General features: G+C 33.0%; 2 long non-coding RNA genes across 5 annotated transcripts; both read right to left on the bottom strand.

Annotated features, from left to right (window-relative positions):
- Positions 1 to 869: 869 nt before the first annotated feature.
- Positions 870 to 34752, bottom strand: LOC127835821 (uncharacterized). Of its 4 annotated transcripts, XR_008028556.1 has the most exons (4): positions 7374 to 7437; positions 6320 to 6375; positions 1506 to 1754; positions 870 to 1102 (listed from the first exon to the last, which is right to left on the bottom strand). It is a non-coding gene; the product is annotated as an uncharacterized LOC127835821 (long non-coding RNA). The 4 variants fall into 4 exon arrangements; XR_008028558.1 differs by lacking the exons at positions 6320 to 6375; positions 7374 to 7437 and adding an exon at positions 34720 to 34752; XR_008028557.1 differs by lacking the exon at positions 6320 to 6375 and having other exon boundaries at positions 7374 to 7499.
- Positions 34753 to 45726: 10974 nt separating this feature from the next.
- LOC127835845 (uncharacterized) lies at positions 45727 to 49515 on the bottom strand. Its single transcript, XR_008028561.1, has 3 exons — positions 49481 to 49515; positions 46237 to 46485; positions 45727 to 45832 (listed from the first exon to the last, which is right to left on the bottom strand). It is a non-coding gene; the product is annotated as an uncharacterized LOC127835845 (long non-coding RNA).
- Between the last annotated feature and the right edge of the window lie 11433 nt (positions 49516 to 60948).

Below are 60948 nucleotides of genomic sequence, written 5' to 3'. Positions count from 1 at the left end.
ACGTTTTCGTCTACATTAGCATGTATAATGAAAGCTAATTTTGATTCATAGTATTTATGAGTTTAGGTTCATTCTTTGGTCCGATTCATGTTTATTCGGTAAACATCCAACGCTCTAAAATGTATATATTAGTATATGTTTAAAATAATTATAAAATGTATTTTGCAAATCTAATGACACATTCAAAGTACATAACTATCGGGTTCATTCAGTATATTGTTTGTCAAAAAGTCAAATATACACTTGTATTTATAGACAAATGTCAAAATAACAAACACAACGATTCTGATTCGTCGCGAATATTCGCAGATTTCTTCGGAGTCGTTCGAGAATAGTGTCAATTACCATATACCATTTAACCTCCTTCCGTAGTTCAAAGCCTATCCAAATCTTGACCACTTTTATCGCGTGATGAATGTTACTGCAAAAATTGCTGTTTTAAAACAACTTTTCTATCATGGAAATAAATTATATCCATGTGGGTTTGTGATACATTTGGGTTAACAGTGAGGTTCGACGTCACACGCCTTTTCAAGGCGATGTAGCTAGCTCAAATCGACCTCGTGTTTTAATGGTCAATTGCATTTATAAAATAATAATTTATTTACTGATAGCGTTTAAAGTTGTTTTTATTTTTCCAAAAAGTGATTTGCCATTTGAAGGAATGATAATTATTGTTAAGAAACTGGCACATATAAATATATAATTCAAGTTATGTTTTCTGTGCATACAAAAAGTGTAGACGATAAATTCTCGCTGGGAGTATACAAATAAATAAACCTTATAACATTGTCATTTTTTGGGTGTCTCTTTTTTCTTTTTTGTTTGTAAGTAATTAATTAACAGGTTGGTCACTACAATAGCTGTCAGAATATATAATTGTTTTAATTTTGTCAAGATATTACATAATTTATAACTAAACAACGTCTATATTTTCGATGAAACTGTATTCCCGTTTTTTTTTTAACAATGAACGCTATGAAATAAAAACTACCAAGTCCATTTGCAACTTAGTTTATGTACTGTTTTGTACAACAACAAATGGAAGTCAATCACATGTGTTGTATGTGTAACCCATTTTTGTCTAGGAGGATGCGCTTTTCTGAAACAGAAATGACAATTGTAGTCGCAATAAAAAGGGAATTTAACATAAACGCGACAGTGTAAGGCTGATTGGCACGCCTGTAAACAGTATCGAAGGATAATTCATGTGTCTGAGGTGAGAAAATTGAGACAGATAGATATTATTCTAAAAGAAAAGAACAGCTACATGAACATTGCAAACGTGCCGACTTTTGCAGATAAATTCAAACAGAAGCATCCATACAGTGATTCTTTAAACTGCACGAAATCGTAGATACATTGTGTTTGTATCAATAACATTGCATTTTTGGAATTTGATTCTCGTTAAATCTGTGTTTCACGTAATCTTCATGTAAACAAAATATCACTTCTCTTATAATCTGTATCACATGCAGCTATCACAGAAATGATATATCACAAACCTTAAAGAAAAACTACGCCATATTTATTTTCCATAATAGGTGCCTCCGTATCCACCATTGCCACCCCATTTGCGTCCCAATCCGCGTCTCCATCCGGCAGGGCGTCCCCATCCGCCATTATAATCGTCACTGTCACTAGAGTCGCTCGATCCGCTATATCTGTATGTGGCGTCTGCTACCGGAGCACTCGCCAGAAGCACAGCGGCCACCACCAACAAACACATCAACTGTTTGGTGTGCATCTCGTATCTGCCTTAATGGAATGTATATTCCAAAATATACCGAATAAAACTAAATGTATCAAAAGCTTATGAAACAATAAGACAAAATATTTAGACATGTTTGTGATTTAAGGAAAACAATAGTTATACAAGAGTAATTATATACAAATATTAATCCAACCTGATCATCAATAATAGGGGAGCCACGTACATGTAATGCATATTATTTAATCAAACGTGTTGCTTTTCCTTCTGTGGTAAACGCGATCTATTTTATTAATACGGGCAAAAACCCGCGAAGCGGGCGTTGACCGTTCATACATATGGAAATTTAGACATAAAATTACATAAGAATACCACATAGGGACGCGTCTCAAAAAGATTTGCCACGCGACATATATTTTCGTGATGCTATTATGACCTTGAATAAATAAAAAACACTTTGACATATGCTAAATCACATCTTAATACATACCTCAGGAAAATTATATCAATGACATCATAATTGTGTAGCGAATCGCACTAAATATTCTCGCATTTGTTTTTCTTCGCAACCGTTCAAGAATTAAGTCATTACTCAATTATCTCCCCTGAATACTCATCTTCAGTGAGTATAAGCCGAAGACTGATTCACTACATATAGTGACAGTCTTTACAAAACACAATTTACGTGAACATAACCCGTCTAAAATATATTTCTGTCGAATTTATTTTCTTTGATCTTTTCGATATCTTATTGTTATTATTATCCCGACAAATCACAAACGCTTGTTAAAATATTATTTGTTTTAAACATTATAGTTGGCATCTTTATTCTTCCAGTATTCTCGCGGAATATTAATAACGACACCCTACTGTTTATTTGTCAGAATGCGTGACGCATTTTCCCTTCGCTCCCAGAAAGAAGTTTTACGTGTGACCATGAGCTATATTCTGAAAAGTTGTCGTTGTTATCCATCAGAAACACATTTATTCACAAAATTTAAAGATATTCCGATCTAACTTTTTAGTCTTTTAGCTTTAATTTTTAACGTATTTACACCTCGTCTGCTCGCACTTTACCGATATCCCGAAAGGTTACATATATCTATAATACGTTTAGGCCTAAAACCACAAAATCCGATACCGTTGGATTTTCGTACCACAATGTTACGTAAAAAACGTCCAGATTCGAAATTAACAAAAAACAAGACATTTATAAATTGTCTGCATTATTGATCAAATTTTAAGATATTTGTTGTTCTTCCGTTTTTAGAAGCTGTTCTGCCAAGGCAAGAGCTGGGCATCACACAAGCTTTTCTATCCAGCAAATCTGACAGTTTTGGTTTACAGAAACCAACAAAGGAGGGATTCCTGAACTATCACAATTGCCAAGCTATACACACAGTTATTATCTGTGGTGATCTTTATTGGATCTGTTGGTTTACTTGGATGGAACATGTGTGAACTTTTATAGAACTTTGAAAAGTCTATATCTGTCTATATATAAACAAAAATCAGCTATGGTATAATAAGATCAGATGTGCAAACAATGTCAAAGGGTTGTTAAATAAACAATTTGAAGGCAATTATGCTGAAAAAATAGGAAAGTTCCCATGCAAATTTAGTCTGTATATCGACAAGTGTCTGCCAATAAATGTCAAACTAGTAATGCAAAACTTACCACAAGTATGTAAAAGCACCAAGTAACTGTTGTGATCATTTTAGCAAGACAGCGTAATTCTAAACAGTAGTAAATAACTTGTTTAGTAAATGCATAATGCAATTAACATGATTTCCTTTCTATTGTGTAATTAATAAATTGGTTGTTACTTGTTAATCAATGATTCATATTTTATGTCAAGTACAAAACCAGCATTGTTAATTTTGTAAAAGGTAATAAATAACACCACTTTGTAATTTCATGTTCGTAAATATTCTTGTACTGTAGGTTGATGACAGTGTTTTAGTATTACTTATTTTGTAACTATTATTTTATGTGCAAATAAATGATGTGAAGTGTTTTGTATCTCCACACAATACCACATACCTTTTTATATATGTACTGTGTAATGTGTTATTTGAATTTTTAAATAAAAATTATGGATGATATAATAATAACAAGATGCATTCTAATATTTGCATTCAAATTGTAACTATAGAGCTAAGTGTATGCAGTTAAGACTTTTATAATTTAGGAATTGCTACAAAATGGCTAGTTTTTTAGTGGCGACAAAATTTCAACTATTCAACAATAGTTTGCGAAAGAAAATTAGAAACCTGCAAGATACCTGTATTTATTAGATATTTTAATTGCGAAACAAGTATGTTGTTATGCTGTTACACATAATTATACATTGATAATAAATAAGAAGACAATTAGCGGTGTTAATGTTTCCCAACTGTAGAAATCATTCTTCTGGTGAAGTCAGTGGTATACAGATGAAAGCTCCAGGTAAGGTTATTTGACAGTCTAAAACTTATTGGATAAAAAAAATCCTGTCAAATTTGTCAATCAAAATTGATTTTACACATCACATGATTTTGATTATGTTAAATCAGTGTACTGTAATCTAAATGCAACTGCTTTAGCAAGCTGTCACGTTGAATTGAGACATTTGATGAAACAAACTGTTTCCTGGGTAGGACCAGTACTTAGTGTCTATATGACGTACCATGACGTCGAAAGTCAACAAGACCTACTAGGAAGAACGAGAAATGTACTTCGACGTACAATTTTCACCGACCCTTGAGTGTTAGCCAATCAGAAGACACCTTACATCTGTTGCTTTTAGAGATATTTGACATTGAACATTATTATTATTTAAACCAAATTATGCGACTATCGACCGCTTACTCATAGATACTGTGCGTATTTATTTAACATTATTATTATTATTATAACTTATACCAAATTATGCGACTATCGACCGCTAAGTCATAGATATTGTGCGTATTTATTGACCTAGCGTGGCGGAATTAACCTCTGACGTATGCAAGTTATGGTTATTACAAAATACGACCAACGGGGAGGTTATTATACATTATTTATCCCGTTAATGTTTGGTAACTGTTTGGTTACCGTTGGGGATTTCTTACACAGTAATGCGCTGGACGGTCGTGATACTCCGCCCCGCATGATCAATAAATACTCACAATATGCTGAAAAAGGTAACAATTGAATCTTCTTCAAATTTGTATATAATCTATTTCAATGCATTACATACTTGAAACTTCTATGTGTTTTTTTTGCCATTCTGATATTTGTATTCATTTTGGCCTCAATTTAAAAAGAGATTTTAAACATGTTTTATGAATAAATCTGAAGGAAGAGCGGCTCAAGAGACAAGTGTTTTGATTGGCTGTTCAGAAAATGTGTACGTCGAAGTACAAACATGTATGTCGGAGTACAAATTGTACTTCGACGTACAGATATATACTTTGAAGTGTATTTTATATTTGTATGTCGACGTACAATAATTGTACTGCGACGTACATTTCTCTTTTTACCTTGTAGGTCTTCTTGACTTTCAACCCAAATGGTACGCCATAGTATGTCTTTAGGGTTATCTAAAGAATGCCCCCACTTAAAGGATCAATACAGAGACCTCCCAGTGACTAAGCCAGTTAGCAGAAACCCCATCCACTATACCACAGCCACCGATCCAGCTTTAAATTCATGTGGCTAGAAAACAACAAAAACTAAGATGCTAGATCTTTAAGCTAGGGGCATGTAACTCGTTTTAAGATTGATTTTTTTTGGATGCATTACTTAATTATTACAACAATTATAATATTTTGAACACAATTATGTCCATAGATTTATTAAAAAAACATGGTAATAAAAAAACTGTAAAAGCTTTTGCCCGTAAATAAGGTAGCACCTACCTAGAGCCTTGTTTATAACATGACCTACGCTCCAGGAGTGAAATAACGTAATGCTCAATTTTGTTTATTACACGGGTGTTATTAAACTAGTTACATCACTGTGAAATGACGTCATTTTTTGACGAAATGACGTCATTATTCCAGCGAATTTCTTCAGTAAACTTTTTTATGTGTGAATATACGGTGAAAAGAGTATACAACAAAAAGAAAAAGTGTTGGTCATGTTATAAATAGAATCTTAGATTCGTGGTCATTTTGTATTAAATTTATTAAACTCGTCATCTAAATAAAGATGAATACTCAGCAAGCCTCGTTTTTATCTTTATTTAGATGACTTGCTTAAAAAATTTAATAAAAAAGACCACTCATGCAAGATCCTATATTTATATGTATTTTTTAAGTAAATTGAATGGGTGTGTTAGACGAGAAATGCCGTAGCACATGCGATAAACTACATATAAAAACACAGCACTTTTATAAAGTGTTAAATCTAAAACATATTTTTCAAATAAGGCACACATAATTGAACAGTAGTAACAAAAAATTTCGCTCCGCCCGTTTATTTCTATTTTATATATAACACATATTTTTTCTCCGACAAACTGAATATGTGTCAAACAATGCGGCGACAATAAACGATATCCGATTGGTTGATGCGACAGTTTGATTTATATCTAACGGTAGATCAATTCAATATACTTTCCAATATAATCCAGTTTTACTTACCCAAATATTATACCTCTTGTAGCCCCGTTTCCGAAAAAAAAAACGATTGTGCCCGTCTATAGTTAATAATTCATAAAAATGTGTTATTATATGATTAAGTCCCTTTCTAACCCAAAAATAAGCTTGCATTAGTTTCTGCTACTTCTATAATTAACGGTGGAATTTAATTACGTTCATCACATATTATTAATAATGACATGTTTACAGCAGCAAGAGAATTATCAATATTATGATAACATATCGATTATATTAATTATGAATTATTTGTATCAAATTCTATAATATCGGACATACATTTTGTTTCATCTTATTTGCGAGCAAGGAATGAGACGTGTTCAAGTTTAATATTTTAGCACTAAACATTTACAGTAAACTATTTGTATTGTAAAGATCGTAACATCAGATTTCAAAATCACGTGATCTTTATCTCTATCAAAATAAACACCTAATATAGGATCCGACATGATTCGAAATGTCGTACCTTATTGTATTGAACGAATTTAAGCCAAACAGCGATTTGTATTGACAAGTGGAATTAAATTTGGCATGAAATGACACCGAGTAAATGATTATCTATCCAAAAGCTTTTCAACAAAAAACTTAACTAATAAGACAAAAACACCTAACAATATCTTCAACATGTTATTCAAAATTAGAATATCTGTAATGGTTGAAGTGTATGTTGCACGGGAAACTCTGTTATGTATGAAAGCAAATTCACGTTTTGATATTATTTACATGATCAATAGTGCATAAGATTTATAAATTGATTTAACTTATTTCACCAAGGTTGAATATAGAAAACGCACTTGAGCTTTAATGGTTAATGGTATTTATTGACCATATTCCTGACCATATGATTAAGAATGTTTAGGCCTTTGTGAGAAACACATATAGTATAAGTTAATCCAAATGCACCAAAAGAAGACGTTGCCTACAAATCGTTACATTGTCTTCAAATATTAAGTAAATAATTAATTTCAAACCTACTGACACAAAGATTAAACAATAAAAACTATTTAAATCAAATGAAACATTATACAATACGACTCACCTTTGTCGTTACTCGTACGATTCGGAGTATTCAGTACTGAAGCTGAAATGCAGACGTTTATATACCTTAAGTAAAGTAACATTCGCTTCATAAATGTTAATCCTGCATGTCCAATCAACTTCCACTTCGTTAACTTTCAAGCTTAATTATCAAACATACGCGGAATGCACATAGTCTTCATCTTACGTGTAATCAATTATGAACATTATATATGTTTTTTTCGGTAAAATCATTCGCACACGTTATATTGGATGTACATGGCAGTGTTTCATTCTGAACACGGTTCTAGAGTTGGCACATCACTCTGTATTTGAATGTCCATTACTACTATAATTAAAAACGTAGGCTTTTAAATATAATATGGCATTCAAAAACACGCCCGGAAAAGAAACTCTAAAGAAAACTATCGACAATCTGATTAAAACACCTGATGCAGTTTTTTTAATTGCTGGTTATCACAAAAACACTTTCAATTATATGTACCCTGAAAAAGCAAGGTATATAAATAATAATAATCAATGTTTTATTGTTATAATTGACCAATTTTAGGCGTTTGATGATTTTTATTATTTTTTGTGATACAGCATGAAAATGGCTTGGACCACCTTTTCAAGCATTTGTTTTAAATGAATGATGCAAGCGACTATTAACGTTCATCTGTCACAACTGATTCCAATTATTCATTAAACACAATAATACTGATTCTTACAACGGCTTCATAACAGATCGGTCAAAAAGTATGTGTGCATCGCACATAACTTTGCAATTTCAGTTTACATGAAGCCACAACAGCTTTATAAGATGTTGATATATTATGTTGAGAGACTTTTGTTTTAATTTGTTTCATGAAATGTTAATTATCGTAGTTTGAATGAAGAAGAAGAAGGATACACATATCTTTACACGTTCAGTCTTTACCTTATTTTAAAGACCGTTAAGTAATTTTTAAGCGCATATAAGGAAATAAATAATACAAGCGCACTTTCTTCAATAGGACTTTTGTATATAATGCTGTAAGACAGCTGGTGTTAGAATAACTTACTTAATGTAGTGAAACAAAGCTCTTGTAAGCACGTTTTCTTCCAACACGTGTTACTTTTCTTATTATATAGTTCCGTGTAAATTTGATGCTAATCACTTCGTTACAGCGAATAAATTATTTCGCCGAACAATCATACATGGGATAAGTCTTCTTAACATTTATTTTGTGCATTTTTTTTTCAATAATCCTATCGTTACAATACAATTCAGGATGTGTGACATTGTTTTTCCAAATGGATGCTACGACATACATGATTTGCCCTATCAACATCTGAGCACACTATTTTCTGCAATTTCGAGAAAGTTTATTTTATTTATTATTTAGTTTAGTTATTTTCTATCAGCATATACAAATAATTCTTCCTAAAATGCTAAGAACAGATTAAAAAAAATGCTGTAAAGGTTTAATTGTACAAACTTGGGAAAACTGTGATAACAACATTTTGATTGATTCTGAAATCGTCTGTTTTGAAATAAAAGTAACAGATATAGTTCACTCAAACTGCAAGTAAACGATAGCTATTCAAAAGAAGTTTCAGTATGTTTACACACGTGCTTTCGCTATGACATTAGAGCTATTTGTCTGCAGTATGTAAACACAAGTGCTTTCGCTATGACATTAGAGCTATTTGTCTGCTTTTTCTGAAGCTCAGACTTTAAAAATAGTACAAAATAAACCGATATATATGAAAATAATGTGAAAGGGATTCACAAGAGAACAGAGTTTATATTACTATGATAATACATTGATTTATAATATTTGAATGCCATGGACAGTAATAAAATATTGGTATAATCTGAAGTCAACCTTTTCTTTTGTTTAAAGCTTTATGTAATGCATAACATATAATGTACCTTTTAGTAGTATAATCTTTAGGACTGTTATTACAAAATGTCGATGCAGTTACTCACTATGTGTTTGGTTGATAGGCGGATACAATTTTCGTTTTCTTCACTGTCTGAACATGGTATTGGCGACGAGGAGCGTTGTTTTAATCACCTAATAAATTAATAATACTCTTTCTTTTACTTTTAAATTATTGAATTTTAAAGGTCATTTGAGTTCAATATTGTTGTGTATTTAACACTTCCTTTCAATGCATAATAAAAGGCATACAAACCTTGCCAACACGCCAGAACAAAGCATATGTACAAAACAAAACATACCGGCATAGAAACACCCAGCGCCGCGACCTTGATGCAGATGATTAGCAGATGGATAGACATTGTGGAAGCTAGAGACACTCGCCGGATATGAAAAATGTGACCTACATTGAAGAAATCAATCAATAGGGTTATGACAAGGTTAATTAAATTCTTAATTTATGCAACACGGTTTAAGTTATAGTAGCTTATCAAATGACCGCTAATTAGTACTTACGACATTGATTCAGTCATTTTAGCTATACATGGATTTGAAAAAAAAATCTGGTCATTCTTTAAAGTTGCTTTGAAGCGTACAATTAACTTGTACATAAAATCAGAATAATAAATAAAGCATTCAAATGGGCTCTTATCGCATTTGATCTAAATTACTATATAACTATATAACTAAGAGTCACAGTTTCACAATTAAGATATAACGCATTGATATTAAAATGACTTTTGAAGAATGCATTTTGTAAAAAAGATAATGTATTGCGTTTTTACGTTTAATAAAAAAATACACATGGTTAGGTATCCTGACCAGCATCGATATGCCATGATCAAAAAAGGAATATATTTGTGTTATTTCATCGTTTTTTTTGTCACAGGAAACTATAATTTTAATTTTAATGCAAAAAATACGTACGGCCAAATAAATGCTGAACTCATTCCATCCGAATTAAGTAACTAAATAAACTACATAATAATATGTGCCCACATGTTAAGCAGCCTTCATCGAGTTGCTGAAAGGTTAAAACGATCTTCATGTCACGTTTAAGATTAACGCCAGTAACGTCGTTATTCGTTCGTACCAAAATCAGGCTGTGTACTTGGTATGTTCCGTGCTTTATAACAACAACCGAGAGTAAACGTTGTAGGTACAGTTCTTCGCATTAACAACAGGCCGTATGCGACGCATGCTCAGTGTCTCATATCTATCAACATCACACAAAATACACATTACACCGTAAACGTGATAGTTGTAGTATAATTTCCATTTAGTGGACGGCCGTTTATGTGGTAAGAAGATGATTGCAAATCAATTTCAGACAGTATTCGAGTATGTATCACGGTTGTTGTTTACGGGCGTCAACGTTTTTTGAGATGAATTAATAAACGAGTCAATTCTACTTTCGAGGTGGCGCTAAGGACCGGTAGTACGTTAATTTTACATGATGAGTTGGTTTAATTATATGGGCATTCAACACATTTTAATTGGTTATATAATCCGGCAATGTATTGCGATTCAATGAAGATTAACTCATTAACAAACGTGCGGAACATAAAACCACAACCCTTTTAAAAACGTGAGGACCGTAATCAGTTGTGACATGTTGTTGTTTTGAAAACACAATTGTTTATGTTTGCTGGGTTACAAGAACATTTCCATACAATTGAATCGTTAACGACATCAAACGATTGCTTTTAACATAAATAAACATGCTGCAGTCACACAAACATTGGCTTCTTGCCGATCTTATAGATAATTGTACGTTCTTTTGAAAGAGATAGAGTCGATGCGAAGGGGATAGCACTCAGAACATAAGGTGGCGCTTAAGCACTGTTAAGCCATAATAAATTGCCAAACTTTATGTAACGCTTCCTACGTATTATGTCTTCAGGACTCATATGTGTAAGCTGACTACTTAAGTTGTGTTATCAATCATTTGAGCACCGTTCGCTTTTATATACAATTAACAAGTAGTTTTCTGATAATGCCCTGATGGGTTTATATTATTTTTAGAACATAAGAATATTAAACACTAAACAACCTGAGGCGTTTCAGTGAACGGGAGTTTGCATTTGTTTGTGATTTTTTCTGTTATACGATTCCATGATTCCATGATTCCGTGATGCATAACCTTAATAAGTCCTCTGTTAGTAAAACAGCCCTTTTCCAATAATTACAGCGAAATATAAAGTCGTGTATTCGTTATCGAAACGCATAGTGCGTGTGAAAGTATGTGACCAAGAAAATGCAAACACATTATGCCAGAAAATGATAAGTTTCAATTGACAAACCATTGCATGAATATCGGTTTTATTGATATGACGAAGGTGAACTTCATGCTAAAATATTGATGTGTACTATTGCTTGCGGTTTTAATTATTTCATTATAATTTCATACCAACTAAGCGGGACTTTTTACTTATCAGACTGACTAGGCACTAATTGACGATGCTGGTACAGCAGCGTCTAAGGTTTGATAACCAGTAAAAAAAATCTTCACAATGGCAACCTATGTAAAAGACCGAGCAAGTCCGATTGAGATAACTCGATTTTTCAGTTACTTCCCTTGGCATTCGCCACTGCGTTGGAGATTGCTCGTTGATTTTCATTGATAACATTCTCCTAGCAGAGTTGTCGTTCGTGTTGATAAAGGTAAATATTAATAGAACAGCATATCATGGGGAAACAGATTCAATAAGTGTATCAGAACGTTAATTTCAAATTAGTAATTTTACATCCATTTTATTTGTATGGACCAATGAAACAACTATATATTTTGTCTATTTTGTTTGATATTTGTTCTCGATATAGTAAATAAATTGCGAATAAAAACATGTAAAATTAACTTTTTACGTGATCACAAAACTGAAGAATGCGAACAATTTCGAACCTGCAAATTGTAAACGCTGTACTGCTATGATATATATAGATAAAACAACATTCCTTTGCCTAATCGTCTGTCCCGCTAGCGCAGTGGTAAGGATGTTCGCTTTTTCACCTTTACGACACCGGTTCGATTCCCGCTTCCGGCGCAATGTTATATTTTGTCTGTTTTGTGGTCACCATTCCGGACAGGTGTTTTTTCCGGATAATCTCATCCCCCCCCCGCAGCATTTGACTATATAAAAAATTAAAAAGTATTTCAGTTCAAAACAAATAGCTGAAAAGTGCAGCTATCATTCAAAATTCGTCCAAACTGTCGTCAATCTAATCTTATAAGGTAGGAGTGGACACACTCCGGGTCCCAACATTATGCAGCCTCAGCGCGGAGGTAACTCATTACCTTGGAAAAACACAAATACACACACTGGGTGCCACCTAGGCGCGTATAGACTCAAACAAGGCAACACACTCAAGTGCGGGCACAATCATTTAAAATTTACATATTGAATACGATATTCGTACAGAAATTACACAACCACCTAAGTGTACATACCATGTTTGATATTTCGTTCGATTGTTAGATTTCAGCATATATATGTATAAGGTCATTTCGCTATTAGTTAACTTATCCATATCTTCGTGTGCGAACTCGGATAGTCAAGTGCTCATACGAATTAGCTCACATGGTCCGGCTATGTGCTCATACCTACTTTCGAGAATCATCATGAAGGTATTGCCATACTTAATGAACAAGAATGTGACCCGCCTCCCAGTTTCGCTCAATGGGTCAAGTTACCCACGGGTACTACTCCCCCGTACCCCTAATTTTTTTTTCGTACCAAAAATGTTTCGTACGCAAATTCTTTTCATACCAATTTTTTTTTCGTACCCAAAATTTTCGTACCCAATTTTTTTTTCGTACCCAAATGTTCGTATCAACATATACAATTGTGGTGATATAGATAATCTTAAATTGATGTTTTATATTCATCCTCTTCAAAAGCATCGTCACATCAGTACTGCCAGTACTTTGATTTTTGTATTATTCCAGGTTTATTGTTCGATTTTTTTACTTAATTAGATCATAACGAAATGCAAGCACACTATTTAGGTCTACATACCTTTGAAGATACATGTTGCAAAGAGAGGACTTTTGTCATTGAATATATAAATATAAAATATTTTGACTCTAATAAATAAGGTTAACGGAAAAAGACTCACCTATCCTGATTTTTAGAGATGTTGGTAGATTTTTTATTAAAGCCTAATTAAGATTCATCGTCACTTTTTTTAGAAAACTAACTATGTATTTAGGGGACAAAAGTAATCGTTTAAATCAGGACTATAATTCCATTTTTAAATATCGCGACCTCCTCTTCTTAGCGTCACCTCTTTTTACACTGGTGACACCTTTTTGAGAAGAATGCAAAATTGTCTATTTGGCCAGCAAAAATACAATGTTTATGTGCATGCAACAACTTGTATATGTTAAATGCAATCGTTTGGTGCCTTGTTGAATTGCATTACATCGATTATTTTTAATGCATTTACATTCATCATAATATAAACGAAAACCAAAGAACGAACTGTTTCTTACGCTTCCATGGATACATAAACATTATTGAAGTTCCGTACGGTGAGACAGCACACGTTTCCGGTTCAATTCGACGGCATCAAAACGGTGTTTAGTGTACTCACTGACTTCATAGCGTCTTTTATTCGTTTTTTTTTTGTAGAATTTGATTTCGGTTGCTTTCGTTTATATGACAAATGTAGTCTTCATTGAGAAAACAATTGATAGGGTGATAAGAGGGGTTGTTTTCCTGTGATAGTTAGGAAAAAAATTGATCGGTCAATGTATGTTACACGTTCAAAGAAATAATAGCTTAAATTACCGCTATTTAACGCTTAAAACCTTAAGGTTGTAATGACATAACTGTACATGGATTGTAAATTTTTTTTAGGGTTTAACTTTTAAGTATATTTGTAGCGTATACATAAAATGTGCATGCACTCGCATGATTAAATCACGGATTAGAAATGGGTTTTAAATGCGTTTTATCTAAATAACTCTATAATTTAATAATAATGACAGTTTCACAATTTCGATCTGACATATGGCTCTTAAGATTACATTTCCTGACCAGCGTCAATACGTCATGGTCAAACTCGAACTGTACATCGTCCTGGAAACTCCATGACCAATAGAGTACATAGTGTATAAACGAGTTCAACGGAAATCGGATGGGTGTAAACTTTTGTAAAACAAATATATGTTGTTTTAATTTGTGCGTACTCGCGGGACTAATGTATGTTGAAATAAACTTAAACTCTTAACTCATAACTCTTTTTGCCGACTTATAGAAAATTATATTTTAAAGATATGGTTTAAAAGCAGGTTCGCATATTTGATTGTTGATAAACTTCTATTTTTATGTATTCGTCTTATAATAGACAATTGATTTCAAAATAAAGTCTTACATTCGATTGTCATTTATTGAAAATAGAACCACAAACGAAAAAAAAATACGCGTAAACTTATTTGTTTTATTAAGATATTAAACATTGAAGTTTTCTTTATCGCCTGATAAAAATGTATCGGTATGCCCGTTTTAGAAAGAAAGACAAATCTCCAGTTAAGAAAGTCGCTGAATATTCCACATTGATGACAAATGAGCATCAGGCAAACCTGGTTGGAGATTAAACGAAGAACGTAATGTATATGCATTTGCAACGACTTATGCATTGTAAAATTAATTGTATATGATTATTAAAATTTCATGTATTTGACAGTAACACGAAAAAGCTCCAGAGAGTAAGACCGAAGAAACAATAAGCGGATATTATCAATTATTTCTGCCCTGATAACGTGCACGAAGTTTCATCATTAATTTATAACATGTTGTGTGTGTTTTCACAGCGATGGAAGGCATCGTGTTCAGGTTCAGAATCTCATTCTTTTAAGACTGAAAGCAGAATTGCATGATGTGAAGAAATTTATTGGAAACGCACATCTACGTGTCTAAGACAGTTCCCGCCGGAGGAAGCAGCACAAAATAAGCGTCTCTTTAGAAGAACCAAAGAGGAGAAGCAGGCGGGGAAATTGGCATGGTTGTCATACGCAACTTAGAACTTTAGCTACAGGCCAATAAAGAAAGAGCGTTGGATGGACCGGTTGAACTAAAGTGTGTATTGTTGAAATGTAATAGGACGAGTTCAGCAAAACACACACACAAAATTAATTCCATTTGAAGAATATTTTAGCCTACTATTAAACACTCATTTAACATTCAAATGCAAACAATATATATTTTGTTGACTTTACTGTTTATAATAATATTAACTCTAGAAAAAATTGAATGGTTCATGTCAAAGTCAAAAAAAGATTAACATACACAAATTGTGCGTATCCTCTAAATGTTTTTCAAACACATTTCTACATATTATATAACATTTGAAAATAATGTTTCTTTATTTTTTTGCGCACAGAAACTCCGACGACTACACGACTATAACAAAGACGGATTAAAAATGCTAGATATTAAATAAGTTTAGATGCATTATAAGCTAGTTAAGTAACGATTCATTTACGAGTGTTTTTATTGACAATTGAAATATAAAGATAAAGGTTTACACCACACGGAGGAATACTGTATTTAAAAGCGATATAAATCTAGCAAACAATGACACATTCAAACTTCCTGCAATATATTTGCATCATATTCTAGAAGACTTGTCATGAAACAGCATTAAGGTAGCGCACCTCTAATGGGCACATATCCAAATATAATCTAAGTAATTATTTTCTTAATCAGCATCATTTCACTGAACTACATGCAAATTTGTAGGTAGGCTTTCCATGCTTTTTATAAAAATATACCGATTTTTTCAAAACCACCCCCACGCTCGGCTTTTGTCCAGTTTATTTTCACCCCTGGGGTATATAAAAGTTCCATAATTCATTCAAATTTCCAAATATGGGCATGCAGTTGGTGTGTACAGATGCTGTAAAGGTGTTTAAAGTTTAAACAAGATGAAATAAGTATTCTTTTACAGACATTTATTTTTTACAAATTTTTATCTTTGGAAGAGCGCCATGAAATGTAAGTGATTTCAGCCAAGTAAAAATTGGGTCGGTAAAAAACAAAGTGTCATATAATTCAAAATAGTATCATTATCCCCACGCTTTTTGAAAAAAAGGTGGGGATATTGTGGTTATCTCCGCCGTCCGTCCGTCTGTCTGTCCGTCCGTCCTGGCCACTATCTCCTCCTACACTAAAAGCACTAGAACCTTGAAACTTACACACATGGTAGCTATGAGCATATGTGCGACCCTGCACTATTTGGAATTTTGATCTGACCCCTGGGTCAAAAGTTATAGCAGTTGGGGTGGGGCCGCGTCAGAAATTATCACTCATTTTTTTAGATTATTTTACATTTACTTCTTTATTTCTACACCGATTCACTTCAAATTGATACTGGACCTCTCTTATGACAATACGGACAATCTCAACCATGCATGGCCCCATTCCCAACCCTGGGGCGCCCCGCCCACATAGGCCACACCCACCAAAAATTTCCATTTACTATAATTTTTTCATTTCTACACGGATTCACTTCAAATTGATACTGAACTTTTGTTATGACATTAGGGTCAATCTCAACTATGCATGGCCCCAATCCCAACCCTGGGGCGCCCGCCCACATAGGCCACACCCACCAAAAAAATCCATTTACTATAATTTTTTCATTTCTACACGGATTCACTTCAAATTGAAATTGAACTTCTCTTATGACAATACAGTCAATCTCAACTATGCATGGCCCCATTACCAACCCTGGGGCGCCCCGCCCACATAGACCACACCCACCCAAAATTGCCTTTACTATAATTTCTTCATTTCTACACCGATTCACTTCAAATTGATATTGAACTTCTCTTATGACAATACAGTCAATCTCAACTATGCATGGCCCCATTACCAACCCTGGGGCGCCCCGCCCACATAGACCACACCCACCCAAAATTGCCTTTTACTATAATTTCTTCATTTCTACACCGATTCACTTCAAATTGATACTGAACCTCTCTTATGACAATACGGTCAATCTCAACTATGCATGGCCCCATTACCAACCCTGGGGCCCCGCCCACATAGACCACACCCGCCCAAAATTGCCTTTTACTATAATTTCTTCATTTCTACACCGATTCACTTCAAATCGATACTGAACTTCTCTTATGACAATACGGTCAATCTCAACTATGCATGGCACAATTACCAACCCTGGGGCGCCCTGCCCACATATGTCACACCCACCCAAAATTGCCTTTTACTATCACTTCTTCATTTCTACACCAATTCACTTCTAATTGATGATGAACTTCTCTTATGACAATACGGTCAATCTCAGCTATGCATGGCCCCATTACCAACCCTGGGGCACACCTAGGTCAAACATTCGGCGTGGGGATACGCGTCGGCCTCTGCCGCGCCATTTCTAGTTTAAGTCATATTTTATACTTAGTTTTTATAGAAACACTATATACAGCAAAAATACCAAGAAATAGACAGATTTACCGTTTACTTTTTGAAATAAAAATAAAAATGCAACATGCATGGTTCGTATTTTCAACAGTAAATCACCCAATTTCGCCATAACGTTGTTTTATTTTTTAATAATTGAAGAATGTGCATAAAACAATAAATATAGCTTATATGCCATATTAAATCAAATTACGTTAGAAAATAAATAAAACGCGTCGCAAAAAAGTATACGTCGTCGGCAAGATTCGAACCTGCGCGGGAATATCCCAAAAGATTTCTAGTCTATTGCCTTAACCACTAGGCTACGGCACCTAATAGTAGGCTCTTCAACCTTCGAAGAAATCGCGGGAAATCATTAGAGGTGCGCTACCTTAAACGCGAATATAGATACCATTTTAAAAACATTATGGAACAATTTGCATATACAATTTAACAATCAAATGTTCTTTTGTCAAGAATGACATAATGCAGGTTTACAAGATATGAAACACATTAATGGTTCTCGAAAAAATACCTTTTATTTATTTATAAAAAAAAGGTAAAGAGCTTCCCATAAGAATGAACAGAATGTCTTTCAATGGCACTATAGCTATTTCAATGGAACTATATCTATACCGAGTTAGAGGTCTTAATGTGCATTACGGAAAATTTGTTAAAGAATGCTTTTAGTAAATGTTATGCAACACAATTCGATTTTTATAATTAACCAAAGTGCATATGATAATCGTCGTTTGGTTATTAAACTATCTTAAATGTATATTATGTGCGAAAGAGGACCATGTTCTGCTAAATATGGTGTGTAATTGCGCGTCTCTTGTCCTATGTCCTGACATGAATTTTCCCTTCCTATTCCAATTTACAAGTCATTATTTCAAAAACCATATTGGATGTGGCTGTGTTCATTTTGTTGTTTTAATTTTTTTTACGTTGTACCTAAAAAATTTGGTTCTTTAAGTAAAGAGGTTGATTTATTCTATATTGTTATAGCGTGTTGTGGTGGTTTTAAAGAAGGTCGCATTTGTTCTCATTCTTTCGTGTTTTTGACTTTTAAAACACATTACAGGATTATACGAAATGACGACAAATATACCAGAAAGAACCATAAATGGGCACATACACGAACATTGAAATGTTCCCTAGTGTGTCGTTCTGGCCTTTATTGTTGCCCTCGCGTGTTGTGGTGTTGGTGAGTTTTAAAAACGACAACAGGCCTGAAAGATGTGGCATAAGTTATTCAACATATATTTGGTACAAAATATTGATTAAGTGAAGCAACAAACACACCCAACTTTCGTTACGTTGACATTCGAGCTTTGGCGAGGTATGTCGTGCTTTTTTCGTTTATATAAGCACGTAGAATGAAAGTTAATTTAGATTAATATTATTTGTGAGTTTTGGTTCGTTCTTTGGACCGAATAACCTTTATTCGGTAAACTTCCAACGCTATAAAATGTATGTTTCAGTATATGTTTAATATAATAATGAAAAAATACATTATTCCAATTGTATGACACATACGAAGAACATTACTATCAGGTTCATTCAGTCTAGTGTCAGTCAAAAAGAGAAATATACACTTGTATTTATAGAAAAAAGTCAAAATAGTAAACACAATGTTTCTGATTCGTCGCGAATATTCGCAGATAACTTCGGAGTCGTTAGAAATTAGTGTCAATTACCGTATACCATTTTACCTCCTCCCGTAGTTCAAAGCGTATCCAAATCTTGATAACGTTCATCACGTGAAAAATGTTACTTAAAAACATTGCTGGTTTGAAACAACTTCTCTATAATGGAAATAAATTATATCCATGTGTGTTTGTGATACATTTTTAGTTAAACGTGAGGTTCGACGTCACATGCCTTTTCAAGGTGATGACGCTAGCTTAAATTGATTTCGTGTTTTATTGGTCACTTGCAGTTATAAAATAATAATTTCTTTACTGAAAGCGTTTTAAGTTGCATTTTTTTCCAAAACGAGATTTGCCATTTGAAGGATTGATAATAATTATTAAGAATCTGGCGCATATAAATATATAATTCATGTTATGTTGTCTGTGCTTTCAAAAAGTGTAGACGTGTCCAATTTTTTGGGTGTCTCTGTTTTTTTCGTTGGTGATTAATTAATTATCACTACAATAGCTGTCAGAATATATATATTTTTGTTAGTCATGATATTACATAATTTATATGCATATTACATTTGATGGGGTAGTCGAGGAAGGACGCGTTTTATAGCGTTGCCGAATATGTGGACATACTGTTGTCAGTATTTGTGATATCGGACTAAAAGTCGTATTGAACGGATTGTGAATACTAGACGTAGCAGATCGCCGACATAGAAAGTCTGTATGTTCTAAACTTTTCAAGATTTTGTTGATTAAACTTGAACTGTTGAGCGGTATTTGATAAAGCTGTGTACTGCCATATTGTGTTCAGCCACCCGTGACTAGTACGCTGACCATTGTCCACTGTGTCCACTGTGTAGAGCATAGCCGACCGCCGTTGTACGGAAGCCTGTACGTTTCATACAACTTAACACCATGTAATCGGAATCCAAGAGAACCGCTGCAGAATTGGATTGTACACCCAGCTATACAGACAACGGAGAAAATCACCTAAGTTTGCTAAATACAACCCATCTTGTCGTGGTACCGACGTTCACTTTCGAACATTTGCGAGTAGTGTTATGGTACTACTGGTCTGTATAGCGGCGAAAACATTTTTATTGTTTTAGACGCGAATGAGAACATGAGCAGCAGCTGTCTTACAGGTACAAAACGTGTAGGTGAACCGTTGCCGAGTAAAACAAGAATGGTTTTAGTGAACTTTGAACACTATGCTGATAAGCTCAAGTTGCTTGGAAATAGAGATACCCTTCGTAATAACAACATTCGTAGTGCAAACGACTTGACTGATTGGCAGAGGCAGCAAATCAAGGAGCTAAATAATTGAGGTTTCATAGGTTACTTTAACAAGAGGGCCATGATGGACCTGTATCGCTCCACTGTTTTTTTCTTTGCGAAAAAACGTGCAATGCGCATGGGTTGAAATGTACTCAAGCATGTGACTTTCTCTTTCTATCCCTTGTCCAACTGGGGGTTTAAATTTGGAAGGGTGAGCATTTTTATATATGGAAAAAGTTACTACCGTGTTAACTAAACAGACTTAAAAGCCCGAGAATTGTTGCACAGGTCCTTTGCTTATCACGTAGGTACATTTATCTCTCGAAAAGATTTTGTCGTTCTTTCTATGTCACATATTTTGAGATGCTGAAGATCAAATCTACGCATTTGATTTGAAACAGATTCAAAAGACCCATAGGAATCAAAATGCCTTAACCCTTTACCAAACGAAACATTTTTGGACTTTCCCAATTTGAAAGAGGTTGAGACGTTAATTAAATTGAAATGGAATATGAAGGAAATGATCAGGTACGGTAGAAATCATTGTGATAAAAGGAGAAATTGCTCATCAACCCACACATCCCTAAGACCAACAGGCCTGAGAATATTATGATCATCTTAAGATTATTTCTTTATATATATGAATGTATTTAATTAAGTAATACATTTGACTTCTAACATCAATTCATAACTTAAATTAAGAAAATATAAAATGGTCAGAAATATATATGGATTGTTGAGCAACTGACAATCATATCCACAATTCATGAGTCACGATTCACAAATGGAACAATAAATCATTAGTTATTAAAAAGCAGCAAATACGATAGTAAAGCACATTGCAGTTCATTAATTTCAACACCTTCTCTTGGATACATATTTTGAGTTTACCGTGCAGTATCATATATTGACTTTTCTTGAAATAATTATGTTCATGGAAGTTGTGTTATTAAAATCAATAACATATTATTAAACTGGTTTAAATACTACAAAAAAGACATGAAATTAACATGTCATCCAAATATTTTCATCCGGATATATGGTCACTTTCGACATATTTAAATAAAACCCGACTTTATTAGTTTGTAAGAAAAACATTAATAACACATGTTCTTACTTCAATGCCTTTGTAAGCAGTCACCATCTGACCTAAAATGGCACTAAATGACAGGGTTTATCTAATGTTTTCAAGATGTTGATTTTGTTGTTGGTCACAGCCAAACGGCCGCAGTAATCTCCACTGGTAAACGTCATATGTTCAGTTTTGTGAGCCCCGGGGCCGGGTCAAATTTGAGCCCAGGGGAATAATTTGAACACATTTGGTAGAGGACTATTAGATTTCACTACATACCAAATTTAGTAGCCCTAGGTTCTATAATTAAGAACAAGAAGATGTTTAAAGTTTGCACACAATAGGCCTTATTTAAGCATATGTTCATTTTTGTGACCCCTGGGGAAAGGTCAAATTTGTTCCCAGGTGCATAATTTGAACAAACTAGAGTAAGTAGAGAACTTTTATATGTCACTACCTACCGAATTTGGTAGAAATATACCCAATGGTTATGGACAAGATAATTTTTTTAGTTTGCACAAAATGGGCCCAATATAAGCATATGTTCAATTTTGTGACCCCTGGGGAACGGTCAAATTTAATCCCAGGGGCTTAATTTTAACAAACTTGGTAGAGGACTATAAGATGCTATTACATACCAAATTTGGTAGCCCTATGCCATACGGCTATGGACAAGAAGACTTTTTAAGAAAAAAGGCCTTATATAAGCAAATTTTCGATTTTTTGATCCCCCAAGGCAGGGTCAAATTTGACCCCAGGGGCATAATTTGAACAAACTTGGTAAAGGACTATTAGATGTCACTACATACCAAATTTGGTAGCTGTTGGCACAATGGTTATGGACAGTTAGATTTTTAAAGTTTTCACAAAATAGGCCTTATATAAGCAAATGTTCAATTTTTTGACCCCCCGGGGCAGGGTCAAATTTTACCCCAGGGGCATAATTTGAACAAACTTGGTAGAGGTCTATAAGAAGTCACTACATGCTAAATTTGGTAGCCCTAGGCCCAATGGTTATGGACAAGAAGATTTGTTAAAGTTTTCACAAAATAGGCCTTATATAAGCAAATTTTCAATATTTTAACCCCCGGGGCAGGGTCAAATTTGCCCCAGGGGCATAATTTGAACAAACTTGATAGAGGACTGTAAGATGTCACTACATACCAAATTTGGTAGCCCTAGGCCCAATGGTTATGGACAAGAAGATTTTTAAAGTTTGCACAAAATAGGCCTTTTATAAGCAAATTTTTATTTTTAACCCCCCGGGGCAGGGTCAAATTTTACCCCAGGGGCATAATTTGAACAAACTTTCTAGAGGACTATTAGATGTCACTACATAGCAAATTTGGTAGCCCTAGGCCCAATGGTTATGGACAAGAAGATTTGTTAAAGTTTGCACAAAATAGGCCTTATATAAGCAAATTTTCAATTTTTTAACCCCCCGGGGCAGGGTCAAATTTGACCCCAGGGGCATAATTTGAACAAACTTGGTAGAGAACTATAAGATGTCACTACAAACTAAATTTGGTAGCCCTACGCTCAATGGTTATGGACGAGAAGATTTTTAAAGTTTGCACAAAATAGGGTTTATATAATCAAATTTTAAATGTTTTGACCCCCCCCCGGGGCAGAGTCAAATTTAACCCCAGGGGCATAATTTGAACAAACTTGGTAGAGGACTATAAGATGTCACTACATAGCAAATTTGGTAGCCCAAGGCCCAATGGTTATGGACAAGAAGATTTTTTAAGTTTGCACAAAATAGGCCTTATATAAGCAAATTTTCAATTTTTTGACCCCACGGTGCGGGGGTCAAATTTAACCCCAGGGGCATAATTTGAACAAGTTTGAAAGAGGTTCACCACATGAACATTCCTGAGAAATTTCATCAGAAATGGACCAGCAGTTTAGGAGAAGAAGATGTTTAAAGAAAAAGTTAACGTACGGACGCACGGACGCACGGACGCACTGACGCACACACGACGGACACAGGACCATGACATGACATGGAGCTAAAAACGGAAAATTATGTAGGGTTCCTAAGCACTCCAAGTCTACAGGCGGCAAGCGTAGAGAGATTCGGCGGGGGGTCCGCACAACGGACGATCGTAACCGCGATCGCCTCGCCCAGCTCAACTATGATGCAGATGGCTCCAAGTCTACAGGCGGCGAGCGTAGAGAGTTCAGGCGTGGTGTTCGTACATTGGACGATCGTAATCGCGAGCGCCTCGCCCAGCGCAACCATGATGGAGAGGGGTATATCATGGACGAAGGCGCAGCAGCACGCACTGAGACCAATGTCAGTGTTATTAATCCAGTGGACTAGGGATGTGGCCAAGGCCCAAGCAATGTTAACAGCAAGGTTCATTTTCTCTCCTGGAACGTTGAAGGGTTAAGGAGTAAGGTTTCTTCTTCAGATTGTATAAAACTTTTTTCAAATTATGACATTCAATCATGCCAAGAGACATGGAGTCAAAATTCTAGCCATTGTCATAATTATTTAAACGAATTTATTCAATTCGAGTTTAATGCAAAACTCTAAGCAATAGGTGGCTGCCCAATGGGAGGTGTATCTGTTTTTGTACGGCGTACATTAAGCCCACTGGCGAAAAGAGTTTGTGAAAATTTTGAATTTGGGGTAATTTTTATTCTTGATAAGAACTTGTTAGGTCTTGAAAATGATTGTGAGTTTTGTGCATTATATTTTCCTCCGCAAGAGTCGCCCGTTTATCATAATATAAATCAATCAGCATGGCGATTGTTAGAAGAAACGCTTATAAACAACGATTTGTTAAGGTTTGGTTTAATACTGAGTGGTGACTTAAATTCACGTACTGGCACAATATTGACTTTTAAGAATTTGCCTATGTTTATGTTCCAGAGCTAAGTGAGTTTACAGATATATTTGAGAATGAAATTTCATTACCACGAAATTCGTGTGACAACGTAATCAATAGGTTTGGGAAGGATCTTTTGGCTTTCTGCAGAATGTATGCTTGTCTGATTGTAAATGGCAGAGATGGGAAGGAACCACGGGTTGGAGACTTTACGTTTATTAATCAAAATGGCTGCAGTACTATAGACTTTTTAGCTCATCTATTTTTTGAAAAAAAATTATGAGCTATTGTCATCACCTTGGCGTCGGCGTCGGCGTCTGCGTCGGCGTCCGGTTAAGTTTTGCGTTTAGGTCCACTTTTCTCAGAAAGTATCAATGCTATTGCATTCAAACTTGGTACACTTACTTACTATCATGAGGGGACTGAGCAGGCAAAGTTAGATAACTCTTGCGTGCATTTTGACTGAATTATGTGCCCTTTTTATACTTAGAAAATTGAAAATTTTGGTTAAGTTTTGCGTTTAGGTCCACTTTTTTCAGAAAGTATCAATGCTATTGCATTCAAACTTGGTACACTTACTTACTATCATGAGGGGACTGGGCAGGCAAAGTAAGATAACTCAGGCGTGCATTTTGACAGAATTATGTGCCCTTTTTATACTTAGAAAATTGAAAATTTTGGTCAAGTTTTGTGTTTAGGTCCATTTTATTCCTTAAGTATCAAAGCTATTGCTTTCATACTTGCAACACTTACTAAATATCATAAGGGGACTGTGCAGGCAAAGTAATGTAACTCTGACTGGCATTTTGACAGAATTATGTGCCCTTTTTATACTTAGAAAATTGAAAATTTGGTTATGTTTTGTGTTTAGGTCCACTTTATTCCTACAGTATCAAAGCTATTGCTTTCATACTTGCAACACTTATTAACTATCGTAAGGGGACTGTGCAGGCAAAGTTATGTAACTCTGACTGGCATTTGGACGGAATTATGGGCCCTTTATACTTAGAAAATTGAAAGTTTGGTTAAGTTTTGTGTTTTGGTCCACTTTACCCCTAAAGTATCATAGATATTGCTTTCATACTTGGAACACTCACAAACTATCATAAGGGTACAGTAAAAGGACAAGTTGCATAACTCTGGATGTCATTTTTACGGAATAATTGCCCTTTTTTGACTTAGTAACTTTGAATATAATGGTTAAATTTTGTGTTTCGATCCACTTTACTTCTTAAGTATCAAGGCTATTGCTTTCAAACTTCAAATACTTTCATGCTATCATGAGGTTACTGTACCTGGCAAGTTGAATTTTACCTTGACCTTTGAATGACCTTGACTCTCAAGGTCAAATTATTAAATTTTGCTAAAATTGCCATAACTTCTTTATTTATGATTAGATTTGATTGATACTTTGACAAAACTACTCTTACCTGACATACCACAATAGACTCCACCAAAACCATCGCCCGTGCTTCCCCCCCCCCGAATCCCCCCCTATTTTTTTTTTAAGATCATCTCACAAATGATCACCACACCCTCACACTTTATCCCCCCCCACCCCACCCCCTCCCCAATTTTTTTTTAAATGGTTAAAAAACAAAACTATTTATTTTGATTATTTTATTTTTGAAATACCGTCCAACCATCGCACCCAAGAATCCCCCCACCCCCCCTCCCCCCACCCGAATCCCCCCCTATTTTTATTTTTTTTAAGATCATCTCACAAATTACCACCACACCCTCACACTATACCCCCCCCCCCACCTCACCCCCCCCCATTTTTTTTGTTGAAACGGTTAAAAAACACAAATATTTATTTTTATTATTTTATGTTTGAAATACCGTCCAACCATCGCACCCAAGAATCCACCTCCCTCCCCGATTTTTTTCCCTTTTTTCGCAATTTTGAAAGATAATGTAATAAATGTCCACACCCCCACAAAATGCACCCCTCTTCACTCCACCCCTCCCTCCTTTGTGATTGAAAATGAGAGTCCCTTCACCTTTAAAAAGAAAATAGATGAGCGGTCTGCACCCGCAAGGCGGTGCTCTTGTTTTATAGTATCAGCGACTTTGATGAAACGTGTAACCGATTTTGATATTTTGTATATACCTGAAAGTTGTCACATGCCAATTTCAATGTTAATGAATAGTGCTATAGACCATAAGCACCCAGAATCCTCTGCTGATGACACATATACGTATTATAAATGGAAATGTGAATGATGTTTTAAAAGCTTTTGAAAATGTTCTTTTATCTTGCTCAGAGTTTTTAAAATATACAAAAAGTAGACATAAACGTAACATCGATAAAACTTGGTTTGATAAAGACTGTAAAGTGGCGAAAAGTAAAGCCGGCCATAGCTTGAAAAACTTTCGGGCTAGCAAAAAGGTAGAGGACTTGAATAAATATATCACAGACAAAAACACTACATATTGACATGTAAAAATAAAAAAAACGTGTATATGAAATAGAATTTATTGCAAGACGAGACGGCTCAGAAAATAACGCAAAGTCGTTCTGGTCTCAAATTAAAACTCTAACAAGTACTAAAAACAAGTAAACCCAAATATAACACCTAACCAATGGTATGACCATTTTCAGCAGTTGTTTGCCAATGAAAATAACGAAGAACAAAATACAGAAACCATTGACCAAAGTCATGATCAAACAGATGAAATAGATTCAATTCATGAAATGATATTAAATTCCCACATAACAGACGAGGAAATCACCGAAAGTGTTAAAAGCATAAACTGTAAGAAAGCTGCAGCTGGTGATCTTACTCCACAGCATTTTAAATATGCAATGCCAGCACTTTTATCATACCTACGCAAGTTATTCAATCGCTTGTTTACACATAAGGAGTTTTTCGAGGACTGGTCAAAATCGATACTAATTCCAATTCATAAAAAAGGAAGAATTAACCCACCAGATAATTAAAGGGGTATTGCTCTGCTAGACATTTTTAGCAAGATATATATCTCGATACTGACAAAAAGGCTTACATTTTATTCCGATGCTTTGTCTAAACAATCTGAATCACAGTCTGGCTTTCGTGCTGGATATTCGACAACAGATAATGCTTTTGTTTTATACTCTATCGTGACTAAATATTTAAGTAGAAAACGCAGACAAGTATACGTGGCTTTTATTGACTTCAAAAAGGCATTTGACTCACTAAATAGGGGTATATTAATTGGAGTCTTAAGAAATAACAATATACGAGGTAACTTATTAAAGGCTATACAAGCTATATATTATTCTGTCAAGGCAGTCGTGCGATCACAGTCCACGTATACAGTTTAAGCCCCATTTTATTTGCGATGTTTATAAATGAGCTGCATGATGTCATGGTTGCAAATGAAACAAGAGGAATCCAGTTATTTCCAGAAATTATAGAAATATGTATGTTGATGTTTGCTGAATGTGCTACATACTTTTTGCCAAAACAATAAATTAGCTGTTAACACAGAAAAGTTATAGTTTTTAAAATGGGTGGTCCGCTTTCAAGAAGGTAAAAGTGGTTTTATAATGGCAACAATCTAGAAGTCATTCATGGATTCTTTTATGTCGGTGTATTTTCCACAAATCGACTCTCGCTATATAAAATGGCAGAAAATATGTGTGCTAACGTTCAAAGAGTTTTGGCTCATTTATTGAATTCTTTTGGTGAATTGCCATACCTACCTGCAAAGACATTTTTCAAAGTTTTTGATGCAAAAATATGTTCTATTTAAATGTATGGTTCAGAAATATGGGGTTTGAAACCAAGGCAACGTGTTGAAAATGTACAAACGTATGCATGTAAAAGATTCCTTAATGTAGGTCAAGGAGCATGTAACGATGCGGTTCTAGGGGACCTTGGTCGTTTTCCAATGCACATTTACACTGCCAAACGTTGCATAGCTTATTGGCTAAGAATACTTTCATTGCCTGATTCAATATATGTTAGGATGTGTTACAATATGCGAAGATATTATGATTCTATCGGCTAATGCAACTGGATTACAGACATTAAACATGTCTTATACTCAAGCGGCTTTGGCTATGTCGGAGAAAATCAAGGTGTTTTAAACAATGAACACTTTTGTGTATGTTTTTAAATAGATCAAAAGACAAGTATACTCAAACTTGGAGCGGCAATGTTGCTAACAACGCCAAACTAACCTATTATATGGACTTCAAACAAGTTTTTTCTAGGGAATTATACATTGATGTTGTAGACGTTACTAAGTTTAGAAAAGCTCTAGCCATGTTTAGAAGTTCGTCTCATATCCTTATGGTAGAGAAAGGTAGACATTATAATATTGGTAGAGAAGAGAGAACATGTGTTTTCTGTGAAATTGTCGTTGAAGACGAATTCCTCTTTGTTCTGATTTGTCCCTTGTATAAAAGTATGAAAGTATTCGTCAAAAATATATTCCTCATTACTATCTACAAAACAAACACTACTTCAATTTTATAAATTTATTTTGCTCTACAGATATGGAAACAATCCGTAACTTTGCTATGTATATATACTTTTCTGTCATGAATTCATTAAGGTTACAGAGTAACTCGTCATCATTGCTTATATATACTTAGCATTGTTGGCTTATTATGTGCTTCTTGTAATGAGATACTGTGTAGACTTGGTGCTTTTGGATTTATTGGAATTATATATCCTGTCATATTATAAATGCAAAATATGGACATTCCATATAGGACGACTCACATTATAGACATGCGGTGTGATAACTCCATATTTACTCTATGTTTATTCATTGAGAATGCATTGTCTTTTTATAAGCTCTCCTTTATGTTCCATCATTGACTAACCATTGTATATTATGATGCTTATATTTTGTATATGGGCCGGAGGCCATATGTACGAAATAAAGAATTGAATTGAGAATTAAATATAACCAAACAACGTCTATATTTTCGATGAAACTGTATTCCCGTTTTTTTAACAATAAACGCTATTAAATAAAAATTACCAAGTCGATTTGCAATTTAGCTTATGTATTGTTTTGAACAACAACAAATGAAAGTCAATCACATGGTTGTTGTATGTGCAACCTATTATTGTCTAGGAGGATGCGCTTTTCTGAAACAGAAACAGAAATGACAATTGTAGTCTCCATACAAATGGAATATAAAATAAACGCGACAGTGAAAAGCTGATTGGGCACGAAATCGTAGATACATTGTGTTTGTATCAATAACATTTCATTTTTGGAATTTGATTCTCGTTAAATCTGCGTTTCACGTAATCTTTATGTCAAACAAATATCACTTCTCTTATAATCTGTATCATATACAGCTATCACAGAAATGATATATCACAAACCTTTAAGAAAAAGTACGCCATATTTATTTTCCATAATAGGTGCCTCCGTATCCACCATTGCCACCCCATTTGCGTCCCAATCCGCGTCTCCATCCGGCAGGGCGTCCCCATCCGCCATTATAGTCGTCACTGTCACTAGAGTCGCTCGATCCGCCATATCTGTATCTAGCGTTTACTACCGGAGCACTCGCCAGAAGCACAGCGGCCACCACCAACAAACACATCAGCTGTTTGGTGTGCATCTAGTTTCTGCCTTAATGGAATGTATAGTCCAAAATATATCGAAGAAAACTTAATGTATCAAAAGCTTATGAAACAATAAGACAAAATATTTAGACATGTTTGTAATTTAAAGAAAACAATAGTTATACAAAAGTAATTATATAACATTAATCCGACAATGATCATCAATAATAGGGGAGCCACGTACATGTAATGCATATTATTTGATCAAACGTGTAGCTTTTCCTCTGTGAGTAAACGCGATCTATTTTATTAATACAAGAAACCACTACTGAACCTGTTTCTTTTTTTATTATTCAATATAATCCATACAATGTACACATGTATATGATAATAAAACAAAGTGATACCACGTAGCAGCAATAATGTTTAAAAATGTTATACTAGATATGCTAATATATACTTTTTTGACCTTTTGGTGTTTTTTATTAAAAATATTAAATATGTATTTTTTTCTTTGGTTGTTTGTAATAGTTATTTAAAAAAAACAACATACTAATTATGAATAAAAATGAGTTGCATAAAGTGGGTAGAAAGCAAACTGGACTTGTTTATGAAAGTTTAATGTGTTTCCATTTAAGTTCAAATATATGAAGTTTATCGTTGTTGAGGGCTATTTCTTTTCCAATTTGCATTTTTAATTTTAGATAATTGATGAAACAGTTCATGGTGGGTGTTTTTTTCTGCATTTCATGCTGAATATAAAATATTCCATTAATATAATAATGTAATTCACAGCGTTTTTAATCGCTTGTAGTTTAAAGGTAATTACCCCTAAACTGATGTCTAGGAGTGATAGTTTAACATTTAATTGTTGTTTTTGTAGAAAGTTTGTCAATCGATTCCATAGAGATTGAATATGTTTACACTCCCAGAAAAGGTGCTCTATTGTTTCAATATGTTCACTACACAAATCACATAGATTTGTGTTGGATAGTTGCACTTAAAAAGATATTTATTTGTAGCTATGATTCTCTGGGTGTTTTTATATTGGAAATTACTCAATGTGCTATCAGTAGTTGATTTATATAGCATGACAAATATTTGTTTCCAATTGAATTCTTTTTCTCCAAGAAGGTTTTGCCATTTAGTTTGAGCTTTAGAGGGTTCGGTAGGGTTATTGATTTGTAGTGTGTAAAATATTTTGTTCGTTTTGTTTTGTTTTGCAATTATGTTTTCTACGAATATTTTTTGAGTACATGGTGTGTTATTTGTATTGGTAACAGCTTTAATATGTATGGGTATACTTTTAATCAATGTGTAGTACATCAGGAAATTACTTGTAGGCATTCCGAATATGTAGCACAAATTATCAAAGGAATAGAAGTCGTTTATTCTGTAGTCGTACAATTGATTACATATTTTATGTTTCGTTCAAACCAATGTTTATAGAAAAAAGTTTTATTGTTAGTAGGTATGTCTTTATTGTTCCATATTATGGTTTTACTGTTTGGTTTGGTTTCTCAATTATGAGTAACTTTACACCATGCCAATAGAACATTCGATAGAAATATGTTTTTGGTTGATATTTCATCTAAAATAGTATTGTTGATATTACATTCAAAAAGTAAGGAATCACCATATGTTTTTAGAATTTTCTGATAGAATAAGTTCCATTCACTCGTATTGGTATTATCTAAATACCTTTTAACCCAACTGCATTTGATTGCGTTCAGGAATGAATCTATGTCTGTTAGTCGGATACCTCCATATTCTACTGATTGAATTAATTGAGTTCGCTTAATGTTATCAGGTTTACCGTCCCATATGAAATTAAATATTTCAGATTATATATCTTTAATAATATCATTCGGTGGGTTTGGGAGAACTGTTAGTGTATAAATTAATTTAGGGAGTGCAAACGTTTTCAACACTGTGTTCTTTCCGATTAGTGAAAGTTTACGATGCTGCCATGATTTTAAACAATTTTTAAATTTTTGAAATTTAGGCAGTATGTTTTTTAGAACTGTTTCATTTTCATTGTTTGTAAAAGTTATTCCTTACGTTGTTGCTTCATCTGATGTCCAGTTGAATTTCATTTCTTTTTTAAGATGAATATTACTGAATTTACCTACTCGTAGCACAGTGCATTTACTTTTGTTTAGTTTAAGACCCGATGCCATTCCATAAAGGATTAGCGATTCTGTTAGATTGTTGAATGAGTAACTGCCATTGAAAAAGTAAGTTGCATCGTCAGCAAATAGGGACTGTTTAATTTCTTCGTCTAGTTCTAGCGATATTCCCTTTATATGTTTACTTGATTGGATGTAGCGTGATAGATACTCGATGCATATAATAAATAGCGAGGATGAAAGAGGACATCCTTGTCTTACAGTTCGTTGTATGTTAAAACTGTTTGAGTAGAAGCCATTGTTAATAATTATGCTGCTTATATCGGTATAAAATACCTTTTCGAAGTCTGCAAATAAATTGAGGCCAGAATTGTCTGGTTGGTTGAAATAATTAATTACTATCAGACGTACATTTTCACCAATGTAACGTCCTTTAATGAAGCCAGATTGAGATCTTGAAATGATTGATGGTAATATTTTTTTAATTCTGTTTGATATACTTTTAGTTGCAAATTTATAATCATTGTTCAGTAAACTAATCGGGCGCCAGTTTGATAAGGATTCTAAGTTTTTTTCTAGGTTTTGGAATGAGTGATATTATACTTTGTTTTTGTAGCGTAGTTAAGTTTTCGTTGTTAAATGAATATAGTTAAGTGAATTGATTAAATGTGTTTTAATATCATTCCAGAATATTTTATAAAATTCGATTGTGATTCTATTAGATCCTGGACTTTTGTTATTTTGCATTTCTTTTAGTGCTATTCCGCATTCATATTCATTAAGTAATCGGTCACACAATAATTTTTCCTCTTGCATTTAAAGGATGATGTGTATTTTTAAAATGGGTGTTATTTTCAACATGTTTTCGTGTAAAGAGGGTTTCGAAAAATAACCCTTGTTCTTCTAGTATTTTAGTTCTGTTTGTTATATCTTCGCCATTAACTACTAATTTGTTCACCGTTTTTTGTTCACTTCTACGTTTTTCAATGTTTGCGAAGTATTTTTTTTTCATTGTGTTCAACATGCTGTGCACGCGCTCGTAGTATTATTCCATTGAGTTGTGTATGATAGATTTCTTCTAATACTTGTTTGTTTGATGTTATTTCATTTTCAACGGCGGTGGTATCATTTGTGTTTGTTTCATGCAATTGTTTTTCAAGTGTTTCAATAGTTTTGATGGTTTCAGTTTCAAGTTTGTGTGTTTCTTTTTGTTTAAATGATGTGTATCTAATTGTTGTGTTACGTATATTTCCTTTAATTACTTCCCATACTTCTCATAGGGTGTTTAGGTTTGCATCTTTATTATTTTGAACTGTGTTTAATATTTCCTGTTTTATTTGTGTTTGATATTCTGTATCTAATAAGATGCTGTTTTATTTTAAAGTATCCTGGGCCTCTTACAGGTTGTATTTCATGAAGTGTAAGTTCAACTAGAGAGTGGTCAGTCATAAATCCTGGTTTAATGCTACATGTGTCAATAATGTTGCAAAGTGACTCAGATGTTAAAAAGAAGTCTAATCTGCAAAATATTGTTGGTTTTGTGTTTGAGTGCCAGGTGAATTTGATATCGTGTGGATTTACTGTACGCCAGATGTCTATCATATTGTAGCTTTCAATTATATTATTCAAAAAGTTTCTATCTTTAGGATGAGTATAAAGGTTTCCCTGCTTTTTATCTAATAATGGGTTGAGGACAGTATTGAAATCACCACCGATTATAATATTTATATCTAGGTTATGAATTATAAAGGATTGTAATGCACTGAACCTGTTTCTGATAAAAAACAACAACATGGATAGTAGCCTTGTTTAAAACATGACCTACGCTCGAGGAGTGAAATAACGTAATGCTCAATTTTGTTTATTACACGAATTTTATTACACTAGTTACATAACTGTGAAATGACGTCATTTTTTTGACAAAATGACGTCATTATTCCAGCGAATTAATTCAGTTAAACTCTTTTACAATGTGAAATAAACGGTGAAAAGAGCATACAATAAAAATAAAAAGTTTTCGTCATGCTATAAATAGAATTTAGATTCGTGGTCATTTTGTATTGAATTTATTAAACTCGTCATCTAAATAAAGATAAAAACTTGACAAGCCTCGTTTTTATCTTTATATAGATGACTTGTTTAATAAATTTAATAAAAAAGACCACTCATGCAAGATCATATATTTATATGTATTTCTTAAGTATATTGAATGGGTGTGTTGGACGAGAAATGCCGTAGCACATGCGATAAACTACATATAAAAAACACAGAACTATTATAAAGTGTTAAATCTAAAACATATTGTTCAAATAAGGCACACATAATGGAAAAGTAGTAACACAAAATTTCGCTCCGCCCGTTAAGTTCTATTTTATATAAAACACATATATTTTTTTCTCCGACAAACTGTATATGTGTCAATCAATGCGGCGACAACAAACGATATCTGATTGGTTGATGCGACAGTTTGATTTATATCTTGCGGTAGATCAATTCCATATACTTTCCAATATAATCCAGTTCTACTTACCCAAATATTATACCTCTTGTAGCCCCGTTTCCGAAAAAAAGTGTCTGTCAATAGTTAATAATTCATAAAAATGTGTTATTATATGATTAAGTCACTTCCTAACAAAAAAAAAAAGCTTGCATTAGTTTCTGCTATTTCTATAATTAACTGTGGAATTTAATAACGTTCATCAGATATTATTATGTAGGAAATCTTTAAAGCAGCAACAGAATTATCAATATTATGATAACCTATCAATTATATTAATGTAGTATTTGTATCAAATTCTTTAATATTGGACATACATTTTATTTCATCTAATTTGCGAGCGAGCAAGGAATGAGACGTGTTCAAGTTTAATATTTTAGCACTAAGCATTTACAGTAAACGAATTGTATTATGAAGATCGTTTCATCAGGTTTAAAAATCACGCGATCTTTATCTCTATCAAAATAAACACCTTATATAGGATCCGACATGATTCGAAATGTCGAACCTTTTTGTATTGAACGAATTAAAGCCAAATAGCGGTTTCACTTCTTTATATTGTATTGACAAGTGGAATTCAAATTGGTGTGAAATGACACCGAGTAAATTATTATCTATCCAAAAACGTTCAACAAAAAACTAAACTTATTAGACAAAAACAGCTAAAAATATCTTCAACGTGTTTAAAATTAGAATATGTGTAATTGTTGCAGTGTATGTGGCACGGGAAACACTGTTATGTATTAAAGCAAATTCACGTTTCGATATTATTTACATGATCAATAGTGCATAGGAATTTTAAATTGTTTGCACTAATTTCACCAAGGTTGAATATAGAAAACGTTCTTCAGCTTTAATGGTCAATGGTATTTATTGACCATATTACTGACCATACTATTATGAATGTATAGGCCTTTGTGAGAAACAAATATAGTATTCGTTAATCCAAATGCATCAAAAGAAGACATTGCCTACAAATCGTCGAATCGTCTTTATGTTTCACATGTTCTTCCAATATTAAATAAATAATTGATTTCACACCTACTGACACACACATTAAACAATAAAAATATTTCAAGCAAATGAAACATTATAAAATAAGACTCACCTTTGTCGTAACTCGTAGGATTCTGAGTGGTCGTTGGTGAAGAAATGCAGACGTTTATATACCTAAAGTAAATTTGTATTCGCTTCATAAATCTTAATCCTGCATGTCCAATCAACTTCCACTTCGTTAATTTTCAAGCTTAATCATCAAACATGCGCGAATGCACATAGTCTGCATCTTACGTGTAATCAAGTATAAACATTATATCTGTATTTTCGATAAAATCAAAAGCACAAGTTATTATGGATGTACATGTTATTGTTACATTCTGAACAAGATTCTAGAGTTTGCACCTCACTCTGTATTTGTATGTCCATTACTATTTATAAGTAAACACGTATTCTTTTAAATATAGTATGGCATTCAAAAACAAGCCCGGAAATGAAACTCTAAAGACAACTATTGACAATCTGTTTAAAACACCTGATGCAGTTTTATTTTTTTAATTGCTGGTTATCACAAACACACCTTCAATTATAGGTACCCTAAAATAGCCAGGTATAGAAATAAAAATAATAATCCATGTATTATTGTTAAAATTGACATGTTTTAGGCGTTTAATGATTTTGATTAATTTTTATGAAAAACGAAAAAAGCTTGGACCACCTTTCAAGCATTTGTTTTAAATGAATGATGCAAGCGACTTTTAATGCTCATCCGTCACAATTGATTCCAAATATTCGTTAAACAAAATAATAGTGGTTATCACAAACACACCTTCAATTATAGGTACCCTAAAATAGCCAGGTATAGAAATAAAAATAATAATCCATGTATTATTGTTATAATTGACATGTTTTAGGCGTTTAATGATTTTGATTAATTTTTATGAAAAACGAAAAAGGCTTGGACCACCTTTCCAGCATTTGTTTTAAATGAATGATGCAAGCGACTTTTAATGCTCATCCGTCACACCTGATTCCAAATATTCGTTAAACAAAATAATACTGATTCTTACAACGGCATCATAACAGATCGGTCGGAAATTATGTGTGTATCGCACATAACCTTGCAATTTCAGTTTTTACATGAAGCCACAATGGCTTTAAAAGATGTTGATATATTATGTTGAGGGAATTTGTTTTGGCGATCTGTTTTTGTTTTAATATGATATGTTTACTATCGTTATTTGAATGAAGAAGAATGAGGATACAAATAGTTTTACACGTACAGTATTTACCTTATTTTAAAAGACGTGAAGTGAATTTTTAAGTACATATCAGGATATATATATATATATATATTAACATATCAGGATATATATATATATATATATATATATATATATATATATATATATATATATATATATATATATATATATATATATATATATATATATATATATATATATATATGAATATATAGCAATTTGAGACGTGGTTTTCGATTTAAGACCTTATTGTGATATTTTATTACAATACCTCCCCTACACCCCCTCTTAGTATTAAAGGTGCCTAAAAAGCGGGGTTGTATACAGACCCCGTTTTCTATATTGACCCCCGTTATTATAGTCTTAAAACTACAAAGACCGAGTAACTGGCACAATTTTTTTTGTATTATATATATACTATATATATATATATATATATATATATATATATATAGATATATATATATATATATATATATATATATATATATATATATATATATATATATATATAAGCGCTGTCTTTAACACGACTTGTGTATATACTGATGTAAGACAGCTGGTGTTAAAATAACTTACTTAATCAAGTGATACAAAGCTCTTGTAACTAGGTTTTATTCCAACACGTGTTACTTTTCTTATTATATAATTCCGTGTAAATTTGATGCTAATCACTTCGTTACAGCGAATAAATTATTTCGCTTAACGATCATACATGGGATAAGTCTTCTTAACAATTATTTTCGGCAAAAATAGTTCAATAATCCTATCGTAACAATACAGTTAAGGATGTTGGACATTGTTTTTCCAAATGGATGCTAATAAAACATAATGTACCTCTGTAATACTATGATCGATGGGACAGTTGTTACAAAATGTCAATGCACCTACTCACTATGTGTTTGGTTGATGGGCAGATACAATTTTCGTTTTCTGCACTGTCTGAATATGGTATACGCGACGAGGAGCGTTGTTTTAATCACCTAATAAATTAATAATACTCTTACCTTTACTTTGTTGCATTTTAAGGTAGTTTGAGTTCAATATTGACGGTGTATTTAACACTTGCTTTCAATGCATACTGTAAGGCATACAAACCTTGCCAACACGCCAGAACAAAACATATAAATACAAAACAATACATACTGGCATAGAAACACCCAGCGCCGCGACCTTGATGCAGATGATTAGCAGATGGATAGACGTTGGGGAAGCTAGAGACACTCTCCAGTTATGAAAAAAGTGAACTACATTGAAAAAAACAATCAATAGGGTTATGACAAGGTGAATTTAATTCTAAATTTATGTAACACGTTTTAAATAATATTAGCTTTTCAAATGGCCGCTTATTAGTACTTACGACATGTATTAAGTTATTATATAGCTATACATGGATTTGAAAAAAAATCTGGTCATTCTTCAAAGTTGCTTTGAAGCGTAGATTTAACTTGTACATGCAATCAGAATAATAAATAAAGCATTAAAATGGGTTGTAAACGAATTTGATCTAAATTACTATTTTACTTACTAAGAGTCACAGTTTCACAATTAAGATATAACGCATTGATATTAAAATTACTTTTGAAGAATGCATTTTGTAAAAAAATAATGTATTGTGTTTTGTACGTTTAATAAAAAAATTCACATGATTAGGTATCTTGACCAGAATCGATATGCCATGATTAAAAAAGAATATATTTGTTTCATTACATAGGTTTTTTGGTCACAGGAAACTATAATTTTTATTTTAATGCAAAGAATACGTACGGCCAAATACATGCTGAACTCATTCCATCCGAATTAATTAACTAAATAAATTACATTATTATATGTACCCACACGTTAAGCAGCCTTCATCGAGTTGCTGAAAGGTTAAAACGATCTTCATGACACGTTGAAGATTAACGTCAGTAACGTCGTTATGTGTTCGTATCAAAATCAGGCTGTGTACGTGGTATGTTCAGTGCTTTATAACAACAACCGAGAGTAAACGTTGTAGGTACAGTGCTTCGTACAAACAACAGGCCGTATGCGACGCATGCACAGTGTTTCATATCTATCAACATCAGACAGAATACACATAACACCATAAACGTGATAGTTGTAGTTTGATTTCCATTCAGTGGACTCCCGTTTATGTGATAGGAAGATGTTTGCAAATCAATTTCAGACAGTATTGAGGTATGTATCTTGGTTGTTTACGAGCGTCACCGTTTTTTTAGATGAAATTATAAACGAGTTAATTCTACCTCCGATATGGCGCTAAGGACCAGTAGTATTTAACTTTACATGGTGAGTTGGTTAAATGATATTTGCATTCAACAAAATCAAATTGGTTTTATAATCCGGCAATGTATTGCGATTCAGAGAAGATTACATGTAATTCATCAACAAACGTGCGGAACATACAATAACAGCCCATTTAAAAACGTGAGGACCTTGATAAGTTGTGACATGGTGGTGTTTTGAAAACAAAATTGGTTATGTTTGCTGTGTTACAAGAACATTTGCATACAATTGAATCGTTAACGACATCAACCGATTGCTTTTAACATTAATATACATGCTGCAGTCACACAAACATTGGCTTCTTGCCGATCTTATGGATATTTTTGCGTTTTTTTGAAAGAGATAGATGCGAAGGGGGTGACACTCAGAACAAAAGGTGGCTCATAAACAATGTTTAGCCATTAGAAATTGCCATATTTTAAGTACCGCTTCCTACGTATTATGTCTTCAGGACTTATATTTGTAAGCTTTGTACTTAAATTGTGTTATCAATCATTTTAGTACCGTACGTTTTTATATAAAATTAATCAGAACAAATAGTTTTCTAAGAAAATGCATTGATGGGTTTAAATATTATTTTTAGATCGTAAGAATATTTTACGCTAAACAGCTTGAGGCGTTTTAGTGAGCGAGAGTTTGCATTTGTTTGTGAATTTTTTGTGAAAAGATTTCATGATTCCATGATTCCGTGATCCATAACCTTATAAGTCCTCTGTTAGTAAAAAGCCCTTTTCCAATTATCACAGCGAAATATAAAGTCGTGTATTCGTTATCTAAACGCATAGTGCGTGTGAAAGTATGTGACCAAGAAAATGAAAACATATTATGCAAGAAAATGATAAGTTCTATGTGACAAATCATTGCATGAATATCGGTCTTTATTGATATGACAAACGTAAACTTAATGCTAAAATATTGATGTGTACTATTTCTTGCTGTTTTAATTATTTCATAAGTATTTCATACCAACTAAGCAGTGCTTAAGATAAAATATTTTCATGCCCCCGGATCGAATGATCGGGGTTTATTGTTTTTGGCCTGTCTGTCTCTCATTCTGTCACTCTGTCATTCTGTCCAAAAACTTTAACCTTGGTCATAATTTTTGCGTTATTGAAGATAGCAACTTGATATTTGGCATGCATGTATATTTCATGGAGGTGCAAATTTTGAGTGATGAAAACTCAAGGTTATCCTTTAAGGTCAAAGGTCAAATATATGGCTTCAAAGCGGCGCAGTCGGGGGCATTGTGTTTCTGAAAAACACATCTCTTGTTGGTTTAGTAATCAGACTGACCAAGCACTAATTTGTGTGGTATTTCAGGTTATTTTGTTTTTAATCTTTGGAGAAACATGTTGCAAAGAGAAGACGTATGTCATTGAATATATAAATATAAAATATTTTGACTATAATAAAAAAGATTAACGAAAAAAGACTTACCTATCCTAATTTTTAGAGATGTTGGCAGATTTTCTTTATTAAAGCCTAATTAAGATTCATTGTCTTGTGTTTTAGTGAACTCACTTTTTGTTTAAGGGGACAAAAGTAATCATTTCAATCAGGACTGCAATTTCTGTTTTTAATATCGCGACCTCCTCTTCTTAGCGTCACCTATTTTGAGAAGAATGCAAACTTATCTATTTGGCCAGCAAAAATACAATGTTTCTGTGCATGCTACAACTTGTATATGTTAAATGCAATCGTTTGGTGTCTTGTTGAATTGCATTACATCGATTTTTTAATGCATTTACATTCATCATAATATAAACGAAAACTTAAGAACCATCTGTTTCTTACGCTTACATGGATACATAAACATTATTGAAGTTCCGTATGGTGAGATAGTACAAGGTTCCGGTTCAATTCGACGGTACCAAAACAGTGTTTACTTTACACTCTGACTTACTAGCGTCTTTTATTAGTTTTTTGTGTGTGTAGAATTTGATTTTGGTAGCTGTCGTTTATATGAAAAATGTAGCCTTCATTGAGAAAACAATCGATAGGGGGTTGTTTTCCTGTTATAATTAGGAAAACAATTAATCGGTCAATTTATGTTACACGTTCAAATAAATATTAGCTTATTTAACAACCGCTAATTAATGCTAAAAACCTTGAGGTTGTAATGACATAACTGTATATAGGTTGTAAAACACAATGTTCGGGTCATTATTTTAAGTATATTTGTAGCGTATACGTAAAGTGTGCATGCAATCGCGTATTAAATCACGGATAAAAAATGGGTTTTAAACGCGTTTCATCTAAATTACTATTTAATTTAATAAGAATGACAGTTTCACAACTTTGATTTGTCATATGGCTCTTAAGATAACATTTTCTGCCCAGCATCATTACGTCATGATCAAACTCGAACTGTACATCGTCCCGGAAACTCCATGACCAATATAGCACATTGTGTATAAACGAGTTCAACGGAAATCGGATGGTGTGTAAACGTTTGTAAAACAATATATTTTTGTTGTAATTTGTGCGTACTCACGGGACTAATGTATGTTGAAAAATACTCTTAACTCTCAACTCTAAATGCCGACTTATAGAAAATTATATTTTTAAGATATGGTTTAAAGGCAGGTTTGCATATTTGTTTGTTCATAAGCTTCTATTTTTATGTATTCGTCTTATAATAGACAAATGATTTCAAAATAAAGTCGTACATTCAATTATCATTTATTGAAAATAGAACCATTAACGAAAAAAGAAAATAATACGCGTAAACTTATTTGTTTTATTAAGATGTTTAATATTGAAGTTTTCCACATCGCCTGATCAAAATGTTTCGTTATGCCACTATAAGAAACATAGACACACCTCAGTTAAGAAAGTCGCTGATTATTCCACATTTCAGATAAATGAGCATCAGTCAAACCTTGTTTGAGATTAAACGTTATATATGCATATGCAACCACTTATGCATTGCAAAAAATGTAATTGATTAATAAAATTTTATTTTTATTTCTAAAATTTGACACTAACATAAAAAAGCTCCAGACCGGTAAGACTGAAGTAACAATAATCGGATGTTATCAATAATTTCTGCCCTGACAAGGTGCACGAAGTTTCATCATTTAACATGTGGTTTGTGTTTTTACTGCGATAAAAGGCATCGTGTTCAGGTTCTCATTGTTTTAAGAGAGAAAGCTGGCTCGCATGATGTGAAGAAATCTCTTGGAAACGCACATCTACGAGTAAAAGACAGTTCCCGCCGAAGGAAGCAGCACAAAATAGGCGTCTCTTTAGAAGAACCAAAGATGAGAAGCAGGCGGGAAAATGGGCATGGTTGTCATACGAAACTTACATTGGCGACAGGCCAATACAAGAAAGAGCGTAGGATTGACCGGATGGACTTAGTGTATATTGTTAAAAGGTAATAGGGTGAGTTCAGCGAAAGACACATACGACATTCATTCCATTTGGAGAATATTTTAGCCTACGTTTAAACACTTATGTGACATTCAAATGCAAAATAATATATATATTTTAGACTTAACTGTTTATTTTGATCTTAACTCTTATTTTTTCTAATAGTTCATGTTAAAGTCCAAAAGAGATTAACAAACACAAATTGTGCGTATCCTCTGAACGTTTTTCAAACACATTTTTACATATTATAAAACATATGAAAAGAATGTTTTTCATATTGCTTGCGCACAGAAACTCCAACGCAACTTCAAAGAATTATATGGTACACGACTATAACAAAGACGGATTAAAAATGCTAGATATTAAATTAGTTTAGATGCATTATAAGGTAGTTGAGTAAAACGGCTCATTTACGATTTTTGTTTATTGACAATTGAAAAATATAGATAATTGTTTACACCATATGGAGGAATACTGTATTTTAAAGCGATATAAATCTAGCAAACAATGACACATTCAAACTTCCTGCAATATAGTTGCATCATATTCTAGAAGACATGTCATGAAACTACATTAAACGCGAATATAGATACCATTTCAAAAACATTATGGAACAATTTGCATATACAATTTAACAATCAAATGTTCTTTTGTCAAGAATGACATAATGGAGGTTTACAAGATATGAAACACATTAACAGTTTTCGAAACAATACCTTTTATTTATTTATAAAAAACTGGAATTATATTCTTTTACTAAAATATATTTTCAAACTTTGGGTAAAGAGCTTCGCATAAGAATGAAAACAATGTATTTCAATGGTACTATATCTATTTCAATGGAACTATATCTATACCGAGTTAGAGGTCTTAATGTGCATTACGGAAAACTTGTTAAAGAATGCTTGTAGTTAATTTTATGCAACACGTTTCGACTATTATAATTAACCAACTTGGTGCATGTGATAATCGTCTTTTGGTTACTAAACTATCTTAAATATATAATTTACGCGTAAGGAGGACAATGTTCTGCTAAATATGGTGTACAAACTGTGCGTATCTTGTCATATGTCTTGACATGAATCCCTTCCTATTCCAATGTAAACTGTTTACTGCTTGTAAACACGATTTTACAAGTCATCGCTAATATTTCAAAAACCACATTGGATGTGGCTGTGTTAATTTTGTTGTTTAGAAACAAATTACAATATACCTAAACGATTTGGTTCTTTAAGTAAAGAGGCTGATTTATTCCATATTGTATTAAAGAAGGTCGCATTTGTTATCATTCTTTCGTGTTTTTGACTTTTAAAACACATTACAGGATTATACGAAATGACGACAAATATATCAGAAAGAACCATAAATTGGCACATACACGAAAATTGAAATGTTCCGTATTGTGTCGTTCTGGCCTTCATAATTGTTGCCCTCGCGTGTTGTGGTGTTGGTGAGTTTTAAAAACGACAACAGTCTTAAAAGATATGGCAGAAGTCATTCAACATATATTTGGCACAAAAGATTGATTTAAGTGAAGCAACAAACACACCCAACTTTAGTTACGTCGAAATTAGAGCTTTGGCGAGGTTTTGTCGTGCTTTGTTCGTCTATATAAGCACGTAGAATGAAAGCTAATTTAGAGTCATATTATTTGTGAGTTTTGGTTTATTCTTTGGACCGAATAACCTTTATTCGGTAAACTTCCAACGCTATAAAGTGTATGTATCAGTATATGTTTAATAGAATTATGAAATACATTATTCCAATCATATGACACATACGAAGAACATAACTATCTTTTCATTCAGTCTATTGTTAGTCAAAAAGTCAAATAAACGATTGTATTTATAGACAAAAGTCAAAATAATAAACACAATGTTTCTGATTCGTCGCGAATATTCGCAGATAGCTTCGGAGTCGTGAGAAATTAATGTCAATTACCGTATACCATTTAACTTCCTCCCGTAGTTCAAAGCGTTTCCAAATCTTGATTACGTTCATCACGTGATTAATGTTACTTAAAACATTGCTGTTTTAAAGGGGCCTTTTCACAGATTTTGGCATTTTTTAACTTAATCATTAAATGCTTTATATTGATAAATGTAAACATTGGATCGTAAAAGCTCCAGTAAAAAATCAAGAATAAAATTAAAAAAAGGAAAAGAACATTGCCCGGACCAGGTTTCGAACCAGTGACCCCTGGAGTCCTGCCAGAGTCCTGAAGTAAAAACGCTTTAGCCTACTGAGCTATTCCGCCGAGTACATATACTTGAAGTATTTTATACCTTAAATAAGCAATCTTCGTAGTTTCACAAAATTTAACGACAAAAACAGAACTCTCCAAATTATTCAATCGTTTCGCGTTGCAACGCTTTATAATTTTTAGGTTTTAAAATCGTCAAAAGATGCATATAATGGCTATATTAGACCATGGTAAATGTTCAGTATTACTGTTTCCTCACAAATATCATAACTAAAACGAAAATTTGCGAATCTGAAACAACTTTTTTCAATTTTGTCAATTTACCAAAGCGTGAAAAGATCCCTTTAAATAACTTCTCTATAATGGAAATAAATTGTATCCATGTGGGTTTGTGATTCATTTTGGGTTAAAAGTGAGGTTCGACGTCACATGCCTTTTCAAGGCGATGTAGCTAGCTTAAATCGATTTCGTGTTTTATTGGTCATTGCATTACTAAAATAATAATTGCTTTACTGAAAGCGTTTTAAGTTGCATTCCCCCCCCCCCCCCCAAAAAAAAAAAAGATTTGCCATTTGAAGGAATGATTATTATTATTTAGAAACTGGCACATATAACTATATAATTCATGTTATGTTGTCTGTGCATATAAAAAGTGTAGACGATATGTCAAATTCTCGCTTAGAGTATACAAATATATAAACCTAATAACATTGTCATATTTTGGGTGTCTCTGTTTTCTTTTTCGTTTGTAAGTAATTAATTAACAGGTTGATCACTTTAATAGCTTTCAGAATATATACTTTTTTTTGTCGTGATAAAACATAATTTATAACCAAAAAAACGTCTATATTTTCGATGAAACTGTATTCCCGTTTTTTTAACAATGAACGCTATGAAATAAAAACTACAAAGTCGATTTGCAACTTAGTTTATGTATAGTTTTTTACAACAACAATTGAAAGTCAACCACGTGGTTGTTGTATGTGTAACCCATTATTGTCAAGGAGGATGCGCTTTTCTGAAACAGAAATGACAATTGTAGTCTCCATACAAATGGAATATGAAAATAAACGAGACAGTGAAAGGCTGATTGGGCACGACTGTAAACAGTATCGAAGGATAATTAATGTGTCTGAGGTAAGAAAATTGAGACAAATAGACATTATTCTACAGAAAAGAACAGCTACATGAACATTGCAAACGTGCCGACTTTTGCAGATAAATTCAAACAGAAGCATCCATACAGTGATTCTTTAAACTGCACGAAATCGTAGATACATTGTGTTTGTATCAATAACATTGCATTTTTGGAATTTGATTCTCGTCAAATCTGTGTTTCACGTTATCTTCATGTAAACAAAATATCACTTCTCTTATAATCTGTATCATATGCAGCTAACACAGAAATGATATATCACAAACCTTTAAGAAAAACTACGCCATATTTATTTTCCATAATAGGTGCCTCCGTATCCACCATTGCCACCCCATTTGCGTCCCAAACCGCGTCTCCATCCGGCAGGGCGTCCCCATCCGCCATTATAATCGTCACTGTCACTAGAGTCGCTCGATCCGCCATATCTGTATGTGGCGTTTGCTACCGGAGCACTCGCCAGAAGCACAGCGGCCACCACCAACAAACACATCAGCTGTTTGGTGTGCATCTCGTATCTGCCTTAAAGGGATCTTTTCACGCTTTGGTAAATTGACAAAATTGAAAAAAGTTGTTTCAGATTCGCAAATTTTCGTTTTAGTTATGATATTTGTGAGGAAACAATAATACTGAACATTTACCATGGTCTAATATAGCCATTATATGCATCTTTTGACGATTTTAAAACCTAAAAATTATAAAGCGTTGCAACGCGAAACGATTGAATAATTTGGAGAGTTCTGTTTTTGTCGTTAAATTTTGTGAAACTACGAAGATTGCTTATATGATGTATAAAATACGTTAAGTATGTGTACTCGGCGGAATAGCTCAGTAGGCTAAAGCGTTTTTACTTCAGGACTCTGGCAGGACTCCAGGGGTCACTGGTTCGAAACCTGCTCCGGGCAATGTTCTTTTCCTTTTTTTAAATTTTATTCTTGATTTTTTACTGGAGCTTTTACGATCCAATGTTTACAATTATCAATATAAAGCATTTAATGAATAAGTTAAAAAATGCCAAAATCTGTGAAAAGGCCCCTTTAATGGAATGTATAGTTCAAAATATACCGAATTAAACTAAATGTATCAAAAGCTTATGAAACAATAAGACAAAATATTTAGACATGTTTGTGATTTAAGGAAAACAATAATTAATCCGACCTGATCATCAATAATAGGGGAGCCACGTACATGTTATGCATATTATTTAATCAAACGTGTTGCTTTTCCTTCTGTGGTAAACGCGATCTATTTTATTAATACAAGAAACCACTACTGAACCTGTTTCTGATAAAAAAACAACAACATGGATAGTAGCCTTGTTTATAACATGACCTACGCTCCAGGAGTGAAATAACGTAATGCTCAATATTGTTTATTACACGGGTGTTATTACACTAGTTACATAACTGTGAAATTTACAATGTGAATAAATGGTAAAAAGAGCATAAAATAAAAAGAAAAAGTGTTGGTCATGTTATAAATAGAATCTTAGAATGTATTAAACTCGTCATCTAAATAAAGATAAAAACTCTGCAAGCCTCGTTTTCTGTATTTAGATGACTTGTTTAATACATTTAATAAAAAAAAGACCACTCATGCAAGATCCTATATTTATATGTGTTTCTTAAGTATATTGAGTGGGTGTGTTCAACGAGAAATGCCGTAGCACATGCGATAAACTACCTATAAAAACACAGAACTATTATAAAGTGTTAAATCTAAAACATATTTTTCAAATAAGGCACACATAATTGAACAGTAGTAACAAAAAGTTCGTTCCGCCCGTTTAGTTCTATTTCATATAAAACACATATTTTTTTCTCCGACAAACTGTATATGTGTAAAACAATGCGGCGACAATAAACGATATCTGATTGGTTGATGCGACAGTTTGATTTATATCTTGCGGTAGATCAATTCAATATACTTTCCAATATAATCCAGTTTTACTTATCCAAATATTATACCTCTTGTAGCCCCGTTTTCGAAAAAAAAAACAATAATGCCCGTCAATAGTTAATAATTCATAAAAATGTGTTATTATATGATTAAGTCACTTCCTAACAAAAAAATAAGCTTGCATTAGTTTCTGCTACTTCTATATTTAACTGTGGAATTAAATTACGTTCATCAGATATTATTAATTATGAAATGTTAAAAGCAGCAAGAGAATTATCAATATTATTATAACATATCAATTATATTAATTATGTTTTATTTGTATCAATTCTTTAATATCGGACATACATTTTGTTTCATCTAATTTGCGAGCGACCAAGGAATGAGACGTGTTCAAGTTTAATATTTTAGCACTAAGCATGTACAGTAAACTATTTGTATTGTGAAGATCGTTACATCAGATTAAAAAATCACGTAATCTTTATGTCTATCAAAATAAACACCTTATATAGGATCCGACATGATTCGAAATGTCGTGCCTTATTGTATTGAACGAATTTTAGCTAAATAGAGATTTGCAATGACAAGTGAAATTAAATTTGGTATGTCAAGTCAAGTAAAAAACCTTTTATTTCAACTCAATTCATATTTGACATGAATACATGAGCAAAAAAGTACAAACATGTATAGACGAGGCGTGCAATATTATATAAAAATGATGGATTAAATTACATATGGTATGGTTCTTTTTACATATTCTTCCTTGATTATATATATACAATTTAGATAACATATTTCAAGTAGCGTCAACATATATAGAATGTAGAACGGAAAATCATTTTCAATATGAGCAATAAAGTACGTAGATGTATACATGAGGCGGGTAATAATGCAATAAAAAGAAAAAAATACATTACATATAATATAGTTTCCTATTAAATATTATTTCTTTATTTCATTATATGTATAACATATTATAGAACGAAACATCATTTGCAATTCGACTAACATGGAGGACGTTAAGATACGCAGAGATTGTAATTTTGCCAAGGAATCTTCGGAGAGTCGTTACTACAGTTTTCTACAGCTTTGAAATGACACCGAGTAAATGATTATTTATCCAAAAGCTTTTCAACAACAAACTAAACAAACTTAGACAAAAAAAAAACTTAAAATATTTTCAACATGTTTAAAATTAGAATATCTGTAATGGTTGTAGTGTATGTTGCACGGGAAACTCTGTTATGTGTGAAAGCAAATTTACGTTTCGATATTATTTACATGATCAATAGTGCATTGGATTTATAAATTGTTTTAACTTATTTAACCAAGGTTGAATATAGAAAACGCATTTGAGATTTAATGGTCAATGGTATTTATTGACCATATTACTAACCATACTATTAAGAATGTAAAGGCCGTTGAGAGAAACAAATATAGTATAAGTTAATCCAAATGCATTAAAAGAAGACGTTGCTCGCAAATCGACAAATCGTCTTTATTTTTCATATTTATTAAAATATTAAGTAAATAATTAATTTCAAATCTACAGCCAGAAACATTAAACAATAAAAAATATTTAAATCAAATGAAACATTATACAATACGACTCACCTTTGTCGTTACTCGTAGGATTCTGAATATTCAGTAATGAAGCTGAAATGCAGACGTTTATATACCTTAAGTAAAGTAACATTCGCTTCATTAATCTAAATCCTGCATGTCCAATCAACTTCCACTTCGTTAACTTTCAAGCTTAATTATCGAACATGCGCGGAATGAACATAGTCTGCATCTTACGTGTAACCAAGTATTAACATTATTTATGTATTTTCGGTAAAATCAAAAGCAGAAGTTATTATGGATGTACATGTTATTATTACATTCTTAACAAGGTTCTAGAGTTGGCATTTCACTCTGTATTTGAATGTCCATTACTATTTACATTTAAAAAACGTATTCTTTTAAATATAGTATGGCATTCAAAAACAAGCCCGGAAAAGAAACTCTAAAGAAAATTATTGACAACCTGTTTAAAACACCTAATGCAGTTTTATTATTTTTAATTGCTGGTTATCACACACACACTTTCAATTATTTGTACCCTGAAATATACATTAATAATAATCCATGAATTATTGTTATTTTTAAGCGTTTAATGATTTTTAAAACGGAAATGGCTTGAGCCACCTTTTCGAGCATTTGTTTTAAATGAGTGATGCGAGCGACTATTAACGCTCACCCGTCACAACTGATTCCAATAATTCATCAAACAAAATAATACTGATTCTTACAACGGCATCATAACAGATCGGTCGAAAATTATTTTTGTATCGCACATAACTTTGCAATTTCAGTTTTTACAAGCCACAACGGCTTTAAGAGATGTTGATACATTCTATTAAGACACTTTGTTTTGGCGATCTGTTTTTCTTTTAATATCATGAACTATCGTAATTGAATTAAGAAGAAGTGCATATCAGGATTTATATATACTATAAGCGCACTCTCTTTAATAAGACTTGTGTATATAATGATGTAAGACAGCTGGTGTTAAAATAACTTGCTTAATGAAGTGAAACAAAGCTCTTCTAAGTAGGTTTTCTTCCAACACGTACTTTTCTCATTATATATTATAATGCCGTGTAAATTTGATGCTAATCACTTCGCTACAGCCAATAAATTATTTCACTGAACAATCATACATGGGATAAGTCTTCTTAAAATTTATTTTCTGCAAAAATAGTTAAATAATCCTATCGTTACAATACAATTTAGGATGTTGGACATTGTTTTTCCAAATGGATGCTACGACATAATGGTTTCCCGTTTCCGAATCGGAGCCCACTAGTGTCTTTCATTTCCAGAAAGTTTAGTTTATTTATTATTTAGTTTAGTTATTTTCTATGAGCATAAACGAATAATTCTGCCTAAAATGCTAGGAACAGATTTAAAAAATATGCTGCAAAGGTTTAATTGTACACTTTTGGGAATACCGTGATAACAACATTGATTCTGAAACCGTCTGTTTTGAAATAAAAGTAACTGATATAGTTTACACGGTTGTTACAAAACGTCAATGCAGTTACTCACTATGTGTTTGGTTGATGGGCAGATACAATTTTCGTTTTCTTCACTGTTTGAACATGGTATTTTCGACGAGCGTTATTTTAATCACATAATAAATTAATAATACTCTTACTTTTACTTTGTTGCATTTTAAGGCCATTTGAGTTAAATATTGTTGTGTATTTAACACTTGCTTTAAATGCATAATAAAAGGCATACAAACCATGCCAACACGCCAGAACATAACATATAAATTACAAAACAAAAATACAAAACAAAACATACCGGCATAGAAACACCTAGCGCCGCGATGTTTTTTTTTTATTCAATATCATACATACATTGTAAACATGTATATGATAATACAATATAGTGATTGTAGCGCCGCGATGTTGATGTAGATGATTAGCAGATAGATAGACGTTGGGGAACCTAGAGACACTCGCCAGATATGAAAAAAGTGACATTCATTGAAGAAAACAGTCAATAGGGTTATGAAAAGGTGAATTAAATTCTAAATTTATGTAACACGTTTTAAGTAATATTAGCTTATCAAATGAGGGAAATTCTATATTTGTAATGATGTATTATGCTCTTTTCTATAATATAAATTATTAAAGCCGCACACTAAACTAAACTGCTTTGTAAAACGTTAATGCAATCATAAATACTTTAAAGAGAAATGGCGTAATCAAAATAAATGAGTTAACGGCAGACTGACTATCAGATACGTTTCTTATACATATTATATAGGGAGCTGATGAAAAATCCGTTGTAAAAATGAGCATTTATTTCATATTGATTTTGAACTTGTATTCAACCGTCTGACAGTGAACCCTGTGGCTATTCATTATAATTTTGAAAATATGTTTATTAAATGCAAATGACATATCCATATCATGATGGGTTTTTTGTTTATTAAAAATGTTTATATCTTTGTTTTATTATGTTATTTTTAAAAAAGACACCGTTTTTTTATTTAGATATAAATTAAATTTTGATTGTAACCATAATTTAATACAGGCCTAATTTCGTGGTTTCATTAACAGATAGTCTAATATGCAGTTTATTTCATTTATGTTTAATGCGAACCTGTTACATTTCACTATCAAAAAATGAAATGTTAGTATTACGGTGCTGTTCACGAACATTCGAATTGAATACATTTAGCATATTATGCATTTGCTTATTTATAACAAGATGACCCTTATATGTTAATTGCAATTTTCACATTTCTCCCCGTATCAATATATGTTGTATTAGAAATGTTGCTGTTGTATTATAAGCCGTACATTTTACACTTGAAGTCGCTTTAAGCTGGCTAAGCCGCGTTGAAATCACCTTTTTGTTGTTTTTACTTTAGTTAAAACAATATTTAAGTTAACAATTTATAATGATTTCCCTTGTTTATGATCCACAGAAAATAAATATATAATTAGAAATCATTTAAGTAATTAAATAGTTTTCTTTTCGTGTGTACAGTACCTAACAATGCCTTAATGTTTCTTCATTCTAAGATCCACGCAACATACTGTTATTTATTAATCATCGACAATTACGCTGAGATTAATAAGCACGTGTGGCAATTATTATGTTGCCCAAACTGCTTAATAATATTGTGCATCAAACGGTATAACACGCTTTATAGAACACACACCTGGTGTGGTAAAACTATTGTGTTTGTTTTCTCATTACTCGTTCATATGTTCAAGAAATAAAGATAAAATATTAACCTTTTATAAAGTATATATAGTACCTACAATTTTGAATAATGATCGAACAGTAATGATCATGCATTTAATATAAAATCTGTGTAAACTCTTAAAAATTACGTCCATTCCATATGTACAACACGCTTTGTTTGTCGGACAAAATGGCAACCAGATAAGCGTTGCTGAATGGTGTGTGAAAAATCGATATCTGATTGGCTGATCGAAAAATGTGGGCGGAGCGATCGACACTTTGGCGACTGGTCAATTGCACTGTACCGGTACGTCAAAAAGAACAGAATAGCGTACCCTTACTATATCCCTAACCCGCAACACTTAACACCTAACCCAACACCAAATAATCCTCTTTATCCTAAATATTTCCTTAGTATCGGGGGCTACCGCCCCCAAATCCCTGCTTTGTCGATATTGGTAAACAACTGCGTACCGGTAAAGTGCAATCTATCCCAAATGACCGCTAATTAGTGCTTGCGACATTTATTCAGTTAATATATATCTATACATGGATTAGAAAACAATTTGGACATTCTTTAAAGTTGCTTTGAAGCGCACAATTAACTTGTACATGCAATCAGACTAATAAATAAAGCATTAAAATGGGTTGTAAACGCATTTGATCTAAATTACTATATAACTTACTAAGAGTCACAGTTTCACAATTTAGATATAACGCATTGATATTAAAATGACTTTTGAGGAATGCATTTTGTAAAAAAATAATGTATTGTGTTGGTACGTTTAATAAATAAATACCCCTGTTTGGTATCCTGATCAGCATCAATGTGCCATGATAAAAAAGAATAGATTTGTTTCATTTCATAGGCTTTTTTTGTCACATGAAACTATAATTTTAATTTTAATACAAAGAATACGTACGACCAAATACATGCTGAACTCATTCCGCCGAATTAATTAACTAAATACACTACATTATTATATGTACCCACACGTTAAGCAGCCTTCATCGAGTTGCTGAAAGGTTAAAACGATCTTCTTGACACGTTGAAGATTAACGTCAGTAACGTCATTATACGTTCGTATCAAAATCAGGTTGTGTACGTGGTATGTTCATTGCTTTATAACAACAACCGAGCGTAAACGTTGAAGGTACAGTGCTTCGTATAAACAACAGGCCGTATGCGATGCATGCACAGTGCTTCATATCTATCAACATCAGACAGAATTCACATTACACCGTCAACGTAGTATAATTTCCATTTAGTGCACGGTCGTTTATGTGGTAGGAAGATGCTCGCAAATCAATTACAGACAGTATTCGAGTATGTATCACGGTTGTTGTTTACGGGCGTCACCGTATTTTGAGATGAATTCATAAACGAGTCAATTCTATTTTCGAGATGGCAGGACCGGTAGTATTTTAATTTTACATGGTTTAATTATATGAGCATTCAACACAATTTAAATTGGTTTTATAATCCGGCAATTTATTGCGATTCAGAGAAGATTAATTCATCAATACACGTGCGGAACATAAAATCACATCCCATTTTAAAACGTGAGGTCCTTGATTAGTTTTGACATGGTTGTGTTTTGAAAACACAATTGAGTGTTTGCTGTGTTACGAGAACATTACCATACAATTGAATCGTTCACGACATCAAACGATTGCTTCTAACATAAATAAACATGCTGCACACACACTATATCTTCTTGCCGCTGTTATGGATAGTTTTGCGTTTTTTTGAAAGAGATAGAGTCGATGCGAAGGGGACGGCACTCAGAACAAAAGGTGGCGCTTAAACACTGTGTAGCCATTAGAATTTTCAATATTTTATATACCGCTTCCTACGTATTATGTCTTCAAGACTTATATTTGAAAGCTTTGCACTTAAATTGTGTTATCGATCATTTTGATACCGCACGTTTTTATATACAATTAATCAGAACAAGTAGTTTTCTAAGAATGCCTTGTTGGGTTAAATATTATTTTTAGAACATTTAGAATATTAAAAGCTAAACAACTTGAGGCGTTTCAGTGAACGGGAGTTTGCATTTTGTGTATGTGTGTGTGATACGATTCCATGATTCAGTGATCCATAACCTTAATAAGTCCTCTGTTAATAAAACAGCCCTTTTCCAATGATTGCAGCGAAATATAAGGTCGTGTATTCGTTATCGAATCGCATGGTGCTGTGAAAGAACTAGTATGTGACCAAGCAAACATATTATGCCAAAAATGATAAGTTTCATGTGACACATGATTGCATGAATATCGGTCTTTATTGATATGACGAAGATGAACTTTATGCTAAAATATTGATGTGTAATACTGCTTACTGTTTTAATCATTTCATAATTACTTCATACGGACTAAGCAGTGCTTAAGATAAAATATTTTCATGTCCCCGGATCGAATGATCGGGGGTATATTGTTTTTGGCCTGTCTGCCTGTCATTCTGTCATTCTGTCCCAAAACTTTAACCTTGGTCATAACTTTTGCATTATTGAAGATAGCAACTTGATATTTGACATGCATGTATATCTCATGGAGGTGCGCATTTTGAGTGGTGAAAGGTCAATGTCATCATTTGAGGTCAAAGGTCAAATATATGACTTCAAAGCGGCGCAGTAGGGGGCATTGTGTTTCTGAAAATCACATCTCTTGTTGGTTTACTAATCAGACTGACCGGGCACTAATTTGTGTGGTAGTCCAGGTAAATTTTTCGTTCTTTTTTTTTCTTAATTAGATCATAATGCACTATTTAGGTCTATATATCTTTGGAGAAACATGTTGCAAAGAGAAGACTTATGTCATTGAATATATTAATATAAAATATTTTGACTATAATAAAAAAGATTAATGGAAAAAGACTTACTTATCATAATTTTTAGAGATGTTGGCAGATTTTCTTTATTAAAGCCTAATTAAGATTCCTTGTCTTGTGTTTAAGTGAACTCACTTTTTGTTTAAGGGGACAGAAGTAATCATTTCAATCAGGACTGCTATTTCTTTTTTTGATATCGCGACCTCCTCTTCTTAGCGTCACCTCTTTTTACACTGGTGACATCTTTTTGAGAAGAATGCAAAATTATCTATTTTGCCAGCAAAAAGACAATATTTCTGTGCATGCAGCAACTTGTATATGTTAAATGCAATCGTTTGGTGCCTTGCTGAATTGCATTACATCGATATTTTAATGCATTTATATTCATCATAATATAAACGAAAACCAAAGAACCAACTGTTTGTTACGCTTCCATGGATACATAAACCTTATTGAAGTTCCGTATGGTGAGATAGTACAAGGTTCCGGCTCAATTCGACGGTACCAAAGCGGTGTTTACTTTACACTCTGACTTACTAGCGTCTTTTATTAGTTTTTTGTGTGTGTAGAATTAGATTTTGGTAGCTGTCGTTTATATGAAAAATGTAGCCTTCATTGAGAAAACAATTGATAGGGTGATGAGGGGGGTTGTTTTCCTGTGATAATTAGGAAAACAATAGATCGGTCAATGTATGTTACACGTTCAAAGCAATAAGAGCTTATTAAATGACCGCTAACAATCTTGAGGTTGTAATGACATAACTGTATATGGATTGTAAAACACAATGTTCGGGTCATTCTTTTACGTATATTTGTAGCGTATACGTAAAATGTGCATGCAATCGCATTATTAAATAACGGATTAGAAATGGGCTTCAAACGCGTTTCATCTTAATTACTCTTTAATTTATTAAGAATGACAGTTTCACAATTTTGATCTGACATATGGCTCTTAAGATAACATTTCTGCCCAGCATCAATACGTCATGGTCAATCTCGAATTGTACATCGTCCTGGAAACTCCATGACCAATATAGCACATTGTGTATACACGAGTTCAACGGAAATCGGATGGTGTGTAAACGTTTGTAAAACAAATATATTTTTGTTCTAATTTGTGCGTACTCACGGAACTAATGTATGTTGAAATTAACTTTAAACTCTAAACTCTAAATGCCGACTTATAGAAAATTATATTTTTAAGATATGGTTTAAAAGCAGGTTCGCATATTTGATTGTTCATAAGCTTCTATTTTTATGTATTCGTCTGATAATAGACAATTGATTTAAAAAAAAAGTCGTACATTCAATTAATATTTATTGAAAATAGAACCACAAACGAAAAAAGAAAATTATACGCGTAAACTTATTTGTTTTATTAAAATGTTTAACATTGAAGTTTTCTACATCGCCTGATAAAAATGTTTCGGTATGCCACTTTAAGAAACATAGACACACCTCAGTTAAAAAAGTCGCTGATTATTCCACATTTCAGATAAATGAGCATCAGTCAAACCTTGTTTGAGATTAAACGAAGAACGTTATATATGCATAATGTAATTGATTAATAAAATTTCTAGAATTTGACAGTAACATGAACAAGCTCCAGATCAGTAAGACTGAAGTAACAATAAGCGGATGTTATCAATAATTTCTGCCCTGATAACGTGCACGAAGTTTCATCATTTATTTATAACATGTGGTGTGTGTTTTTACTGCGATAGAAGGCATCGTGTTCAGGTTCTCATTCTTTAAAAAGAGAAAGCAGGCTCGCATGATGTGAAGAAATCTTTTGGAAACGCACATCTACGAGTAAAAGACAGTTCCCGCCGGAGGAAGCAGCACAAAAAGGCGTCTCTTTAGAAGAACCAAAGATGAGAAGCATGCGGGAAATTGGCATGGTTGTCATACGAAACTTAGTACATTGGCGACAGGCCAATACTAGAAAGAGCGTAGGATTGACTTAGTATTTATTGTTAAAATGTAATAGGGTGAGTTCAGCGAAAGACACATACGACCTTCATTCCATTTGGAGAATATTTAAGCCTACTTTTAAACACTTAAGTGACATTTAAATGCAAGATAATATATATGTTTTAGACTTTTCTGTTTATTTTGATCTTAACTCTTAATTTTGTTTAATACTTCATGTTAAAGTCCAAAAGAGATTAACAAACACAAATCGTGCGTAGCCTCTGAACGTTTTTCAAACACATTTCTACATGTTACAAAACATCTGAAAAGAATGTTTTTCATTTTGCTTGCGCACAGAAACTCCGACGCAACTCCAAAGAATCATATGATACAAGACTATAACAAAAACGGATTAAAATGATAGATATTTAATCATTTTAGATGCATTATAAGCTTGTTTAGTAAAACGGTTAATTGACGATTTTGTTTTATTGACAATTGAAATATAAAGATAAATGTTTACACCACACGGAGGAATACTGTATTCAAAAGCAATATATAGACGATAACAGGTTACTGCCTGATCTGTTTTGTTATATATCAGGCAAGGCTTAGAATAATATAACGGCGAGGCTTGCCTTTGTCGTTTGACGTGCTTATAATGACGTCATGAGCACGCGCGCTAAATATTTGTAAAAAATGTGTTTTGCTGTTCGTGTTGCATTTTGTGTTTAAAATATATAACATCTTGGGTTCAAATAGTTTGTTTCGTTGAATCTGATTCGATTTTTCTAAAAATGATTACTTTATAGTTGGTTCCGAGTATTTTGACCATCCTCACATGACTGATATAAGAACTTCCTGTTGACCATGATATAAAAATATATCAGGCAATGTTATATCAGGCAGATATCAATGCGGTGGTATGATAAATACCTAGCAAACAATGAAACACTCAAACGTCCTGCAATATATTTGCATCATATTCTAGAAGACTTGTTATGAAACAGCATTTAACGGGAATATAAAGACATTTCATAAACATTATGGAACAATTTCCATATACAATTTAACAATCAAATGTTATTTTGTCAAGAATGACATAATTGACGTATACAAGGTATGGAACACATTAACGGTTTTCGAAATAATACCTTTAATTAATTAAAAAACAAACAAACAGGAATTATATTATTTTACTAAAATATATTTTTTAACTTTAGGTAAAGAGCTTCCCATAATAATGCAAACAATGTCATTCAATGGAACTATATCTAAACCGAGTTAGATGTCTTAAGAAATTTGAATTACGGAAAGCTTGCTAGAAAATGCTTTGAGTAAATGTTATGCAACACTCTTCGATTATTATAATAAACCAAAGTACACGTAATAATCGTCTTTTGGTTATTAAACTTCTTAAATGTATAATTTACGCGTTAGGAAGACCATCTGCTGCTAAATATGGTGTGTAAACTGCGCGTCTCTTGTCCTATGTCTTCACATGAGTCCCTTCTTATTCCGAGGTAGAAGTTTTCTGCTTTTAAACACGGTTCTACAAGTCGTCACTAACATTGCAAAAAACCATATTGGGCGTGGCTGTTTTCACTTTGTTGTTTTTTAAATACTTTTTACGTTGCACATACAATACGTATTAGAAAAATATGTACTTAATTAAAACGTTAAATACAATTGTTTACATCAAATTTTTAGTTTGAAAGATAGGAGCATACAAATCTTTCAAGATTTGGTTCTTTAAGTAAAGAGGCTGATTTATTCCATATTGTTAAAGCGTGTTGTGGTGGTTTTAAAGAAGGTCGCATTTGCTCTAATTCTTCTTGTTTTTGACTTTTAAAACAAATTACAGGATTATACGAAATGACGACACATATACCAGAAAGAACCATAAATAGGCACATACACGAAAATTGAAATGTCTCCTATTGTGTCGTTCTTGCCTTTATAATTGTTGCCCTCGCAACACCGCGTGTTGTGGTGAATGTGATTTTTAAAACGACAACAGCTTGAAAGATATGGCAGAAGTCATTCATTAGACAACATATATTTCGCACACAAGATTGATTTAAGTGAAACAACAAACACACCCAACTTTCGTTACGTTGAAATTCGAGCTTTGGCGAGGTATGTCGTGCTTTTTCGTCTATATAAGCACGTAGAATGAAAGCTAATTTAGATTCATATTATTTGTGAGTTTTGGTTCATTCTTTTGTCCAAATAACATTTATTCGGTAAACGTCCAACACTCCAAAATGAATATGTTTAAAATAATTATAAAATACATAATTACAATAATATAATAAATACGAAGAAAACATCAGGAACATTCGGTCAATTGTTAGTTAAAAAGTAAAATAAATACTCTTCTTAAGTAAACAAATGTCAAAGTAATAAACTCATTTTTTTATTCGTCGCGAACATTCGCATATAACTTCGGAATCCTAAGTAATTAGTGTCAGTTACCATATACTATTTAATCTTCTCCCGTAGTTCAAGGTGTATCCAAATCTTGACTTGGTTCGTTTCGTTGTAAACGTTACATCAGTATTGCTGGTTTGAAACAACTTCTCTACCATAGAAAACGTATCAGTTATTATGGTCATTGTTATCCGTTTCGCCCCAAACAATATCGATATTCTCGAAGCAACTGTATTTCCGTTCTTCCAATAAACGCTATGAAATAAAAACTACCAAGTTGATTTGCAATTTAGCTTATGTATTATTTTTTACAACATCAAATGAAAGTCAATCATATTGTTGTTGTATGTGTGACGAATTATTGTCGCGGAGGATGCGCTTTTCTGAAACAGACATGGTAATTGTAATCGCAATAAAATGGAATATAAAATATTCGCAAAAGTTAAAGGCTTATTGGGAACGCCTTTCAACAGAGTCGAAGAATAATTTATGTGTCTGAGGTATGAAAATTGAGACAAATGGATATAATTCTAAAGAAAAGAAAAGCTAAATTAAAATTTCAAACGCGCCGACGATTGTAGATTAATGCTAACAGAAAGAATCCATTCAGCAATTCTTTAAACTTCATGCAATCATGGTTGCATTGTGGTCTTATCCATTACATTGTATTGTTGGCATGTGTTTCTTGTTAAGGCCGTGTTTCACGAAAACGTTATGTCCCAAAATGGCACTTTTCTTTTAATCTGTATCTTATTTAGCTTTAAAAGAAATGTGGGTATAACACAAAACTTTAAGAAAATTTCACCACATTTATTTTCCATAATAAGTGCCTCCACCATTGCCTCTCCATTTGCGATGGCCCAAACCGCCTCTCCATCCGACAGGGCGTGCCAATCCGCCTTTATATTCGTCACTTTCACTAGAGTCGCTCGATCCTCCATCTTTTTATGTGATGCTTGCTACCGGAGCACTCGTCAGAAGCACTGCGGCCACCACCAACAAACACATCAGCTGTTTGGTGTTCATCGTGTATCTGCCATAATGAAATGGATAATCAACCATATACTGAAGAAAACGTATTGTATAAAAAGTTTATAAAATAATAATAAACAAAATATTTACACATGTCTGTGATGTTAGGAAAAAAATA

Source organism: Dreissena polymorpha, chromosome 1, assembly GCF_020536995.1.
Source record: "Dreissena polymorpha isolate Duluth1 chromosome 1, UMN_Dpol_1.0, whole genome shotgun sequence".
Lineage (NCBI taxonomy): Eukaryota > Metazoa > Mollusca > Bivalvia > Myida > Dreissenidae > Dreissena > Dreissena polymorpha.
Note: the sequence above shows the minus strand (reverse complement) of the source record. Positions and strands in the feature narration are given on the sequence as shown.